The sequence below is a fragment of the Pyrus communis genome, chromosome 10 (assembly GCF_041283825.1).
Source record: "Pyrus communis isolate YQ-2024b chromosome 10, ASM4128382v1, whole genome shotgun sequence".
Classification (NCBI taxonomy): domain Eukaryota; kingdom Viridiplantae; phylum Streptophyta; class Magnoliopsida; order Rosales; family Rosaceae; genus Pyrus; species Pyrus communis.
Genome location: NC_142574.1, coordinates 9,264,005 through 9,336,093, shown reverse-complemented (window position 1 = coordinate 9,336,093; position 72,089 = coordinate 9,264,005). Strand labels below are relative to the sequence as shown.

The window sequence follows — 72,089 nt, the reverse complement described above, 5'->3', positions numbered from 1 at the left end:
TTGTTTACTCTTGTGTGTAGGTACTAGTTTATGACCCGTAGCTCACAACCTGTTCGTGAGCATATCTCCGACTTTGACGGTGATTTCGAGAGGACTTTGAGAAGGAACAAGAAATTGCAAGAGTCTAATCCTCCTAGTCCCGAACCTGAAGTAGAAGAGGAAGCCACGGATTGGGTTAAAGAGGAAGTACCAACCATGGTAGTGGACAATCGGACCATCAAGGAGCTTTCTGCCTCGGGTTTGGCCAATGCAGCCCCTCTTTGCATCCAATACCCCAATGCAGCCCCTGAGAAGACCGATGAGTTTGAACTTAAGTCTAGTTTATTACATCCTATTCCTAAATTCCATGGGTTGTCCATGGAAGATCCTAATAAACATCTTAAGGAATTTGAAGTAGTTTGCTCAAGTATGACACCCATCAACGTTGATGGGAGTATTTTGAAGATGAAGGCCTTTCCATTCTCACTTATGGATAAGGCCAAAGATTGGTTGTTTGAATTGTCCCCTGGAACTGTAAATTCTTGGGAAAGTATGAAACGTGCATTCTTAGAGAAATTCTTTCCCACTGCAAAGATCATTCTCTTGAGGAAATGAATTAGTGGCATCCAACAAAATCAAGGTGAGTCGTTTCCATCTTATTATGAACGTTTTAAATCACTTGTTGCTTCATGTCCACAACACCAAATGAAGGAGGAGCTGCTCATTCAATATTTCTACGAGGGACTCCTTCCCATGGAACGTCAAATGCTAGATGCTTCGGCGGGTGGTGCATTAGTGGACAAGACTCTAGTGGATGCCAAAGCTCTAATTGCCAACCGAGCACACAACGCTCAACAATATGAAGGTGTTGGACAAAGAGAGGGGCCACGACAACAAAGTGTGAATGAGGTAAGTGCAATTTCTGATATTCAATCACAATTGGCTAATCTTACTTCTCTCGTGTCTCAGGTTGTCAAGGGGTCAAAACCATAAGAAAACCAAGTGTGTGGCGTGTGTTCAATGCAAGGGCATCCATCCGAGACATGCCTTCAGTTGATGGAGAACGGAGGGTGGGAATCTGCCAATGCCATGGGCTATGGGAATCAAAACCAACCGAGGAACGATCCATATTCTAACACATATAATCCAGGTTGGAGAGACCACCCAAATTTCAGATGGAGAGATGCACAACAACCTGCCCAACAAAGTGGATTCCGACAACCTCCGGGTTTCTTTCCAAGGCCAATGGCACCACAACCACCTCCTCAAGCACAATCATCCCAAACCAACTCAGGTACGTCTATGAATGATGATAAAACATATCAATTATTAACCACAATGGCGCAGGGAATGCAGAACCAAGCAAAGGAGGTTAATGAGCTAAAGAAACAAATGGGACAAATGGCCGAATTTTTGGGACAATTTCGTGAAAATGGTAAGTTACCAAACACTACGGTGGTCAATCCAAATGGTGGTTTCGAATCTGCAAAAGCTGTCACCCTAAGAAGTGGAAAAGAAGTGGGAAGCAAAGCACATGAATCTGCCCAAAACAAGGAAGATGAGCAATCCTACCCCACGGCAAGTGTAGCACCACCCAAGCTGCAACCATCTAAGCCTTCCCATCCATCCATCTCAGGTAATGTTGTCCCAAATGTTGTGATTTCGAACACTAATCTGCCCAATGTTCCTTTCCCTCGCAGATTTGCACAATCGAAGAAGGAAGAAAGCGAAAAGGACATTTTGGATACCTTTCGAAAAGTCCAAGTAAACATTCCTTTACTTGATGCTATTAAGCAAGTGCCCAGGTATGCAAAGTTTTTAAAAAAGTTATGCACAACTAGGAAAAGAATTTCAAACAAAGAAGTTGTGAAAGTAAGTGAGAATGTATCCGCGGTTTTACAACGAAAGTTACCTCCAAAGTGTAAGGACCCAGGGAGCTTTACTATCCCATGCACAATTGGAAACACTAGATTTGAGCAATGCATGTTAGATTTAGGTGCTTCTATTAATGTTATGCCATATTCCATTTATGCATCTATGAACCTGGGTGAGTTAAAACAAGATGGCGTTATAATTCAATTGGCTGATCGTTCTAACGCTTATCCCAAGGGAGTCCTTGAGGATGTTTTAGTGCAGGTCAATCATCTTATCTTTCCTGCAGATTTTTATGTCTTAGAAATGGAGGATTCGAGCCATGCTCCATCATTGCCAATCTTGCTAGGCCGTCCATTCATGAAAACAGCGAGAACAAAGATAGATGTGTATACGGGAACATTAACCATGGAATTTGATGGGGACATTATTCGTTTTAATCTTTCTGAAACCATTAAATATCCAATTGATGACCATTCTTGTTTTACTATTGACATTGTAGATTCTTTGGTACAGGTGCATTTGGATCGAATGAACGAAGATGCACTTGAAATGGCCTTAGTGCACGGCATAGGAGCAAGAATTGAGGGAGGGGGAATCCTTGCAAGCTACGGCATGGAAGCTGACCATATTGCCGTGCCCCTTTGTAGTGAAGTGCTTGAAATGGTTGCTACCCTCGAATCATTGCCCTCACACTCTGGTAAGTCTTCTCTCTCAATTTTAGATTCGGTTTTGACTAACAAGTTACTTCCATCAATTGTGCAGCCACCTGCACTTGAGTTAAAGCCATTACCTAGTCACTTGAAGTATGTTTTCTTGGGAGAAGATCAGACACTAGCTGTCATCATTACTAGCTCACTCACGGCCCAAGAAGAAGACAAGTTGATAAGGGTGTTAAAGGAGCACAAATCTGCCATTGGATGGACTGATGCGAGATTTATACGCACACAAATTAAACCCTCTTTTTGACAATTGTAGTAATGATGTAAGTAGGGATCATTCTGGACCGGGGATTAGGAGGGATTGTTAATCACTTGGATTTGACTCAAAAACGTAAAAACACACTATAAAACACTATACTAGACTCAAAGAATGCAAAACTAAACAACGTCAAATAAAGTTTAAAACATTAAACTAAACTCAAAGAATTCAAAAATACTTTAAAACATAAACTAAACAGATTCTAAGCATTAAAGAATAAGAAAGTAAAGGGGGGTTTGAGTTTGATTTGACGAAAATTGAAATAACAAAACAAGTTAATAAACTAAGCAAATTGTAAAACGAATAAACGTAAATATGAATGTGATGAAAATATGGATGATGGAATAGCCAAGGGGTTCTTCTCCACACATGTTACACTTGCATACAAGATTGATTCTCAGTTGGTCTTTCGATAAATTATGAAACTCAACACTCCGGGTTAATTAGGTCCGCTTAAATTAACCGTCAAGTTTTCCTTAAGTTAATGAATTGGATGGGTTTCCGCAACGCAATTCACAACATTCTCCAAAAGTCCTTTACGTGAACAGCACAATAAAGATACAATCAAAGATCATTAAGCATTATGAAAACTATAAGTGTTGACGAGGAATTCGTTACTATGATGAGCATGAAACTCGTGCCAAGAATTCATTTAACGCGATTGTTTATAAGCAACCTCCACTACTTGTGAATATAAGTTCATAACGATTAGGTGAAACTCACTTATATTCTAGCTTCATATTCATGCATGAAAATTAAGCGCGCATTCTTAATAAACGTACATAAATAAGTTATCAATCAAACGGTTAAACAAATTGAATCCACAACTTATGAAATTCCAACGAAAGTTAATCAATTCATATTGCAAATATAAACATAGTTTCGAATCACCCCCTAGCTAAAGGGGGTTTAGTTCGTCATAACTTTGAAATCAAAGAAACACCTAAACATTCCAACAACTCAAACTTGAATTGTATGAACGTTTAGGCACTCTTCTCTTCCATTCCTCATACGTACAAAACAAAGAGAATTGAATTTAAACATTGAAATCAAAGAAACACCTAAACATTCCAACAACTTAAACTTGAATTGTATGAACGTTTAGGCACTCTTTTCTTCCTCCTTGTTGTAGCACAAGGTCTAAGGTGAGCTTTGGGGATTATGTGAAGTGTTTTGGAGGGATGGGAAGTGGTTGGATAGTGGCTGCAATGGAGGAGAAAAACTGCACAGAAATGGAAGGATATGCACGGCTATGGATGTGTTTGTGTTGTGAATTGTGTTGTGAATGGAATGAATGAATTGTGGCTGCAATGTATGCTTATTTATAGGTAAATAAGAGGGAACATGACAGCTAGGAGTAGGTGGAAATGTGGCTGCAAGTTTGGTGAATGATTATGAGTGAATGCATGTGAATGTGAATGTGAGGTTGGAAAAGCATGTGGATTAGGTGGAAAGAGGTGGGTGTGCATGTGAGTTGAAATGCATGTGTTTAAATGGTTGAAATGTGTAGATGATTATGATTATGATAAGTGATAAATGAATGATTATGATAAGTGATAAGTGAATGATATGTGGTGATGATAAGTGAATGATATGTTAAGTGATAAGTGAATGATATGTGGTGATGATAAGTGTATGATATGTTGTTATGATAAGTGTATTCTTCAATTTCGTCCATTCCTTTTGCTCCAAACATAAGCTATCCAATCCAAGTCCGATTTTGCTCCAAAATGCTACAAAATGCATCTTTTTGCTTCTTTAGCCATATGAACCTAAAAACACACGAAAGAAGCATAAAGGACTAAAATAACTAAAGAAACATAATGTAAATGTACGGATGCGGGAATTATACGCACACAAATTATACCATCTTTTCGTCAAATTGTAGTATATGTATAAGTAGGGATCGTTCTGGACCGGGGATTAGGAGGGATTGTTAACCACTTGGATTTGACTCAAAAACGTAAAATAACAATATGAAACACTATACTAGACTCAAAGAATGCAAAACTAAACTTGAAAACACTAAGACAAACCAAAAGACTCAAAACAACACAAACACACTCAAATCTGCCTAAAAACCACTTTCTGGGCAGATTTGAGCACAAACACAAATTTGGACGAAATTAAGTAATAACTTGACTCAAGAACGTAAAAACACAATATAAAACACTAAACTAACTCAAAGAATGTAAAACTAAACACTTAAAACATTAAAACAAACCAAAAGACTCAAACATCACCCAAAACACTCAAAACTGCCTTAAAATCACTTTCTGGGCAGTTTTGAGCACTTTGGTGAATCTGGACGAAATTGGGAAATAAAATTAATCAAAACACTTAAAAGCACAAACTAAATTGATTTCTAACTAAATTGGACATTAAAGTAAAGGGGGATTTAGATTTATACGAAAATTGAAATAACAAAACAAGTTAATAAACTAAACAGATTGTAAAACGAATTTGATGGAATGGAATGAATGGATGATAGAATGGCTAAGGGGTTCATCTCCATACATGATATACTTGCATAATAAAATGATTTCCAATTGCATTTCAATAAACTATGATACTCAACACCCCAAGTTAACCGTGATGCACTAATTAACCTTCAAATCTTCCTAACGTTATTGAATTGGATGATGCATGCGACAATTCAAAACATTCCCCACAAGTCCTCAACATGAATGCATAGAAGAGGTACAAGCAAGAATCATTACGCTCTATGAAAATTATAAGTGTTGACGAGGCATTCGTTACTATGAATGCATGAAACTCTTGCCAAGAATTCGTTTAACGCGATTGTTTATAAGCAACCTCCACTACTTATGAATATAAGTTCGTAACTATTAGGTGAAACTCACTTATATTCTAGCGTCATATTCATGCATGAAAATTAAGCGTGCACTCTCAATAAACATACATAAATAAGTTATCAATAAAACGGTTAAACAAATTGAATCACAACTTATGAAACGCAATTAGAAGTAATCAAATCAAAATGCAAGCATAAACATATATTCGAATCACCCCCTAACCAAGGGGGAGTTTAGTTCCTCATGGTACAAAACAAAGAGAATCAAAGAAACACCTAAACATTCCAACAACTCAAACTTGAATTGTATGAACGTTTAGGCACTCTTCTCTTCCATGCCTGATTCGTACAAAACAAAGAGTATTGAAATTAAACATAGAAATCAAAGAAACACCTAAACATTCCAACAACTCAAACTTGAATTGTATGAACGTTTAGGCACTCTTATCTTCCTCTTCGTTGTAGCACAAGGTCTAAGGATAGTTGGATGGTGTGAATGGTTTGGGTAGTGGTGGAGGAATGGAAGGATGGTGTTTGGATTTGTAGGGAAGACTCACGGCACAAAGGGGGTGGTTTGATGGTCTACATTTCTGCAATGGATGAATTTATGGAAGAGTGTTTGGAATGGGTGAATTTCTGGCACAAAGGCCTTATTTCTGTGGTGAATGGATGTTTCTGAAATGGAAGTGTGTATGAGAATGAAATGTGTATGAATGAGTGTGAATGCAATGGATGCTTATTTATAGGTGAAATGGGGGGAACATGACAGCTAGGTTATGATGATGAATGCATGTGCAAAGTTGGTTGAATGATTATGAGTGCATGTGGCTGAAATAGCATGTGGAATGGCTGGAAATGCAAGGAGAATGCATGTGCACGGTTTTGGGAGAGAATGGGAGTGCAAGTGGCTGAAATGTTAGAGGAACAAGTGCATGTGGCTGCATTGTGGTGCAATGATGGAGGAACAATCTGAAAATGCAAGGTATGGCTGGAATGATTGTGTTTGTTTGAATGTGCATGTGATTAAATTAAAGGATGCAAAGTAAATAAATAATGAATGCATGTGTTGAATTATGAAGATGCATGTGCAATGAAGTGGAATGACAATCTGAAATGGGATAGGTACCCACGGCAATGATGATTTCTGGTGGTGTTTGGGTGTATGTTTGAATGGTGCATGTGGGTGAAGGTGTGGCTGCATGTTTGAATGATTAAAGGGACATGTGGGGGTGGAAATGATGAATGAAATGCATGTGAATGACAGCTAGATATGTTGATGAATGCATGTGACTTGTTTGTGGTGAGTGAAAATGCAATCTGAAATGGGAGAGCATGTGGATTAAAGGGGGAATGGTGGCTGCAAAGTGAATGAATAATGAAATGGGAAAGCATGTGCAAGGTTTTGGTGTGAATGATTGAATGTGCATGTGGCTGCAATGGATTAGGAATCCTTCAATTTCGTCCATCCTCTTGGCTCCAAGCATATGATATCCATTCCAATCTCTAATTTGCTCCAAAAGGCTCCAAAAGGCATCCTTTTGCATACTTTGCCCTTAGAACCTACAAACACACGAAAATAGCTTAAAGTACTAAAATAACTAAAGAAACATAACGTAAATGCACGAGAACAAGCCATTTAAGTCGCATGAATATGCTCCTATCAAGAACAAGCCATTTAAGTCGCATGAATATGCTCCTATCATGGACCTTGGCGGATATCAAAGGCATTAGTCCCACCACATGCATGCATCGCATCCTTTTGGAGGAGGGAGCCAAGTCATCTCGTGAAGCTCAACGTCGCCTTAATCCACCCATGTTGGAAGTAGTAAAAAAGGAAATTATAAAATTGCTTGATTGTGGTGTTATATATCCTATTTCTGATAGTCGTTGGGTGTCACCCGTGCAGGTTGTTCCAAAGAAGTCCGGAGTCACGGTGGTGAAGAATGAAGAACAAGAGCTTGTACCCACTCGTGTTGTGACAGGTTGGCGTGTTTGTATTGATTACAGGAAGTTAAATGCCATGACAAGGAAGGATCACTTTCCATTGCCATTCCTGGACCAAATGCTAGAAAGGTTAGCCGGTTATAAATTTTATTGCTTTCTTGATGGATATTCCGGATATAACCAAATTGGGATAGCTCCAGAGGACCAGGAAAAGACAACTTTCACGTGCCCCTTTGGCACCTTTGCATACAGGCGTATGCCATTTGGATTGTGCAATGCCCCTGCGACATTTCAACGATGCATGGTGAGTATATTTTCTGATTATGTGGAAAAGATTATTGAGATATTCATGGATGATTTTAGCGTGTTTGGTAATTCATTCGATCATTGCTTGAATAATCTGACCTTAATTTTGAAACGTTGTGTTGAAACGAATCTTGTGCTTAATTGGGAAAAATGTCACTTCATGGTTAAGAAAGGTATTGTTCTAGGACATATTATTTCTGAAAAAGGCATTGAAGTGGATAAATCTAAGGTGGACCTTGTTCGTCACTTACCCTCTCCAACTTCGGTTAGAGAGGTTCATTTGTTTCTTGGTCACGCAGGTTTTTATAGGCGTTTCATAAAGGATTTCTCCAAGATTGCGCAACCACTATGCCGATTGCTTCAGAAAGAGGTGGTTTTCGAGTTTGATGATGCATGCTCCACGACATTCAAGCACTTAAAAGAGGCTCTCACTTCGGCTCCCATTATCACACCTCCAGATTGGAGCCTTCCATTCGAGCTAATGTGCGATGCTTCGGACTATGCGATTGGTGCTATTTTGGGGCAGCGGAAGAACAAACAACCTCATGTTATTTATTATGCATCTAGGACACTAAATGATGCTCAATTGAATTACTCAACCACTGAAAAAGAATTACTTGCTGTGGTATTTGCATTAGATAAGTTCCGATCCTACTTACTTGGTACTAAAGTTATTATTTTTACGGATCATGCAGCTCTCAAGTATTTGCTCACGAAAAAGGAGGCCAAGCCTAGACTAATTCGTTGGATATTGCTTTTACAAGAGTTTGACATTGAGATTCGGGATAAGAAGGGCGTGGAGAACGTGGTGGCTGACCACCTAAGTCGAATGGTGCATGAGGAAGCATTGCCAATTTCTGAAACCTTCCCCGATGAGCAATTAATGTCTATCCAGGTAAGTAAGCCTTGGTATGCAGATTTGGTGAACTTTTTGGTGTCTAAAGATATCCCTAGCACACTTAATAGGAATCAACGTGATAAGCTTAAAAAGGATGCTAGGTTTTATGTTTGGGATGACCCATACCTCTGGAAATTTTGTCCCGATCAGATTGTACGACGTTGTGTGAATGAATCTGAGTTTCAATCTATTTTAACATTCTGTCATTCATATGCATGTGGGGGACATTTTGGCACCCAACGTACTGCCCTTAAAGTCTTAGAATGTGGGTTTTATTGGCCAACCATTTTTAGGGATGCTAGGACATTTTGCCTTACATGTGATCGTTGTCAACGAATGGGTAATATAAGTGTTAAGGATCAAATGCCACAAAACCCTATACTTTCTGTTGAAATATTTGATGTGTGGGGCATTGATTTTATGGGTCCTTTTCCTTCCTCACATGGTTTTCTCTATATCTTGTTGGCGGTGGATTATGTTTCCAAATGGGTGGAAGCAAAAGCCACCTGTACTAACGATTCCAAAGTGGTTGCAGATTTTGTGAAGTCTAACATTTTTGCTAGGTTTGGAATGCCTCGAGTCCTTATAAGTGATGGAGGTTCACATTTTTGTAATCGCACGATCGAGGCACTGCTCAAGAAGTACAACGTTACACATAGGGTTTCGACACCCTATCATCCTCAAACAAGCGGGCAAGCCGAGGTGTCGAATCGGGAGATAAAACAGATTCTTGAGAAGACAGTTGGGCCAACAAGAAAAGATTGGAGCTTGAGGTTAGATGATGCATTGTGGGCGTATAGGACCGCCTACAAAACACCCATAGGAATGTCCCCCTTTCGGCTTGTTTATGGCAAACCATGTCACTTACCTGTGGAGTTGGAGCACAAGGCTCATTGGGCCGTGAGGAAGTTCAACATGGGTGTAGATGAGGCGGGAATTCATCGTAAGCTTCAATTGAATGAACTTGAGGAAATACGGAATGAAGCTTACGAGAATGCCCGCATTTACAAGGAAAAGACAAAGGCCTTTCATGATAAGATGATTCGCACCAAGTCATTCTCTGTTGGACAGAAAGTGTTGTTGTTTAATTCTCGTCTTCGTCTATTTCCAAGTAAGTTACATTCACGTTGGATTGGACCCTTTGTTATTACTAATGTTTTTCCTCATGGTGCAGTCCAAGTTCGTAGTTTCAAAACAGGTCAAGAGTTCAAGGTGAATGGGCATCGATTGAAGCCGTACTACGAGAGCTTTGTAGAACATGATGTGGAGGAAACTACCCACTATGCAGTGGGTTCCCATGAAGGTTGATCAATGTGGCATCGTCCGGCTGCAAGACGTAAAAGAAAGCGCTACTTGGGAGGCAACCCATGCAATCAACAAAGGAAGAACTTGGGAATCGCTCCACACTCAGATTTGCGTCCCTAAACCCTTTTCTTTGTTGCTTACTTTATGATATGTGTAATGTGTTTAATTGTGTCTAAAACATTGAGGACAATGTTTAGTTTAAGTGTGGGGGGGGTAACTAATGTTGTTGATACAAATTCGTGAGATTTTATCACCCATAACTTCCAATGTTGTTCCTTGCTGTTTTTAAGTGTTTTTAAGCCATTTCAGAATGTTTGAGAGTGTGTTGATTTATAAACTCCGAAAATCACATAAAAATTTGAAAAACATGTTTTGAAAAGCCTAAAAAGAGTGTTTTGAGTCGTTTTTGTGTGTTTGTGTCTTAGGATACCTTCCAACACAATGATAAGGATTTGGTTTGTAATTGCATGACTGTTAAAAAGAGTTATAAACATGGAGAAAAGTTTGATTTCCTCTTGGTATATGCTTGGTTATGGTTATAATGTATGACTTCACATGCAATCATAAAAGAAAAATACGTTTCTGTAACATGCTTGAAGGAAGAAACTCATAATAACGCTACATCCCCATGAGACTCGAGCCATTACTTTCTTTGGAGAGTTATAATCTGTGATTCTTTGTTTTCTAAAGTTGTTGCATGATCTCATTATTCCTTGCTTGATTGCTACTTAGAATGCAATTGTATCATGATAAAACTAAATGCTAGAACTTATATCCGTTTCATTCAAAGCATGACATTGAATTGCATAACATATATCAAGATGAAGTTGTGTAGTTGCCACCATAGCCAAATAGCCTTACTTCCCATATTTTGTATATGTTGTAAGTTTTAACCCCGTTGAGCTAGTTTAGCCTTTATTCTTTGTTAACCCACATTATCCTCACCTAGCCTAGATTAGGACCATCCGTACCCTTGTTCTTAAAAGATAGTGAGCATGACATAAATGAATTCCTTTTGAGTTACATTATGCAAGCAAATGAGTGTGGGGGAGTAAAAGTTTGTTCTTAAGTTTATATGTATGTTTTGAGATTCAAAAGAAAAAGAAGAAGAAAAGAAAGAAAAGGAGTGAAAATAAGAGAGAATGAACTCACAAGCGTTGATGGTTGAAGAAAGGGTCCAAAAAAGTTGAATATGGCCCTAAGTTTTGTGTGATTCCCCCTTGGGTGATCAAAGTTGACTTCTGCATTCTAAAAAGAATTCTAAGTGCCTAAATTCAAATACTTTGCTCACTATTGCTTTAAGAACCTTTGTTTTCCATATCCCTTCTTTGTTAGCCAATACCCCAAGCCTCTTTACAACCCTTGACTTCTATCTTGAGTGTTATGTATTTCAATTGTGGAGTTTGAACTTGGTATGAGCATATGGTGTCACTGGTTCTCGCATCTAAGTAGTAGCATTCCATTCAGGAGATCATACCTAAACATGCTTATTAACTCCAGAAATTGCTTTCTTTATGATACATATATGTGAGTGTTCGTTTTCATGTTTACATCAATCTTCTCACATGTAACTAGTTTAGGGTGTGTAGTCAGAAAATCTGAATGAAAATTGAGTGCATATCTTGTAAGGAATTGAGCAAATTCTCTAAGGCATGTTACTACATTCAAAACATGGTTTTAAATGCTTAATTGTGAACTAGTATGTGGTGACTATGATTAAGTATGTACTTAAGTATAAGGATGACTAAAATCTATATGAGTAATGTTCTTTTAACATGTCATGTGCATTAAGAATCCCTGAGACCATTGTTGGAAGGTTTAAGATTGTCTTTGGTTTGTTTTGTTTCGTTTCGTTTTGTTTTGTTTTTCTGTTTTGCTCGAGGACTAGCAAAAGCTAAGTGTGGGGGAATTTGATAGGAGCATATTCATGTGACTTAAATGGCTTGTTCTCGTACATTTACGTTATGTTTCTTTAGTTATTTTAGTCCTTTATGCTTCTTTTGTGTGTTTTCAGGTTCTAAAGGGCTTAAGGAGCAAAGAAGTGCATTTAGGGGCCTTTTGGAGCACTATTGGGCTAAGGATGGATAGCTTATACTTGGAGCCAAAGTGTTGGATGAAATTGAAGGCCTTGTATGCACTTGAGGACACAAAACAATGGCCCTAACCCAATTACACAACCTTGCCATGGGCTTAATGAAGGATTATTTTGGAAGATGACATGTTCATTTAAGCAACATCATTAGCATGCAATTAACAAATTAAAGGCGGAATCATGCTAGCATGCACTTAAAAACAAAACATTACCCATGAATGTTCAAAGCCTAGTAAAATGGTGAACCAATAATCAACTCAAAACAAAGTGAGTTGAAATGTATACCTTTGTAGATTCCTCTTTGTATTTAAACAAAGGCTAATCACCCAAAGAGAGGGCCTTCATTCCTTGCATCTTAGATCTATGGATTTGGATGGATGAAAAAAGTTTCTCCAAAGTTCCCAAAATTGAGAACCTCTAATGATTCATCACCAAGGCATAATGAAGAAGAAAATGAGTGACCTTGGAGGAGTTTGATTGCTAGATGATCCCTCCAAGGTGGCCGAAATTTTAGAGAGAAAGGAGAGCTTGTGTTCTCATCCTTTCCCCCAAAAATAACCCTTAATGAATTTTAGGCTATAAAGTCCTTTATATAGTCCCTTCAAATAAGTGACCTAATGGACCAAAAGCCCTATTCTTCTAACATGGCCGGCCTATAGGGTTTATTGGGCTTTCAAGCCCTTTGTTTATTCAAGTTGTCATACAACTTGAGTTAATGGGCTTGACATTCAAATCCCATTGGGCCTTGCGGCCCAAAACTAACCCGAGGTCTTTAACGAACTTATTCGTTTAATTAATTAACATATTAATTAATCCTAGCCTTAGATAAATAATTAAACCATTTAATTATTCTTACTCATCTCCGTTGTTTCTTCAAACTCTACCTTACTCGGTGAACGATCCATTAGGTTTCTTTTAGCGAGGCAGTGGGCGATTAAAACTCTTTCTAATCGATTGTGAATTGAAACTTACTTTCAATTCTCCCGTTAGTGATAATACACTTTTAGGGCTTCCACAAACCATGGTTGATGCCTAGCAGCATGTCATGGTTACCTAAGCTAATCAGAAGAGGTTGAGAACCTATTCAGTTTTAGGATTACCAATGCAATACGGTCTTTCTCTAATACAATACTCTTGACCACATTGTTTGGTTTGATAGTTTATTCATGTCTACTATCCAATGTGAGTCTTGTGCTTATATGATTACCTTGAATGTGATTTGGAACACATTCCTAAATCTCATTCATACTTTGGCCAAAGATTATTAATCATATCATAGAGTATTCTCCCTCAAACAGTTTAAAGGTTAGAGATCCCTTGTTGCGCATTCACTTGCCTCCATGGCTAAGTGGCTTAACCCCAACGATGCTGTGGACACCCTCCTGATGGAGTGACTTTGACATAATCAAAGATTAAGGACCTAACCACAAGACAACTGTGATGCCTCAGGTCAAAAGACTAATTTGCATTATCCCAACCATGAGTTCTCATGTGACATGAATATGAGAACTCTTCGTTGATCGTGTTCAGTGAACTCATTCTCTATTGAGCACCTACGTACTTGTCTTGATGTCACACACACCAATGACTCGAGACTAGTCACTCTCCCTGAAAGAAGACATAGCACGTACTGATCTTAACGGACTGTCAATGCCCAATTGACAATCCTATGATCAGGAACGTTTAGGATGTGTCAACGAAAGAATGGTCTCATGAATCTAACTTCTTTAGATCGCATTCTTCCAATCACATATTCCTTGGACTTATCGTTTAAGCATATAACATTTATATTAGACGGCTTAAACAATAATGTTTGCCCTTAATATTAAACTAGATTAGTTTAACATGTGAAATGTCCATAAAGTATCATCATATGATTGGTTTTAGGGCACATTTCCAACAATCTCCCACTTGCACTAGAGCCAATCAGCTTAGTCATCAGTGATGATACCTCTTCTGTAGTCATTTCATAAATGGCTGAGTAGTAGGCCTAGACAATGGATATCTATATGTTATCCATAGAAGCAACCTTGAGAATAACGACGTCACCATTATACATGATTCTCAATCATGTGGTTCAGTCTCTCATTTGAGTTCGGACCTTGATGAGACCCTGATTCCTTGGCTTGAGCTATCGCCCCATTAGTGTCATACACTTTCTGGTTGGAACCGAATGGAGAGTTCATAAATGAACTTTCCCATCCAAACAACAATGTTGTAAGCTTCTATATGGCAATATATTTTGCATACATGATGGAACACATTAAAGTCATTACTTTTAACGTTTCCACCCAAATATCTCTTTAGTCATAATAAAGAGATATCTCATTATCACTTCATTCATAATGAAGAGATATTCTATGATGGATTAGATTCATAATCTAATACATTTACGCTTCCATTACGTTACTCTAATTTCTTCCTCATTCTTGAGGAATCCATCCTTAGTATTTCTTAAATACCTAAGGATTCACTTGACAGTTGCCATGGTTCTGATCCTGGGCTTGCACTGATATCATCTTGTACCGTTCTAGGTACAACTTATATCAATGTTTTCATACAATATGAAATACATAAATCACCTTTCTGCGTATGCATAAAGGATTCTATTTACGCATTATTTCTTTGGGAGTCAAAGGGTACATTCCCTTTGAGAAGAACAACTTCCTAGTCTCACTAGAATTGTCATTCTAATTGAAGTTTATCATCATATGAGAAACTTCCTAGCATCTCTTGCCTATTTTAGGGATTGATATAATCCAATTATATCTTGAAATCTATCATTATAGATTTCCATCCCATGTATATAGACTATGTCTCCCATATACATTCTATCATTATAGAATGTTTAAAGTCATAACTTTAACGATGAAGAATTCCTTTCATTTTCAAAATTAATATATATCATGTATATATATTCAAATTTAGGAATATGATTAACTCCCACTAATCTTTTGTAAACCTAGTAAACAAAAGATTCATTTACATCTTTATGAGAAATCAAACGATTTGATCCTTTTTCTCATAAGATGCTTATAGCTCCCACTAACTTGCTGAGATTCATGATGGATGGATCTCTACAACTTATATGTTTTGTGATTCTTAGTTTTAGACATATATTATCAAGACTATCTTGATAATGGTTTCGGAAACCCATATTATGTGCAAACATTGAATCACCATTTAGTTGTTTCTAGCAATCTTCGAATTAATTGAAACTAAGACTATGTCAAAGACGGTTTCTTCAAAGTCAACCATTTTCTTTGAGTGTAGTCACCTTAAGCTACCAATTAGCTATGAAGGTTTCATTATTTCGGGTCAAATGGTACTTTACCATTTCCTTGAGTATATATCGTATATACACTCAATGTAGTCATAAGGATTTTCATTCTTATTTCTTTCGAATTAAGAGGTGCAACTCTATGACATAGTCATAAAGTTCAAACCATTCAACTGAGACGGTTTATAAATCCTTCTAGACTACCTTGGAGCTTGTGGTATAGGAACTAGGTTGTTTTAGAAGTATATATCATATATATATGGGTAATTGATAATGTCCAACGAACTAAATCTTATTCATGTTCGTTCTTCTCCTAATGGAGAAATTCATTATCTTACGATGCTACCTTCCTTGATATCTTTCAAGGAAATTAATCTAATGTGTTACTTTTTCCTTGGATCAAATCTAAGGAGGTAAATACTTTAGACGTCTTACTCATCTACTTACATTTCTTGAATTCTTTGAAACCTTTTGCAAAGTATTCGGACTTGTGTTTATTCAAAATAAACTATAGTTCAACCGAGAGTGATCTTCGGTGAATGTCATACAACATGAGTAGTATTATGTTGTGGACAAGTGCCACTAACATCTAAGTGAACTAACCTCAACAACTTTGTGATTCTTTCTTCTTTCCAAAAGAATAAAGATTTGAACATTTCGCCTCTATACAATTTTAACAAGAAGGTATTGGATCCGGATCTAACGATCCAAAGCATCCATCTATGACCAACTCGTAACTTATGTTTTAGAGGTATCACAACTCAGTTGGGATTAGTCACTACCTTGCAACCTTTTGGGTTTTAAGCATCATCGTATTCTAAACAGTTAAACTACCATATCATCTCTACTATAGAGACAAACAATTAAATTACAATAATCTAATTATTGATTAATAAAGAACAATGTTTTGTCAATCAAAACATTTATCCATCTCTACTATAGTGACGGATTTAAGTTCCTTAAAATTGGAATGTAAAGACAATCTTTAGTATTTTCCAATTTCTTTGGTAGTTTATATGAGAAAGTAAGTACAATCCGCTTTCGCAGAGATCTATATTTCACTTTCCGAATGTGAAGTACTTTCTCTTCTCTCATTAATCTTCTACTTTTTATTAGCACACTTTTACAACAATTGTAAAACATAGTTATTAATACGGAATCAAGCATTCAAGTAGAAGAACCAACTGTTTTGAACTATTTCAAGAACATATTACAACACCTTCGAAAGGTGTGTTCTTGACACTTGCAAGACATTTCTTGCAAATACCCCTTCCAATGTCCATCCTTTCATAAAGAAAGTTTGTTCCCTTGGAGTTATTTTGCCTTCTTCATTTGACTTCTCCTTTGACTACAATAGTCATGGTCCCTAAACTCCCACTATCTCTCTTGAAACTTATTTCAATTGTGTTATACACATCAAACGATTTGGAGAGCGTGCGGTTATTGTTCACTATATAGTTTACAATAAACTTAGTGAACCATTAGGATAGGGACACAAAGGTGAAGTCCTTGCCTAGTTTCCGTCTCGTTAAGTGGTTTAACACTTCAACACTCAATGATTCAAAATCATCATAAGTCCATGTTGATGGACTATGTTTGTCAACCAACCATTATGTTCTAAACATAATTACAAACTTTCAAGAGTTGTTCAAGGCAACTCTCATTTCTTCATACAACAATTTGTATTTGAAGAATTATGACATTAAAAGTGTTGTCCTTCTCATGTTAGACTTATCTAACATACTCTTCCAATTATACATTATCAATAGGAAGATTGTGAGGATGAGACTACTTAGTTACATCTACAAGCCATTAAAGACAATCTATGGGATTGTAGAACTAAGTCCGGAAATTAAAGCATTCGGCTTTTCTTTGTCAAGTTTTGGATAGCGTTTGCAAATATATTGGTAAACAAATACATAACGAATATAAATTGATTGATTTTAAGCCATTTGATTCGGGTCTTTAAATCAAATAGCACCACCCACTATTTTTGGCAAATTCCATATCCCTCATCGGAATTCGAGAGTTTTGGAGGAAACTCTTAGTAGGGTATGAGAGGCTCACTATTACCAAGCCCACCTCACGATGATACGATATTGGCTAGCATTAATAATAATGAGAGAGTACGCTTACTCATTTGCATCTCTTGCAAGTACCCATCTTATTTGGCCTCTAGAGAATGTTGCCTCACAATGATATGATATCGGCGCCATTGCACTTAGTTAAGTTATTCCCACCATGCTTAGTTCATGAAGGGGTTCAAGAATAGCCTCACAATGATATGATATTGGCCATCCTCGTTGCCTACACTCACCTCATCATATGCGTATAGACTCCTCCTGAGTGTAAGCATGCACTTTGTACTCCCCCATGATAGGGTGAAGTCGGTGTACAAGTCACAAACGATTGGAGCCTACCACGGTGGAAGGCCACGAAGAGATATTCAAAGCATCTCTCGCTTATCAACTTAATAATGGTTTGGTTGAGGGTTTTAGGTCTCATCACATATAAACATACATTTTAATCCAATTAAAACATTTTGGTCCTATTACAACTATTGGTCCATATGATTGATTTAGTAGTATATAATACTCCCACTATGCTTTTAAAACGGTTTTTAAAGCAAGACTATATGGTACTACTAACATAAGATTTGCATTCATTGATGAACTATATAGTTGCCTTAGGGCCTTAGGATGACTATGAACCTTTGATTCGATTCAACACGAGCCTAGTGTTGAATCTCGGTCTAGGGATGGTGATTGATTTTAGTTACGCGTTTAATCACATTAAGGCGTGTTGTCTTATTGGGCGTTGGACCCAACTACTCCAATTTCATGCATATCGAATAAAACAAGAAATGAGTACTTCAAAGTAAATAAGAGCTTATGCTCTTTTACAACAATTGATCATATCAAATTACAACCAAAATTTAATCTACACATTCCCATGGTTCAAACAAATTTGAAACGGCCATTCACATAGCTCAATTATCGTAGGCTAAGGTTCATAATCACCCTTTAATTAATTAACACTTTAACTAATTAAATTGAATGCAACAATTATCATTTGGTTTTTGGATCCATAGAATTGATTTAAATGGAACTAAATATAATGAAAATCAAATTCTCATTAAAGAGACAAAACAATTTTTGTTCTCATTTTGTTTTGGGCCAAAAACAATGACCACAACAATTTGGGTCACTATGTTAAAACAAAAAATTTTTGGGGTCAAAATGCAAATACATAAAAGTATCAAAACTTTATATAATTGCACAAAAGTCCCTCCAACACCTTTCCAAAAGTGGCCGGCCATATTGTTGAAAATTTGAAAAAAAAAAACTAAAGTCTTCTAACATGGCCGGCCTATAGGGTTTATTGGGCTTTCAAGCCCTTTGTTTATTCAAGTTGTCATACAACTTGAGTTAATGGGCTTGACATTCAAATCCCATTGCGCCTTGCGGCCCAAAACTAACCCGAGGTCTTTAACGAACTTATTCGTTTAATTAATTAACATATTAATTAATCCTAGCCTTAGATAAATAATTAAACCATTTAATTATTCTTACTCATCTCCGTTGTTTCTTCAAACTCTACCTTACTCGGTGAACGATCCATTAGGTTTCTTTTAGCGAGGCAGTGGGCGATTAAAACTCTTTCTAATCGATTGTGAATTGAAACTTACTTTCAATTCTCCCGTTAGTGATAATACACTTTTAGGGCTTCCACAAACCATGGTTGACGCCTAGCAGCATGTCATGGTTACCTAAGCTAATCAGAAGAGGTTGAGAACCTATTCAGTTTTAGGATTACCAATGCAATACGGTCTTTCTCTAATACAATACTCTTGACCACATTGTTTGGTTTGATAGTTTATTCATGTCTACTATCCAATGTGAGTCTTGTGCTTATATGATTACCTTGAATGTGATTTGGAACACATTCCTAAATCTCATTCATACTTTGGCCAAAGATTCTTAATCATATCATAGAGTATTCTCCCTCAAACAGTTTGAAGGTTAGAGATCCCTTGTTGCGCATTCACTTGCCTCCATGGCTAAGTGGCTTAACCCCAACGATGCCGTGGACACCCTCCTGATGGAGTGACTTTGACATAATCAAAGATTAAGGACCTAACCACAAGACAACTGTGATGCCTCAGGTCAAAAGACTAATTTGCATTATCCCAACCATGAGTTCTCATGTGACATGAATATGAGACCTCTTCGTTGATCGTGTTCAGTGAACTCATTCTCTATTGAGCACCTACGTACTTGTCTTGATGTCACACACACCAATGACTCGAGACTAGTCACTCTCCCTGAGAGAAGACATAGCACGTACTGATTTTAACGGACTGTCAATGCCCAATTGACAATCCTATGATCAGGAACGTTTAGGATGTGTCAACGAAAGAATGGTCTCATGAATCTAACTTCTTTAGATCGCATTCTTCCAATCACATATTCCTTGGACCTATCGTTTAAGCATATAACATTTATATGAGACGGCTTAAACAATAATGTTTGCCCTTAATATTAAACTAGATTAGTTTAACATGTGAAATGTCCATAAAGTATCATCATATGATTGGTTTTAGGGCACATTTCCAACACTTAACCATATAACACCATTCCCTTGCCATGCAAACCACCCTATTTTAGGCCCATTTTATGTACTTAAACCCTAGCCCTTTAAACTTGCAGCCCTATTATGATTTATTCACTTCCATATTCTTCTTTAATCCACATGCATTCATCATAATTCCATTCACCACAAAACAATCACACAACACACCAACACAAAATCCCCCATTCTTGCTGTGCATATCCCTTCCATTTTCTGCATATTTTCTCTTCATTGCAGCCACTCCAACCACTCCTGATCCCCCCAAAACCTATCCTTAGACCTTGTGCCGCAACGAAGAGGAAGAGAATAGGCCTAAACGTTCATACAATTCAAGTTTGAGTTGTTGGAATGTTTAGGTGTTTCTTTGATTTCAATGTTTAATTTCAATTCTCTTTATCTTGTACGTATGAGGAACTAAACCCCCTTTAGCTAGGGGGTGATTCGAAATACATGTTTATGCTTGCAATATGAATTGATTACCTTTGGTTGGAATTTCATAAGTTGTGGATTCAATTTGTTTAACCATTTGATTGATAACTTATTTATGTATGTTTATTGAGAGTGCACGCTTAATTTTCATGCATGAATATGACGCTATATATAAGTGAGTTTCACCTAATCGTTATGAACTTATATTCACAAGTAGTCGAGGTTGCTTATAAACATTCGCATTAAATGAATTCTTGGCACTAGTTTCATGCTTTTCATAGTAACGAAGGCCTCGTCAACACTTATAGTTTTCATGATGCTTAATGGTCTTTGATTGTATCTTTATTGTGCTGTTCACATAAAGGACTTTTGGAGAATGTTGTGAATTGCGTTGCGCAAACCCATCCTATTCATTAACTTAAGGAGAACTTGACGGTTAATTTAAGCGGACCTAATTAACCCGGAGTGTTGAGTTTCATAATTTATCGAAAGACCAACTGAAAATCAATCTTGTATGCAAGTGTAACATGTGTGGAGAAGAACCTTCTAGCTAGCATTCCATCCATATTTTCATCACATTCATATTTACATTCTGCTGTTAATTACAATTTATGCATTTTAGTTAATTTCGTCAAAAAACTCAATCCTCCCCCCATATTCTGTTGAGTCGTAATCATTCGTATTTGTTTTATTTTTGTGTCTTTAAGCATTTGGAGTCATAAACACTTTTAAATTCGTCCAAATCAAGTTCTAGTTTCTCTTTGAGTCAATTTGATTGTTTTAGGCAGTTTGAGTGTTTCAAAGCTGTTCTGAGTCATAGTAGTCTTGTTAAGAGTCTTTACGTTTAGTTTTTATGTTTTTGAGTCAATTCAAAGTAGATTAGCACCCCTAGTTAATCCCCGGTTAGAACGATCCCTACTTACATCATTACTACAATTGTCACAAATAGGGTTTAATTTGTGTGTCGTATAAATCTCGCATCAAAAGTCTACTACATTAGGGTAACGGAAAATACTAGGGCACCAAAGGGGGGCAAAGATGAAGACGAAAGTTTGACATTTGACGTGACAAAGTGCAAAAAACTCCAAGATGGTGAGCCGACGGAGCATGTTCTACAAAGGGGAGCTGCATTTAAAGTAGTCGACTTAGGCTGTGCAGTTGAGGCGCTTGAGTATTTCTATCAATTTCATTGTTTGAAGAATGCCGGGAGTAAGTAAGTGATCATTGTGTTTTTCTTTTAGTGCTTTGGAATTTAGATTCAGTATACAACTAGAATGATGAAGGTCAATGTTTTTGTGCTACATTATTTAGTTTGGTTGTCTAGTTGGAGAATATGATGGTTAGAGACACAAACTTTTGGAAATGACTCATTGACAAGGAAGGTTAGCTGTCAACCGATGTAAGTTCGTAAAACATATTCTTGATAGAGTGTTTCTACATTGTTGGGATTGCGTTGGTGTGAAATTTTAAATAAAAATTATGTATTACAACATATTTGGAGCCTGGAGGCATGGCAAAGAGGCTCGGAGGGTAAGGATTGTGTTGCGCAGAAACACTAACGATTGGTTTCTAGTGAAGTATCCAAGATAATATGTGCTGGTTATGTAAATTTGTGCAATTCTAATTTTGAGTGTCATTTTGGGAAGTAGAAGTGTTGTACATATCTTTTACTTTATACTTTGATTGTTTGCAGACGTACTGTCAATGCGACCACGTTGTGAGGATACCTCAAAGAGCAACCAAAGGCAAGAAACCCTAATCGTCCACTCCATTCTCACCTGTCTTTTTGAAATCAATGAAGGGGGGAGGGGGAGCCATTTTCTACATCATGGTTGGTCGATGATAAAAAGCTTCGAAAATTACTGTGTAAGACGCCTTGAGATCAACAATGCATTCCCAAAAAGCGATAATGAAATTGGCTTCAATCTTATATGTTTAGCCCGATGTCCTCCGAAGCATGTCAAAGGAGGTGAAGGAGGGACCTTGGCCCATCGTTGTAAGTCAAACAGCTCCACAGCAAAACAACGAGTCCGTTAAAAATTTATTGAATTGTTAGTTTAATTAAATGATTGAATTGTGTATGAATTATTTCCGAAACTTGCTAGTGGCACAGGGGGGACTACGGGATTTTCACTTTAAAAGTGATAAAGTTCTTGTCTGCAAGCCTTCATCTTTATCTTATTAAGTCGCAAAACGTCTCTACATTCTGATTGAGGATGGCAGTCGACATGTTGCATGAGGTGCACGATGTCTAGGGGGCGCTGGATGATTCAATGGTTGTCGATGTAATCTTGTAGTTTATAAAACAAGTATTATATTGTGAATATGTGGTGGTATATATATTTTTATTATGTTAAGGCAAGTTCCATTACTTGGGATGAATATAATTTGGTGTCCAAGTGTTTCATTGTGGATGATGTTACATTATTTTTCCATTTATTTACTCGTTTTGGATGAATTTAATCGGTTTGGGGATGCTTTGATTATCTCATTCTAGAATTATTTGTTATTATGAATCAATTAAGTGGAATGAATTTGAATGACAATTTTTCAGACCATCCATTATGTGTTGTGAAAGTGTGTGGCAGTTTATCAAACCTTTATTATGCGATATGAATATTTGTGAGCCATAATGTGTACCTATATCAAGTTCGAGTATTATGAAAGGGTTTTCCACAAATAAGTTAGACCGTGAAACAGAATCAGATGAAGTAAATTGGAAAGCAAACTTAAATTATTTGTCCAACATTTTCTTGGTCTGGATGAATGTAATGGATTTGGGGATGCTTTCATTATCTCCATCCAGATGATTTGTTGTTATGGATGAGTCAAGTTGAAATAACTTCAAAGACAATGTTTCAAACCACTGTTTATGTGTTACAAAAATATGTGCTAGTCTATGAAGTTATCCTTATATGTTATGAATATTTTTGAAGAAGTAGTAGGAAAGGGTCATGCACAAATAATATGAGACAGTGAAATTGAAACTGAAAAAATAAATTGTAAAGTACACAACGATGGAAACATCCCACGTAACACACTAAAACAAAACTGCTTAAACATAAATATTACAAACTTAAAATCAACCTGCTTAAACATAAACATAATCAAATCATGTTAAAATTAAATATAATCGTCCTGCTATACATAGTAACACGTCCAACATAACAAATTAAAGCTAAAACATTAATTAAAACATGGTAAAATTAAATCTAAATTTCTTAAATTAACGGACTTGAGCACTTGATCACTTCACACACCTAAGCCATCACCACCACCTACACCTAGACCTGTACCCTCACCTTCACCCTCATTTTCATCTTCACTGTCACCATCATTCTCTCTTCTTCTTTTTCTCGAAACCCAACTGACAGTGTTCTCCGAATCCTCCTAACCCACCTTGAAGTGTGCACCATCTGTGACAACCCTTGGTGGTTGAGGGAAGCAAATGATGAGATCATTATCAAGGTCGACTAAAGTCAGGTTCGGATCGTTGAAACCCTCTAACAGCATGTTTGGCTTATTGGCGAACACCTTGTAGACCATAAACCAACTGGCATTTAATGCATTGACATCATAACCCTATTTGAGTGTCATAGTAGGAGCAAACCTCAAACAAACCCTCATAACTGAGGAAGGTTGGCAAGTCTTTGTCCTTGTTCACCACCAGGACCTGCTTAAAGGGGAAATGAACATCCACTTCCACTAACACCCTTTATGGCCATTCCATTTAGGGAATCAGTACAAGGGTTATCAATTCTAACAAGATCGCTAATGGGTTTAGTAATAGTCTTCAAGATGTTTAACTCCTTATATTACATTGGCATTCCAGGGATTTTAACCCATTTTAACCTATAATCTCAAGTAAGATATAGGGTCTGATTCCTTAAAGTATTCCATCCACCTTTGTAAGTGGAAAATTTAGCCCTTCACAAACCAGGGACATCCTTTCACCATGTTTTCCACTTCATCCTCATGGTGAACTCCAACGCAAACCAACTCCAGCCGAAATGGTCGATAAAGAAGGTGCTTTTAACACATTCACCAAATGACATAATTAGCTCGCTGTGTAGGACCTCGATGCTCTCAGGTTTCCCAAACACCCCCCATCAAAACTTGCTACTGCATATGCTCGACGTTCAAGGTGTAGACGATGTTGGTGTTAACTATTGTGACACCCCTTTCAACTATGAACATGCAGTTGTCATTATGGACGACAACTGGGGCTTCCCCTGAGTTAGGAAGTGGGAATGGGTTTGCCCATGAAGGAAGTTGGGGCATCAAGATTGATCTTCGTGGATGAGAAGAAGCTACAACAAGGGCCAAGTTTTGAGCCATTGATGAAGCCAAACAATAACATGCAATTTCCAAGTTGGGTTTTCAGTAATGTTATAGCAGTATTTGAGTTATGTGAAGATAGACAAATGTAACAACCAATAAATATAAGGTTAAAGTGACCTCCAGAAGAACGTGAAAGGTCTACATGCCAATGGGTGTCAATTATGGCAGTTATTCCTAAGACGCGTCTTCCTAACGGGTGTATTTTTTATGACGGTAGTGAAACGTTATGATTGAAAAACCCTAAACTGTTGTGTGTCTACCTATCATTGTGTCTGTTAAGAAGCCCAATGGTCTAGGAAAAGGAACCCCTTTTCGTAAACGATAATCAGATGGTTACAATTGGTCCCAACTGATTCTACATTATCGGTACGTGGGTTGGACTTCTGTCCTTGACAGAAGTTGTATCCCTTGTCCATACAAGCGTTGTTATTATTTTTCACATTTTTCCCATTTATGGAAAAATTACTTCATTTTTTTTTCCAAATTTATGGCCAATCTATTGAAAACACTATTCACCTCCATTTCAATCGTTATGAAATTCCACACTACCATATAACCTTGTCCATCATGCAGAGGATATGAATTCGAGCGTCTACATAATTTTTGGGGATTTTTAACATTTTTTATATTACTTTTTTATCAATTTTATTCATAAAAATTCAATATTCCTAGCACTTTCCACGCAGCATTATCTAAGCACACCACGTGGATATTTAAGGCGCCACCTACATGCGAGAATTGAAAATTTTAAGGATCATTTTCCCTCCAAATCCTTCGGTCTTTGCAGTAGGTAGAAAAAAAGGGATTTTAATTCCACGATTTCACCTAAAGCAGCCCCTAATTGCTCTCAATACAGTTCATTAACTCGCATCTCTATCTAATGCCCATCTTTCATTCCATCTTTAATTCCCAACTCTCCTTACTTGTATGATAAATCAATAACTCCCCTTAACCATCCCAACACCACCCAAGTCACCTCCTCCAACCCTATTCAATACACCAACACCCAAAATTCTTTGCGAATTCCTCTCCAATACACTAACAACCATAACTCCTCCTCCGATCACCGTTAATACCCCACCTCCGAAGACCGTGGAGTCCTATTTCATACTCCCACTCCCCCATGAGTGCGTAAAAGTGGCACACAAGCCATGCAATGATCCTTAGGGTCAAATATCCCTTCTTACGTACATTTTGCACACTTTTTGAAGTATATCATAATGTCACGCTTCAGTAATTGAGGCAAGTGTTATTGGCATAATTGTTCATCATGTGTCACAGCTTTTGTTGGGGACTGCACCCCTACAAAATCAAATGGTATAAGATGACTGCACCCCTTTATGTAAGGGACAAAAACACCCCCAGTGAAGGTAAAAAAATTAAAGTTACATCTCAAACTATACCCCTCTCTCAAGCGGACAAAAACACCCCCAGTGAAGGGGAAAAAAGAACAATATCTCAAACCGTCCGTTATGTTTTATTATTGTCTTACAAGAGGTGAAACCAACCTTATAAATAATTAAGGTTTGTGATAGCATATGAAACCTTCACATATTTTTCAAGAATGCTTGTGAACGTTTATGAATTAAAAATGTATTGCTTATGAAGCAGTGACAGTTCTAGTAACACCATTATGTGTTATGAAAACTTCTGAATGTCTACGAAGTAATTATTTATGTATTATGAATATCTACTCTTATGTTTTTTAACGTATTACATTTCCAATTATCATGCAGAAATAATAATACGAGCATACATTCAGCGATCACAAAAGAAAATATATTAAGGAGTGGAAGTTTGACTACTAAGTAGTACATTCCCAACAAAAAAAATGACTTTTGACAAAAAGACACTACGACGCTCTGAACAATGTAAACCTTAAAATGTAAACCATCATAAACGTCAAACTTAACAACCTAAAACATTACTTAAAACATGAAAACATAAACCTTAAATCTAACCATTATAAACTTTCATATGATACTAAAATGTTCCCATTCATCACTAGTTTTCACCAATGGCATGACTACAACCTACACCTTCACCTAACGAATCTCTTTTTTTTTTTTTTTTCCTAGGCGGAGCTTCAACCACATGAGTGACTGTCTTGTCGTGGTCCTCTGGGCCCACCCTTGACTCATCCCCTAGACCATCTTCCTTGATAATTCCTGGTTGAGGGAAGCAAAAGATTAGAACATCCTTCGTGTATGGCAATGCAAGCCCTAAACCCTTAACACCCTTCTTCGGCAACACGTTCAGATCATCCCCAAACATCTTATTCACCATGAACCAACTGACATCCTTATCTTCCTAATCACATCCACAATTCTCTACTGTACATCTCCCACAGTAGAAACAAACGTCAAACATAACTGATGAAAGTTGGCAGCTTTTCATCCTCGTTGACACTTAAACCTGCTTGAGTGGCAAACGAACATCATCATCTATCAACACCCTAATGGCCATTGCATTCAAGGAATTAATAGACGCATCATCAAGCCTTAGAAGCCGGTCGTTAGGTTGAGTGGTGTTCCTTATGATTTCCACCTCCCTAAAATGTATCAATATCCGTGTATTTGAACCCACACCCTCAAGAAAGTTATAGGGTTCAATTCCCTGAAGTCTTTAATCCACATTTCCAAGTGGAGAATCTGGCCCCTCACATACCAAAGACGTCCCTGGAACACATACTTTATTTCATCTTCGTCGGTGAACTCCAACACAAACCAATTGATGCTGAAATGGTCCACAAAGAAGGTGTTTTTAACACCTTCCATCCAAGATAGAGCGAGTTCCTTATAGATGACATCAGCTTTCTTAGGTTTGCAAAAAAACACTTTCCCCTTCAACACCCTTGTCTTTGCATGCTCCACGTAAATGGTGGACACCATGTTGGTGTTAACCCTTGGGACACCCCTTTCGATTGTGATCTTACAATTTTCACTTTTGACAACAACAGGAGGTTCCCCTCGGTTCGGAAGTGGGAATGGGTTTGCCTATTTAGGAAGCTTGGGCATGCCGATTCATCTTTTAGGACGGGAGAAAGTTGCACCAAGTTGGAAGTTGTGAGCCATTGCTATCATGAAACAGTAACTTCCAATTTGTAGTTAAAGGTTTGAATGAAGATGACCAATAAATACAGGTATATGGTAACGTGCACAAGCACATGAACAAGCAATAATTATTGCAAATGCCGCATTATGTGTGCAAATAATGTAGTTATGCATGCATGTATTGTAGGTGGTATTTATTCCCACCATTGGGTTTCCTAACGTGGATGTTTATGATGAAGCCATCGGTTTAGTACTCTTTGAATGATGGGTTGTGAAACGTTATGACACTAAAGCTTAGTTTTGGAATCCGGAAAAGAAAACCAAACTTGTCGATGTGAGAGCCTATAATTGGGTCCCCATTGAGAAAATGAAACCTTGAAGTCAAAGTCCCCCACCCCCTCTTTCTAACCACCTAATTGAACACGTGGGAGGCTATGATATTCCTTGCTCTTCATCAAGGACAGTATTGCATATCCCTCCACCACATTGCCACCTAAAATTATGGACGTGATTGCGTCACTAAGATAACCACTTTTTTCGAAAAAACACAAAATATATTTGAAAGGGGAAAATTGTGCAAAAATGTTGGAAACGCTCATATTAGCAAGGGCCAATCATTGTGTATAAAGGATTGAACTCAAAAACCTTAACCATCTTGCAAAAATTAAAGTCACGAAAACTAACTGTCAGATTTAAGTTTAGGTTGACGCCGTTATGGTCATTGTCGTTAAGGTTTATGGGCTTTATTTTTGTCAAATTTTCATATTTTGGTGGATTGCGAGAGATGAATGGTTTGGATGGTTCACATAACGTTCAAAACCGTTCATATTGTTATTGCACATGCAACACAGCATCCCCATAAGGCCGCCTCCTACATCATTTAAGGTATAAACTCCTGGTGGCAAATCAAAACTGAGATGGACCCTTTTCCCTCCTAATCCCTTGATCTTTGTACACTTTTAAAAAATGGGATTTTAATCATATCTTAAACCAAACTCCCCCTCTAATTGCATTCCACTTATTTCAACCAACCCCAAGCCTCTCTCTTAAGTCCTCACAACTCTGCAGTTTCGTTAATTGCACTACATCATGGCAACACCACCCAATTCGCCTTCATTCCAAATCAATACACCAACAGCACCCAAATCTCCATCCTAAATCCTCTTAATACATCAACATCCATAACTCCTCCTCCAATTAATACCCCACCTCTCAACATCGTTTATTTTGTTTTGGAAGAGTATACCCCTTGAGTTGGAAACGGAAATTAAGTGTATTTGTGGGGGGTTGAGTACTGTTCAAAAGTGGAACCGAGATTTAAAGGTGGAGGCAACGAGGTTGCTATCCAGTATCCACCACATGAAACACTTGAATGAAAATTATCCAGTAGATGATTCGAATGGGTGCACCTACATTAGAGAGGAAGTTGAAATGAGGAAGAAACATGTTGCACACAAAGAAGTTAATTCTATGAAGTTTTATGCCTAACTTGTGTTGCCTAATGATCAAGAAATTCTTCAAGCAACCGTACTAGGATGAGTACATGTTTTTTGGTACAGAAATGTTTCACTTATTTAAGTTCCTGGGACTAGGATGAGTACATGTTTTTTGGTACAGAAATGTTTGTACAATGTCTTCATAATTGGACATGGGAGTGGGATGAGCACATGTTTTTTAGAACACAAATGTTCGCAAAATGTCTTCAAAATTGGATGTGGGAGTGGGATGACTACATGTTGTTTGGAACACAAATTTTTGTACACTTTCTTCAACATAGGATGTGGCAATGGTCACATGTTTATGTGTAGTACTAACTTTTTGCTTGAAATTTTATTTTTTGCTACTTGAAGGACCAAAGTGACAAGACCGCCTAAATGCATATAGTGGTCTTCATAAATGCTCATAAACACACACATATACAAAAGCTTCAATTTTTTTTCTCTATTAAATGTGACAGTATACAAACTCAACATTTTGTTGCCACCACAACACATTCTTAATGTCGTTACAGTAAAAGGTTTAGGATTTGGAAGGATTTTTTAAGAACAAGAAGTTGTAAACTCAGTTCCTGATAGCATGAACACCATTGTTCACAAGCCATCATATATACCTACAATAAGCAGTCATAAATCAGTTAATTCCATCCAATTTTTGTTGGTCTCACATTTAATGACATCTAAATTGATCATCAACAAATGGGAACCAAGGACAAGTCATTGGACAACACTTGGTTTATCCACAATACATTCTTAATGTAGTTACACAAAAATAAAATAAAAACGTAAGCAATTGGAAGAGTATTGCTGACAAACTAGTTGTAAATAGACAATCTGTTTCCATCAATTTATGGCTTATTGTTCCATTTAATGACATCTAAAATGATCATCTATAAAATGCATGGAAGAACACTTTAGCAACCATTATTTAGGCACACATGTCATGGCTCTCTTGGGGAATAATGGTGATTCCGATGATCCAACCAATCAAATTGCAAAATCAAAGGCCAAATTCTCTGCCAACTCACACTCTATCAATGAGTGTGACATCAAAAGTGCCTTGAAAATGAGTCCACATTGGGTTAATTACAATAACAACTGAACGAGATGTTGTGCAAATTAGCAAAGTACAAATGCCTAATACATAGCCGAAAGCGTAAGTATGAAAAACTAGTTGAAAAAAAGAAGGAAGATGCATGTTGTAGGTCAATCTATTCATGGAAGATGAAACAACTCCAAGAAGAGTGTGACTCTGTTTTCTATGATGGGTATGAGAAATTTTGTTGCTATCTCCATCGGGTTTGGTCTGGATATGATTGGGATTGCATTATGCCTTATAAGTGGAAGACATTGTCAAAGATAGTGGTGAGTATACCGAACACAAGTACGTGAGGCGGCTCACAACACACCCACGGATGCTTACCCTTATATTTCCCTTCATCTGCATTTGCTTCCATCCTAATTATGTACATTTTCTAGGGACTTTTGTAACTATATTGTAATTTCAATCTTAAGTAAGTATTGCAAGTATAAGTTTCATAGATGTTCCTACATATTCACAAATATTCATACGATCTCATAACATGACACCCGCAGTGGATCACACATTCCATCACTACTGTGACCTACACAAACTTTGAAAAACCAATTGTGGCCATAGGTAAATAATAGTTCATCCCGCTTCAAATTTAACACATCTTGCATACAAAATGAATAGCCACAATTTAATTTTCACACACTCTTTAATGATCATTCATTATGTATTTGTAAAAAATAACTAGCACTCTGAATTACTAACTGTAAGTTTATTGTTTCTGCTTTGGGTTAGCATTTAATTAGGCTCAGGATAAGCAGCTTCATGTCGCCTAGCAACATCGCTAGCAGTGGGGTTTGATGTCATTTGTGTGAGTTCCTTGGGCTCACTCTAGCAGGAAATGCACAATTACAAATCAATCCAAAGTTCTTTCAAATATTACAACCACAAATATATTGTCAACCAAACCGTAAGTGATATTTCATTCATTACGTTGCGTACCTTGTGACTGCCGTTTCTGATTTTGACTTCGCTTCTCTTTTGTACTTGTTTTCAATTCCCATTTTCTTTTAAATTGGACGGGATCTTTAAGCACCTCAGTTTAGGAACTCCTACCCCCTATCAATCGTTTTTTTTTTTTTTTCCGACCATGGTTACCACCACCCAAACAGTTCAACTTCGTATGTTACGGTTTCAAAGTTTGGGACAGAAATGCAATACCTTCCTCCGACATCATCACCTTGTCAATCAAGTCTGAAGCTTCTTTTTTAAAACTGATCTATTTTGGACACGGTAGAATTATCGGCGTGTTTACCCACTTGTTTCTCTTCCGTATCCAAAACAATGCAACTTAGCGGTTTGAAGCCACATTTTTCAGTATGTAATGTTCTGGTAGTAACTCTATTTATTCTCAAATACGCCAATATGTGTCGATAAGGAAGTCCCCAAAATTTCATCTTCTTGCAGTTGTACTTAGTGTAACCCAGATCATATCAACCATAAAATTTTTCATCATTGTCACCCCCAAAGCCATCCCAAGTATTTCGTATGCTGCCTCATTGCCATCCCCGTACTACTGCGTTAACAAACAAGCTAAACTCTTCAATTCCTCCCCTTGAAACTTTTTGAACATAAACTGTGTGTACAATATAGCCATTGGATCTTTCATTAGCATGCGAAGCTGCAATGTAGGGGCAAAGTTTTCATCATTATGGTTACCAACTACCTCTTCCTGACATTGCCGTCCAAGGGCTTAATTGAACCGATTGATGAATTCAATTAAAGAGTGCTTCTTGTGCACATATTGCTTGAAAAATGAATGACAACCAACTCACATAGCCTGTTGCAAGTCATTATGGCACACTGACTGCTAGATATTTCAGCAGAAAAAACGTGCTTACAAAATATCAAAACCCATTGTGCACGCAAGTCATAAATGTTCTGAAGCCACATTTTATCAACCAACTCATATTCTTGTACCAACACCTTCCACCTTGCCTTAAATTCTTCTTTGCTTTCGATGTCCCAAATGCAATCATTCAAATCCTTGAAAGTGCCCTTAACCCAACCCTTGTCATTGAACTTGTTACTAATATGCCATATGCAGTATTAATGAAAAGTGGTTGGTAGTTTACTGCTAATAGCTTTTTCTGTGGCTCCATCTTGAACCGTAATTATGACTTTTGGCAGCTCACCCAGCATAACCTTAAGAATTTCTTCAAGTAACCACTCAAAGCTCTCAATTTTTTCATTTTCAAGAATACCCAATTGAATATTGTGGTTTGGCTGTGGTTATTAACTCCTAACAAAGGAGCAAACATCATCCCATAAACATTAGTGTTGAAAGTGGTGTTAAAAACAATCACATCACCAAAAAGGCCATAACCATGTTGTGACTTAGCATCTGCCCAAAAGAAATTCCCAATTGTTCCACCTTTGTCAATCTCCATCTTGAAATAAAATAAATCTCATCCTCAAAATGCTCTTTCAACATTTCAGCATCATGCCCAATTAGATGAGCTCACAACTGTTGTTCCACGTTGTAAATATCCTTGGGGATGCAACCAATATTTCCAATTCCTCCACTTTGCACCTCCAACAAAGCCACTTGTTTACTTATGGAAATATTGGCCTTTGCACATTGTTCAATCATCGCCTTCTTTGCCTTCGAAACTCGACGATGTGATCTAAATAAGTCTGACACACTTGACATAGGGTGGTTGTGCCTTTCATTGAAAACTGTTGCAACAAACTTCTTCCCTTATTCAGCACAAGTTTCACCTTCACTGAGTTCTAGCATCTCCTCTTTTTCCTTTCTTATTAGGTTTGGGATTACCTTCGTCCCTCTTCTTCCCTTGTTTGCAACAAACAAATTCTTTCCTTAACCAATATTCACCATCAATGGACTTTCTACTACTATGCTCCTGACTCCCAAACCTCGTTGCAAGTGCATAATTGTTGTCAAACCTATACCTTTCATCTAACGAATCAAACTCCATTCTTAATTTGGGTTTCAACTTTTCATCTCCTCTTGGACAACAAATTCATCCCTCCCTACACCTAATTCATCTCCTACATCTACATCTTCTCTTTCAACAACAATTTCTTCTACTTCCACCTCACCCCTCATCGAATTATACTTCAATGTCTACTTGCAACAAAGTTACACAAGTACAACACAACTTATCACAAGCCAGCACAACTTTTTCACCTATATATCTAAAATCCACTTTCATGATTTCAACCAAATCCACTGATAACCACCCACCATTATGGTTTCAAGTCCCAAATTAAAAAAAATAAAAATGCCACACTGGAATGGAAATGCTTTATAACATAAGTCCTGCAATTATTCAAACATTCACCTTCACAATCTGGGTTTCTGTTGAGGTTGTGGATGAATGAACTGTGTCAACTACAATCCAAGCACAACTTCAATCGGCTATAAATCGAGCACAGCACTCACCCTTCAACACTTCTCTCTCTGCCCTTCTTTCCCGAAGGAGACAACCCTAATCTACCTCTCCCTTTCCCAAAAAAGCACACCCACCGAAAAAAAAAAAAAAAAAAAAATTAAAGTAGGGAATTATTGGGTCGCAGCTACAACCCAGCTTCAATCCTCCTCAAATCTGTTCCAAACTCCCACTCCCTCTCTCTGCCTCTCTTTCCCTCTTCAGTGTGCGGAAAGGCCAACCCATCTTTCCCGCTTGCTCCTTGGTTCCCTTCCTTAGACAAAACATGCTAACTGAATAAAAAAAAATTAAAATTTTCTAAATGCACCAGGCCATAGCGACTTGATTCTACTGGTGAGCTCATCCATTTTAGTCGTTAGATCCTTGTCTGTATGGATGGTTCGCATGCTTCGTCCACACATCTTAGAAACGCCTAACCGTTAAATGTTTCCTTGGTCTTGTGGGCCTAAAACAAACAGCCACAAATTTTTTTTTTTTTTTTTTTGTATGTTTGCCCTTTTTCGAGGGTCCTCAATCAATGTGCAGATTCGAATAAACAAATGCAATATGATCTGGAGGAGTTGAAGTTCTTTGTGGATGCACTTCCAGATGGGTGTGGGTTCACATCGAGGTGGTGGCACGGTTAGAGGGTATGATGTAGGTTGCAGAAATCTGGGGAAAACCTCAGATGGCAAAGTGGTGCAGGCAATGAGGTGGTGGCAAGTCAGAAGGATGGTTGTTGCGGCAACGTGCATATCCGTGGGTTGTGGGTCAAGCTATTTTCAATCTGGGGCATTCGAATCTGGGCTCGTGATGCAGCAGCGGGTTGTGGTGGGTGAATGCAGGATCAACACGGTGGACTCGGGTCAGCAACGACAACATTGCTCGCTGGTCATATGGCACTACACAACTGGATGCGCATCTTTTTTTTTTCTTTTCTAACCTAGGATATGGTGCCGAGAAGAGAATGCTTTTTTGGAATAATTAGTGTGTCTATTCAAATCTCAATGAGGATTTTATAAGTTGTTACAATCCTATCAATAAGGAAAGAAATAATTTATCAAATCATACTAAACTAAGAATCCTAAGATTATATGAATATACACAAAAGTCAACAAGTTCAAGTTGCATGGTTTTGCATATTAATTAAAACTACCATCAATTTTCAGGCATTTACATATCATGATTGATGAAGGAAGAAATTTTCTTAAGCAAAGCCACGGCCTTGTTAGAACCTGGTTTATTAAAATGGAACCCATCATGGTCCTTCTACTTAGTCTCCACAATCTCCACACTCTTGCCACACTCACTCTTCTTCAACAACTCACTATAATACCAGCCTCACTACCTCAACAAATCCAATTCAGCAACACAAAACCATCACTCTTATTCCTAATTTCCCAAGCTTCGAGTCTTTTCCCGAGTTTATAAGCGAGTCATTAGACCATCTTCCCGAGTTTATGAACGAGTCATTAGACCGTCTCCAACAATGAGCTAAAACCTAAAATTTCCCTTCCCCCCGCGCCACCCCCCCAAAAAAAATCCATTCCAACCCATGACCCAAAATTAACCTAAAACCTAAAACTCATATAAGGGTCAAATACCGGCCCAATTTTAGGCCATAAAGCAAAATAGGCCCCACCAACTGAGATTGAAACTGGGTCTGTGAAGCCCACTGCCCATCCTCTACTTGCCTACGTGCTACACGTGCTGGGCCTTTTCAGAAATCCAACAAACCCACATGGGGTTGTTCCCCCGAGTGTCAGATAGATCATCAACTAGCCCAACGACTACTTTTCTTTAGCCAACGGCTCGGTTTAAATGGGCCGTTGGTTAATCCAATGGTCCAGGTTCAATTTTTTTTTTTTTTTTTTTTTAGTTTTATATTTATATATTTGTAGACACCGAAATTTCAGTGAAATAAATGTTAACCAATGTATTAAAATTACAAACTCCATTCATTTCACTTACATCACACATTCATTTCACCTACAAACTCCATTCATTTCACCTACATTACACATTTACTTCACCTACCAACTCCACTCACTTCACCAAAAAATGGATGGTGGTGATTCACTCTCTTGGCCTATAAATAGCATTCTCCATCAAGAGGAAAGAAAAGGAATTTACATCACACCAAAACCTTGAAGCTTTGAAACTCTAAAGGCTCTCAAGCAAATCCCGAAGGATCAGTAAAACCCTCTTTGTTCTTCGTCAAATCCCTCTTCAAGATCAAGCCCCAACGGCCCTTGAAGAAACTTCCTTCAACCTTCGAGATCAAGCCCTGACGGCCCTTGAAGAAAGTGTTCATCGTATATCGTCTGTTCATCCTAAGATCAAGCCCCAACGACCCTTTGAATTAACAAAAATTAACAAACCCATACACCCATTCTTCAAGATCAAGCCCAACGCCCCTTGAAGACCCATTCAACAACTGTTCAGCCTTAGATCAAGCCCCGACGACCCTTTGGATCAACAGCTCATCCACAAACATACACCCTACGAAGATAGAATCAGAGGATCAAATTACAAAGAGATTGTAACCCCAAAATTAATTAATACAAAATATATTTTGTACACGTATTCTTGTTTATTGTTTTCAGGAATTTTTCATGTTTACAATATTTATTGAATCTATCGGCTTAGATCGAATATAATTGAATATAATCAAATCTAACGGTCCAAATTTAAATCCAACGGCTAAAATAATTCAAAATAATTATTTAACTTAAAATTGAACCAAAAACTCTATAAATACCTATGTATTTGTTCAAACATCCACACAAAACTCACTTTTCTCCTACAATTCTTCCAATTTTTCTTTCTAACATTTCCTCGCATTTCCAAATTTTTCAAGATGGCAAAAAAGCATGTTAGAGGTCGTAATTGGACCTTACACGAAGATATTGCTTTATGTTTGGCATGAATTTCTGTTAGCGAAGATGGTGTCGTCGGCACGAATCAAAATAGAAAGGTTTTGTGGGTAAAATCATTGATAAGTTCCATGAAAACTCCAACGCCGGTCGAAGGGAAGTTGGTGGTGTTTATGATCGATGGAAGATTATCAACAAAGTGTGCACTCTGTGGAAGGGAAGCTTGGAGAGAGCCATGTTTGACATGCCTAGTGGAAGGAGCACCTCAGAAATTGTGAGTTTCTTTGTTGATATTTTAGTTGTCATGTACATAATAGTATTTTGCAACTAATTGTTTTTATGTATTTGTTGCATAGGGTGACAAAGCAATGGCAATTTACAAGACAAGAACTACACCAAAAAATCAAGCTTTTAAGTTGCATCATGCTTGGAACATCCTTAAGGATTGTCCTAGGTGGGGAACCGATGAAAACCAACAATGTGGAAGATTATTTCATAGTGAAGCCCCACCCCCAAATGATGTCAATGAAGGTGTGAATTTTTTCGACAATGAAGGTGTCGAACAAATGACCCCAACTTCTTCTGCAGGGCCTTTGGGTGGAGATAAGGAAAAGGAAGCAAAGAGAAAGAGAAAAGGGAAGTCCCAGGATCCGATATGTGCACAATTTGCTAGCGAAATGGCAAGAATGAACGAAAACCAGTGTCCTCGGCAAGAAGAATCGGCCCAAATGCATTTGGCCATGAAGGAAGAAGGGGATAGGGAGCAAGAAAGGTTCAAAATTAATTTGATGATGGAGGACCTCGACAAATACACTCCAAAGAGGAAAAAAATACTTACGTGGTAAGAAAAATGACATTTTACGAAGGAATGCCACAAGGAGTATATTTCAAGACGATGATTCATCTCTAGACTACCACCCAAGTCCATCACCAAGTCAAGATGGTGGAATATTAATTGCGAGCTCATCTAATCTGGCATGATGCCAAAATGTTGAAAGAGCATTTTGAGGATGAGAAAGAAAAAAAATGATTCATTCTATTTCAAGATGGAGATTGAACACTTGGGAATTTCTTTAGGGATGTGATTATGTTTGACACCACTTTCAACACCAATGTTTACGTGATGATGTTTGCTCCTTTATTAGGAGTTAACAGCCACAGTCAAACCACGGTATTCGGTTGAGCATACTTGACAAATGAAAAAAACCAAGAGCTTTGAGTGGTTTGAAGAAATGCTTAAGGCTATGTCGGGTAAGCCAGCAAAAGTTATAATTACAATCTAGGTGGAGCCATAGCAAAGGCTATTGGCAACAAACTACCAACCACATTTTATCGGTACTACATAGGGCATATTACTAACAAGTTCATTGACAAAGGTTAGGTTAGGGGTGCTTTCAAGGATTTGCATGATTACATATGTAATATCAAAAGCAAAAAAGAATTTGAGGCAAGGTGGAAGGTGTTGGTAGAAGAACGTGAGTTGGTCGATAAAACATGGCTTCAGGACATTTATGACTTGTGTGCACAATAGGTTTCGACATTTTGTAAGCACGTTTTTTTCGTCGAGATGTGGAGCAGTTGACTTGCCTACAGTTGTCATTTCATTTTCAAGCAATATGTGCACATGAAGCATTCTTTGATTGAATTCATCATTCATTCAATTGAGCCCTTGGACGGCAACATTAGAAAGAGGTGGTTGGTTATCATACTGATGAAAATCATGCCCCTCCATTGCAGCTTCGTATGATAATGGAAGAGCAAATGGCCAAATTGTACACACTGCTTATGTTTGAAAAGTTTCAAGTGGATGAATTGAAGAGTTTGACTTGTTTCTAGAGGGAGTAGTCCGACCACAAGAATGAGGCAGCATACGAAGTACTTGAGAGGGCTACGAGGGTGACAAAGATGAAAAGGTTGGTGGTTGATACAACCTCGAGTTAGGCTAAATGCAGTTACAAAGAGATGGAGTTTGGGGAACTTCCTTGTCGATACATATTAGCGTATTTGAGAATGGCGTATTTGAGAATGAAACAAATAAAGTTTCTGCCAGAGTGTTAAATGCTGAAAATGTGGCTTTAAGCTGCCAAATGCAACATTGTTTTGGACACGGAAGAGAAAGAAGTGGGCAAACACGCTGACAATGACAAGGTGATAATATCGAAGGAATGTACTGTATTTCTATCTCTGACTTTAAAATGTTGGATACGAAGCTGAACTGTTTGGGTGGTGGTAACCATGGTTAGAAAAGAAATAAACTGCACAGGGGGTAGGAGTTCCCAAACTGAGGTGCTTAAAGTTCCCTTTCAAGTTAAAAGAAAAAGGGCTTCGAAGACAAGTAAAATGAGAAGTGAAGTCAAAGTCAGAGACGCAAGGGTGGGAAGAAGAATTGTGCATGACCAAACACAAGGTATGCAATGCAATGAAATGAAATATCACTTATGGTTTGGTTGACAATTTATTTGTGGTTGTAAAATTTGAAAAACTTTGGATTGATTTGTAATTATCCAACTCTTACAAGAGCAAGCCCAAAGAACGCACACATGCGACATCGAGCACCCACTCCTGGTGATGTTACCGGGCGAAATGAAACTGCTGACCCTGAGCCTAATTCAATTCCAACCCAAAGCAGTAACACGGAACGTATGGGTGGTAATTCAGGGGTACTAGATGATTTTTACGAATATATAATGACTAACCATTAAAGCGGTGTGAATAATTAGATTGTGGCTATTCATTTTATATGCAACATGTGTTAATTTTGTAGGGGGATGAACTATTATATACATGTGACCACAGTTGGTTTTTCAAAGTTTGTGTGGACCACAGCAGTGATGGAATGTATGATCAACTACGGGTGACATGTTATGAGATCGTATGAATATTTGTGAATACATAGGAACACCTATGAAACTTGTACTTGCAATACTTACTTAAGCTTGAAATTACGATATAGTTACAAAAGTTCCTAGAAAATGTACATAATTAGTATTGGAGCAAATATATAGGAAGGGAGACATGAGGCTAAGCATCCTTGTGTGTGTTGTGAACCATCTTCACGTACTTATGTTCAGTGTACGCACCACCATCTCTGATGATGTCTTCCATTTGCGAGGCCATAATGCAGTCCCAATCATATCCAGATTGAACCCGAGAAAGATAAGAACAAAATTTCTCAAACCCATCACAGAAAGCGGAGTCACACTCTTCTTGGAGATGTTTCATTTGCCATGAGTAGATTGACATATGACATAAATATTCCTTTTTTTTTTCAACTAGTGTTTCATACTTACGCTTTCGCCTATGTATTAGGCGTTTATACTTTGCTGATTTGCACAACGCCTTGTTCAGCTATTGCTGTAATACAACCAATGTGGACTCATTTTCGAGGCCCTTTTAATGCCATTCATCGATAGAGCGTGAGTTGGCAGAAAATTTGGCCTTTGATTTTATAATTTGATAGGTCAGATCATCAAAATCATCATCACTACCTGAGAAAGCCATGACATGTGTGCCTAAACCATGGCTACGAAATTGTTCTTGCCTGCATTTTATAGATGATCAATTTAGATGTCATTAAATGACACAACAAGCCATAAATGGATGGAAACAGATTTCCAACTAGTTTGTCAACAATACTCCTTCCAATTGCTTACCTTTTTTTTGTGCAACTATATAAGGAATGTATCATGGACAAAGCAAGTGTTGTCCAATGACTTGTCCTTGCTTTCCATTCGTAAATGATCAATTTAGATGTCATTAAATGTGCACCCCCTTTGAATTGTCTATTAGATAATTTTCATTCAAGTGTTTCATGCGGTGGATACTAGATAGCAACCTAGTTGCCTCCATCGTTAAGTCTCAGTTGTGTGTTTCAATAGTACTCAACTCCCCACGAATATGCTCGATTTCCTCTTCCAACTCAAGGTGTACACTCTTCCAAAACAAAATACATTGTGTTCAGATATGTCTACCTGAAAACACACGCTTGTAAAGACGCATAGCAGAACCTGGCTTCGAATGAGGCAGTTTCTTGCCACAGTTTGATTCCTTGGCAGTAGGTGTATTCACGGTGATTGGATGCTAAGATTTAGAGTTTGGTGTAAGCCAAACACAATTGCCATTAGATGTATTAAAGATGATGGGATTTGTTTTAGGAGATGGGGTATTAATTGGAGGAAGAGTTATGGATATTGGTGTATTTAAGAGGATTTGGGATGGAGTTTTGGGTGCTGCTGGTGTATTGATTTAGAATGGAGTCAAATTGGGTGGTGTTGCCATGATTTAGTGCAGTTAATGGAACTGCAGAGCTGAAAGGGTTGGGATCGGTTGAAATAAGTGGAATACAATTAGGTAAGGGATGGTTTAAGAGATAAGATAGAATTAAAATTCCCTTTTGCGAGAATGTTCGAAAATCGAGGGATTAGGAAGGAAAGGGTTGTTGAAAATGTTCCCTAAAGACAATCATATGATGATACTTTACGGACATTGCACATGTTAAACTAATCTAGTTTAATATAAAGGGCAAAAATTATTGTTTAAAGCCATATCATATAAATGTTATATGCTTAAACGATAAGTCCAAGGAATATGTAATTGGGAGAATGTGATCTAAAATAGTTAGATTCATGAGACCATTCTCTTTTGTATACAAATCCTAAACGTTCTTGAACATAGGATTGCCAATTGGGCATTGACAGTCTGTTAAGATCAGTATGTGCTATGTCTTCTCTTAAAGAGAATAACTAGTCTCAAGTCATTGGTGTGACCAATACCAAGACAAGCATGTAGGTGCTCAACAGAGAATGAGTCCACTGAACACAATGAATGAGGAGTTCTCATACTCATGTCACATAAGAACTCATGGTTGGGATAATGCAAAGTACTCCTTTGACCTGAGGCATCATAGTTGTCTTATGGTTAGGTCCTTGATCTTTGACTATGTCAAAGTCACTTCGTTAGAGGGTGTCCACGACATAGTTGGGGTTAAGCCACTTAGCCACAGAGGCAAATGAATGTGCAACAAGGGATCTTTAACCTTCAAACCGTTTGAGGGAGAATACTCTATATTATGATTAAGAATCTCTGGCCATAGTATGAATGAGATTAAGGAATTCATTCCAAATCACATTCAAGGTAATTATATAAGTAAGAGAATTGCATTGGATAGTTGACATGAATAAACTATCAAACCAAACAATGTGGTCAAGAGTATTGTATTAAAGAAAAACTATATTGCATTATAATCCTAAACTGAATAGGTTCTCCACCTCTTATGATTAGCTTGGGGAGCCAAGATATACTGATAGGTGTCGCTCATGGTTTGTCGTTGCCCTAAAGATGTATAATCGCTAAAGGGAGAATTGAAAGTATGTTTCAATTCACAATTGATTTAAAGAGTTCTAATCACCCACTGCCTAGCTAAAAGAAACCTAATGGATCGTACATCGAGTAAGGTAGAGATTGAAGAAACAACGGAGATGAGTGAGGATAATTAAATGGTTTAATTATTTATGGCTAAGATTAATTAATATGTTAATTAATCAAACGAATAAGTTTGTTCTAAACCTCGGGTTAGTTTTAGGCCGCAAGGCCCAATGGGATTTGAATGTCAAACCCATTAACTCAAGTTCTTTGACAACTTGAACACACAAAGGGCCTCAAAGCCCAATAAACCCATCAAGGATAGCCATAGGGTGAAGGGTAGGCAAACTTGTGTTAATTGAAAGTTTGCCACTCCATTGTGAGGTGGTATAAAGGCAACTTTTTAGCCATTTCATCCTTAGGGTTTTCTAAGGGAAGAGAAGAAAACATAATGCTCTCTCTTCTCTAATAAAGGTCGGCCACCCTAGAGGAATATAGCTAGCAATCTTCCTTCCTCTAGGTCACTCATCTCTTCATCAATGTCCTCCTTGGTGTGGAGACTTAGAGGTTCCCTGTTTTGGGAACTTGGAGAATCCATTCCTTCATCCATCTAAGAAGTCATGGAGCCAAGAACCGAAGTTCCTCCATCCACATCCATGGAGTCAAGAAGCAATGAGACTAAGGAAAGAAGGCCCTCACATAAGTGAATATCATTTGCTAAGTAAAGAGGTGCTTCAAAGCTATAAAGGTTTCAACTCTTTTCTTTAAGATTTGAGTTGAGTCTTGGTTCACCATAATTACTAGGCCTTGATTTTGATGGGTAAAGTTTTGTTTTTGAGTGCATACAAGCATGATTCCACCTTTTAATTGTTAATTGCATACAGAAATGTTGCTCAAATGAACTAGTTTTCACAAATACTTCCTTCAAGGGTCCCCTTTAATTTTGATTTGCCGCCTAGAATTGCTGCCTAAAATGATGCAGGTGGCGGCCTTAAGAGGATGCCACGTGAAATTGCATGTGCAATACCAACATTTTTGTAAATGAAAAAATAAAAAAAAATAAAAAAAAAAAGGTAAAATATGATCGGTTTCGAATGTTATGTAAACAATCCAAGCCGTTCATCTCTCGCAATCCACCAAAATAAGAAAATTTGACAAAAATAAGGGTACATAAACCCTAACAACGATTACCATGACAGCATCAACCTAAAACTTAAATCTGATGGTTAGTTTTTGTGACTGATTTTTGCACGATGGGTTAAAGTTTTTGAGTTCAATCCTTTGTACACAGGGATTGGCCTTTGTCAATATGAGTGTTTCCACCATTTTTGCACAGTTTTCCCTTTTCAAATTCATTTTGTATTTTTTTTCAAAAATAGTGTCCTATCTTAGTTGAATTACTATTCATGACTGTTTCGATTGGTTCACACCCCAATATTGGCGTATGAACCCAATCATATCATACTAGATGTCATCCCTACCATCTTCATATTTTATCATCCTTTTTAATAATTACACTTCATTTTTTTCAAAATTTTGTTATTACACATGAAATGCCATGTGGCACTCCCATGACGCAACCACATCCATAATTTTAGGTGGCAATGTGGTGGAAGGATATGCAATATCGTCCTTGATGAAGAACATGGAAATCATAGCCTCTCACATGTTGAATCAGGTGGTTAGGAAGATGAGGGTGGGGAACTTTGACTTCAACGTTTGGTTTTCCCAATTGGGACCCAATCATAGGCTCCCACCTCGACAAGTTAAGGTTTTCTTTTCTGAGTTTCAAAGGCAGACTTTATTGTCATAACCTTTCATAACCCATCATTCGAAGAGTACTAAACTGATGGCTTCATCATAAACACCCAAGTTGGGAAACCCAGTGCTAGGAATAAATACCACTTATTGTACATGCACACATAACTGTCATATATGCACATATAATGTGGCATTTGCAATCATTATTACTTGTTCGTGTGATTGTGCACGTTACCATATACTTGTATTTATTGGTCCTCTTATTTGTGCATCACATCACCACACTTACTATCTCTTCATTCAAACCCCTAACTGCAAATTGGAAGTTACTGTTTTACAATAGCAATGGCTCATAACTTCCAACTTGTTGTAACGTCCTCCTATCTTAGAAGATCAATCTCTATGCCCAGGTTTCCTAACTGGCAATCCCACCACTTCCTAACTGAGGGGAAGCTCATTTTGTTGTCAAAAGTGACAATGGAAGTTCATAATCGAAAGAGGTGTCGCAAGGGTTGACATCAACATCATGTCCACCATTAGTCGAGCATGCAAAGACAATGGTGTTGATGGGGAAAGTGTGTGGCAAACCCGAGAAAGCTGATGTCATCCACATGGAACTCACTCTATCTTAGATTGAAGGTGTTAAAAATACCATCTTTGTGGACCATTTCGACCGTAATTGGTTTGCGTTGTGAAGGAAATATTTGTGAAAACAAGCTCATTTGAGCAACATCCATGCGTGCAACTAACAATTAAAGGTTGGAATCATGCTTGTATGCACTCAAAAACAAAACTTCACCCATGACATTCAAGGCCTAGTAGTTATGGTGAACCAAGACTCAACTCAAAAGCAGAGTGAGTTGAGAAATCTTATATCTTTGTTGATTCCTCTTTGCATAAGCAAAGGCTAATCACCCAAGAGAAAGGGTTTTCATTCCTTACTTCTTGTTCCATAGATTTCTTGGAGGAGGATGGTTGAATGGATTAGATTTCTTAGAGGAGGATGGTTGAATGGATTCTCCAAGTTCCCAAAATAGAGAACCTCTAAGTCTCCACACCAAGGAGAGCATTGATGAAGAGATAAGTGACCTAGGAAGAGATAGATGCTAGTAATCTCTTCCAAGGTGGCCGACCTCATAGAGAGTCAAGAGAGCTTTGTGTTCTCATCTTTTCTCCAAAGAAAACCCTTATGATGAAATGGCTATAAATATGCATTTATACCTCCTCACATTTGAGTGGCAAACTTGCAATTAAATTAAGTTCATTACCCTTCACTCTTATGGCCGGCCATATTGGGTTCTTTGGGCTTTAAGGCCCTTTTTTTTTCAAGTTGTCATATAACTTGAGTTATTAGATTGACATTCAAATCACATTGGGCCTTGCGGCCCAAAACTAACTTGAGGTCTCAAACGAACTTATTCGTTTGATTAATTAACATATTAATTAATCCTAGCCATAAATAATTAAACCATTTAATTATCCTTACTCATCTCCATTGTTTCTTCATTCTCTACCTTACTCGGTGTATGATCCATTAGGTTCCTTTTAGCAAGGCAGTGGGCGATTAGAATTTTTCAAATCGAGTGTGAATTGAAACTTATTTTCAATTCTCCCTTTAGTGATTACTCACCTTTAGGGCTTCCATAAACCATGAGTGACACCTAGCAGTATGTCATAGCTACCCAAGCTAATTAGAAGAGGTGGAGAACCTATTCAGTTTAGGATTACAATGCAATACGGTCTTTCTCTAATACATAATTTGGAACGACCTCTTAAATCTCATTCATACTCTGGCCAGAGATTCTTAATCATATCATAGAGTATTCTCCCTCAAAGGATTTGAAGGTTAGAGATCCCTTGTTGTGCATTCACTTACCTCCATGGCTAAGTGACTTAACCGCAACTATGTTGTGGACACCCTTTGACAGAGTGACTTTGATATAGTCAATGATCAAGGACCTAACCATAAGACAACTATGATGCCTCAAGTCAAAAGACGACCTTAAATTATCCCAACCATGAGTTCTCATGTGACATAAGTATAAAAACTCCTTGTTGATCATGTTCAGTGGACTCATTCTCTATTGAGCACCTACATGCTTGTCTTGGTGTCAGTCACACCAATGACTCGAGACCAGTCACTCTCTTTCAGAGAAGACATAGCACATACTGATCTTAACGGACTGTGAATGCCCAATTGGCAATCTTATAATCAGGAACATTTCGGATATGTATACGAAAGAGAATGGTCTCATGAATCTAACTTCTTTAGATCACATTCTCCTAATTACATATTCCTTGGACTTATTGTTTAAGCATATAACATTTATATGAGACGGCTTTAAACAATAATCTTTGCCATTTATATTAAACTAGATTAGTTTAACATGTGAAATGTTTGTAAAGTATTATCATATGATTGGCTTTAGGGCACATTTCCAACACGTTGGAGTTCACTAACGAAGATGAAGTGGGGTATTTATTTGAAAGGCATCATTCATATATGAGAGGCCAGATTTTCCACTTGGAAAGGTGGATGGAAAACTTCAAGGAATCAAACCCTATAGCTTACTTGAAGGTGTGGGAACAAATCCCTCGAATACCAATGCAGTTTAGGGAGATGGAAATCATGAAGAACATCACTCAATCCATCGGCTGGCTTATAAGGCTTGATGCCGCATTTATTAATTCCCTGAATCCAATGGCCATTAGGGTGGTTATAGATGTGGATATTCATTTGCCACTCAAGCAAGTTCTAGTGGTCAACGGGGATAAAGAGCTACGAATTTTCATCAATTACGAAAATCTTTTCGAGGTTTGCTCATACTGTGAGACACATCAATAGAGAATTATGGATATGATAAGGAAGATAAGGATTAGTTGGTTCATGAATAAGATGTTCGGAGATGATCTGAACGTGCTGCCAGATGAGGGTGTTAAGTGTTTAGGGCTTGCATTGCCAAACACAGATGATGATCTAATCTCTTGTTCCCTTCAATCAGGAATTATCAAGGAAGATGGTCCAAGGGACGAGTCAATGGTGGGTTCAAAGAACCACAACAGGATAGTCACTCATGTGATTGAGGGTCCGCTAGAAAGAAAAAAAAAAGCCAAGACTCGTTAGGTAAAGGTGTAGGTTGTAGTCATGCCGTGGCTGAAAACTAGTGATGAATAGGAACATTTGGTATCATATGAAGGTTTATAATGGTTAGATTTAAGGTTTATGTTTTCATGTTTTTAGTAATGTTTTAGATTGTTAAGTTTGACGTTTATGATGGTTTACGTTTTAAGGTTTACATTGTTCGGAGCGACATAATGTTTTTTGTCAAATTTCCTTTTGTTGTTGGGAATGTACCACTTAGTAGTCGAATTTGGAATCCTTATTATATTTTTTTTTGTGATCGCTAAATATTTGCTCATATTATTATTTCTGAATGTTAACCGAAAATGCAATACGTTAAAAAACATAAGAGCAAATGTCATAGACGCTTACAAGTTTTCATATCACGACCGTTCGCTTCTAAAACTGTCATTACTTCATACGCCAAAAGTTTTTAATTCATAAACGTTCAAAAGAATTCATAAAAAGTATGTCAAGGTTTCATATGCTGTCACATACCTTAGTTATTTATAAGGTTGGTTTTCGCACTTCTCATACCACAATAAAACATAAGGGTCAGTTTGAGATACTAGACCTTTAATAGGGGTTGAGTTTGAGATATTATACCCTTAATAAGGGTTGAGTTTGAGATATTATACCTTTAATTTTATTTTATTTTCCTTCACCGAGGTTGTTTTTGTCTGCTACAGATCGGGGTACGGTCATCTTAAACCATGGTTGTTTTCTAAACTCAGTGTAGCACCAGTGTTCGAAATTGGCCTATAGAAGTTGTGACACATTATAAATGTTTATGAATATTTATGACAGCTTATGAACATTGATTCCAATAACACTTAAGTGGTGTTGGGATGATTGAGTTGAGTTACTGATTTAGCACACATGTAAGGAGAGTTGGGAATTAAAGATGCAAGGAGAGGTGGGCATTAGATAAAGATGCAAGATGGGAGTTAATGAACTATGTTGAGAGCAATTAAGGGCCCATTTTGGTGAAAATGTGAGATTAAAATCCTTTTTTTTTTTTTTTTTTGCCTGCTGCAAGGACCAAAGGATTTGGAGGGAAAAGGATCCCCAAATTTTTCAATTCCTGCCCGCATGTGACACCTGAAGTATCCATGTGGTGTGCTCAAATAATGCAGCATGGAAAATGCTAGGAATATGGAATTTTTAGTGAATAAAAATTCAAACAAAAATAATATGGAAATGTTAAAAATCCCCAAAAATTATGGAAACGCTCGAGATGACATCCTCTACGTGATAGACACAGTCATATGGCGCTTTGAAATCTTGGAATGATCGAAACGCTAGTGAATAGCGGTTTCACTAGATTGGCCATAAATTTGTAATTCATAAATGGAAAGAAAAAAAATATGAAAAAAAATAGCAATGCTCGTATGGACAAGGGATACAACTTTCATGAAGGACGGAAGTCCAACCCGCATATCAATAATGCAGAATCTGTTGTGGGCAATGGTAACTGTCGAATTATCGTTTACGTTTACGCCTTTGTTGGTCATCGCCTTTGGGGTTTCTCAGGCAATTTGGTTTTCTAAGTATCATCTTTTAGAAGGCTACAAAAGAGAATCATTCACATCGCATTCGAAATTTTGTAGTTTGTTGAAATATTGCTTGGTGTTTACTAAGCTTCTAAAACATAGAAAACATGAGCAATATTTGAGCAAACCAAAAATGTCTAAATGTTATGTGGACGATTCGAACCGTTCATCTTTTACAACCCACTAAAAGATGATACTTTGAAAAAAGAAGTACCGAAAACACCTTACGACGATCCCCTATCAAAGCGCAAACGAAAACAACAAACCGAAGGTTATTATTGGCCATTACCCACTCTGCATTATAGGTGCAGGTTTTCAAATACCATCCTTCACGAAAGTTATAGCACTCGTCAAGACAACTATTTATAATAATTTTCGCAAATTTTCATGGCCATAAATTAGTTAATAATTGATTTTCAATGTTATTCCCCTTCTCAATGAAATCACTATTCACGATTGTTTCAATCCTTTAATGAAGCCATTTTGCCGTATCACCGACCTCATATCGTACACGATGTCATCCCAAGCGTCTCCATAGTGTGTTTTTCCATTTAAGATTGGTGTATGTTTAATTTCCTTTTTCCACAAAATCACATTAGCATGTCACCTAAAGATTGGTAGTTGTTCATCCTTAGTAGAAGCAAACCTTGTTGTGGTAATTATAGGATTGGAAATTTTTCCCAAAAATCCTAAACCAAACCAAAAAAATTCAATCCCATATCGAAAAATTCTCAAACCGATAATACTGAAATTTTTGGGATCCATACCGAACCAATCATGAACCTTTCGGTACGAAAATCGAGATTACATATTCAATGGTTCAGGAATCCCGAACCGAACCGGAAAAAAAAAAATATATATATATATATATATATATATATATATATATTATGGTTGCATGCATGCTGAATGTTGAATTTAAGTAATTTGATAATAGACTATATTAGAAATATAAGTATGAAATGAAGTACTTTGTAACTTTGGAACGTCATTTTGACTTGGTAAGAATGAATTGGTATTTCAATTTGTATGAAATTTCAAATTGGTAATAGGTAAAAAGCCTAAATTTCAATTGCTATGAAATTGGACAATAAAATTTCAAGTAAAAAGCCCAAATTTCAGCCCACAACCCAAAAATCTCAAATTTCTGCCCAAAAGTCAAAATCCAATCCCAATCTATCCTGAAATACCAAAAATTGGAAATACCAAGATTTTGGTTCGCGATTGGTCTTCAAATTCTTGTCCCAAAAAATTTTGGATTGAAATTCAAAATCCCATTTTCAATATGAGATTTCATACCAAACCACCTCTAGATAATTCCTCCATTTTGTGAGACAGATGGGGACTAAAATCGGCCCTATTTTTCCTTCTCAAGTTCTAATAATTTTTTATTATTTGCAAATATGGAAAACTTCTATAGTGGAACTATGGATGCGTAACGTTAAATGACAAATCTACTAAACTACCTTTTTCTTTGTATCTTTTTTTCTCTTTTATTTTGAAAATCATACAAAATTATTTGATGATTGAAACTGTTTATTTTTTAAACCATTCTATAAAGATGAACTCTGCACAAAATTAACTGAATCACAAAACTTTTACCTGTTCGATTAAGCATTCGTCTATTATTAGGTAACAGTTCAATGACTAATTGGTAATAGACAGTTTGGATCATCAAGCAATATATTTAGTTTTAAAAACAAAGGAGAAGGTAAAAAGGGCATGTACATAGCTAGACCTGGCAATTTCTTACACAATTCGTTAACACAACACGTAAACGATACAAAAATAACGGGTTTTGGGTCAACACAATAACTAACCAGGTCGTTATCGGGTCACACGATAAGAACCTATTAATAACAAGTCTTTAATAGGTTTACATGAGGATGACATGCAGGTGACCCGTTTCGACATGTTTAGAAAAATGTTGTTTTGATGATTTTAATTTTTTAAACCACTAAAAAAACTTATACTATGAAATACAATAGTCATAATGTATGTGTATATATTGTATATTAAATATATATGTGTACATATTGTATATTAAATATGCACTATTGTATTATTATTTTATATAATTTATTTATTTTTACAGTATACTATAGGCAAGAGTGAGATTAAAAAAATCATAAAGCACATTAAAAATAAAAATATCAAGTAATTTAAAAATACCAAACACATTAATAAATTATAATAATTAATTAACAAGTGCGAAAAATGTGAAAAATAGACAAACGCTCATGATCACATCCTCTACACTTTGAGGATGGGTACATCATCGTTTGAATTTTTAGAACCATACAAACCTCATGAATAGTATTTTTAAGGGAGTTCAAAATAAATAAAATTTATAATCATCATGTACAAGTCTGAAAAAATGTCAAAGCATATATCAACACACGTGATTGCATCATCAACCTTGAAATGCAACTCTCTTCATTTTGCATATCCTTGAACATGTATTTGCAATAATGTACTAATGTAATACATTAGGCTCTTACTTTGGGGTGTGTAATACTTGAAAGGCAAATGTTTTTTTTGTTTTGAAGTAAATGTGACAACGCAGTATGCATATACTAATTAAGGATTAGGTTTTCCATTTTTTTTTTTTGTCAAATTATGTTTTTCATTTTCATTATTTATTGATTAAAATATTTTTTTCTTTAATGGGTAATGGGTGGGGTCATATTACCTGATAATATTAACGGTCGATTTTGGGTCGGGTCACATTACCCCGTTTACTTTAACGAGTATTACTCGATACAATCCGTTAAGATATCTGCTATGTCACAAAAATGACATGAACACAGAAAACACAACATGAATGCTAAGTCTAACTTTAGCTAGCATTCCTATGTCAAAGAATATATGTATGGTAAATGGCCATTGCTTAATCAAACTTACCATATGTTTGACAGTATTAATAAATGCGTACATGCTTTATCATCCAAGATGCAAGTGAAACGTAAGTCTGATATAAGTACATGATTTCTTGTTGACAAATTAGTTAAGTTTTCATTGTTTATTGTAATACTATGGTGTTATTGCGTCCACTAGTAGGAAAAACTATTTGCACGACAGATGTTTGGACAACAAAGAAAAAATCATCGCGCAAGTTCGTTTTGTGCAACAAAACAACATCTTCATCAAGCAAGAATGGTGATACTTTGTGTGATAAACAACTTTGTCGCACAACACAGTTTGCACGATGAAAAAAATATACTCTTCACACAGAGTTAGTAAGAAAAACCGCGGGTAAATTTTTTTGGCACGAAAAACATGGACGACAAAGTTTTTCCCTCGGAAACCTTGGGCGACAAAGGCTTCGTCGCGCAAAGTTCGTTCAATTTTTTGGTCAGAGCATTCAGCCCATGCGAATCAGCGAAACACTTGCACGACAAAGACTTCATCACACAAAGTACAGTTAGTTTTGGGTCAAAGCATTCAGTGCATGTGAATCAGAGGAATCAATACTGTACTTAGTGCAGATGTTTGCTACACCAACATGCGCTTCTGCTCTCCTTATTCTTCACAATTATATTTGTGCTCGAATGGAGGATAAAAACCAAGAGCAAAGCATGCCCTCTGAGCCCTATGATATGAGGCAATATGTGGAGTTTGCGCATGCAATTGGTGTAGCAATGTGGAATAATTGTTGACACACCCCGACCCAGAAAGTCCACTTGGACCCTGAATCGAGCTGTGCTGGCCGACACCTGGAAGGTGACGAAGCCATAATATGTGATAGTGTATAAAAAGTGGATAAATTTGAATCTAAAATTGTCTAAGTACCAGAGTGCGCTACGAGTGGGAGCGAACCCATTTCACACGCGATGTCAGAGCATAAGTAAGGTACAGTAGTGTGGGTAAGAATCATACCCTTAAAAGTAGCCACCAAAACTAAGATTAGCTATAGATTCTTGTCGATACAGACTCAGCAGTTAAAACCTGAAGGGCACCAAACAGAAGGTGTGAGTAAGCAATAAAACCAAGCTATCCAAAGTTATTACCTTTCTAAAAGTAATGCCCCTAAATGTAAAACCCGTATCGTTTTCCATAAGACAATACGACATATATACATATATCCAAACCATACTCAGAAATGACCAAAACCACGGTTTGCCATTAACTCCACCATACATTAATAAGTAGGCCAAATGAACTAAATCAATACAAAGTGATATATCAGTCAGAGTCATCTAAAATGACATGTACAACTTATCCGTATCTCATCAATCATGGCTAGCATATAAGTCGGAGTCACCTCTAGTGACCTGTACGACTTATCCATATCTTATCAATCCTGGCTAGCATATAAGTCGGAGTCACCTATAATGACCTGTACGACTTATCCATATCTCATCATGGCTAGCATATAAGTCGGAGTCACCTATAGTGACCTGTACGACTTATCCATATCTCATCAATCCTGGCTAGCATATAAGTCGGAGTCACCTATAGTGACCTGTACGACTTATCCATATCTCATCAATCCTGGCTAGCCAATAACTCAATAAGTATACCTGCACACGAGTCGGAACCACCTAAAGTGGTCTGTACGACAGGGCTGGGTGTAAATAAGTGCTACGATCACGTGAAGACTGGGCGAATAATCGCGGGTCACCTACGAGTCGGAACCACCTAAAGTGGTCTGTACGACAGGACTGTGCACCTACCTTGAATCCAAGGTGAGCATAAGGTGCGGGAGGTGAACATCACGTGAAGGACTGTGCCCTGGCCACGGGCGGGAGCACTAACACCGGGGTGCAGGTTTATGAGCTCTCAATGCATCTCAATATAACATATGCAACTCATGGCAACTAGTACGACAGTATCGAAGTTGCCTAACACATAACTGTAGTTATGCTATAACGCAATCGATTCAACTAGTACCATAAACTCACCTGAACTTACCTGGGCGTCCTGAGTTCACCTTTGCACTTGAAAGCATTCCCAATAATTATATGCAAGTAATATACATATTGCTATACCATGATGCAATCTAATACTCAACCATGTCGTAGCATGTTCAATTATAAACAATACAGTGAGAAGTGTACAATCAATAACGCCTTACTCCCAAACTACTTATTTTCAGGGATAATTATCCATGACGACCCAATTAACACTAATTTAGCTAACTAATTCATAAAACTAAAACTTGCCTTTACCAATTTCCTTCGCCTTACTCAATTTCCCAAGCAAGGCTTTTGTCTCAAATATTTTATGGCTGCATCTAACGTCTCGTTAGACTGCCTACGTACCCTAGACAGGGATCAAGCCATTCGTAGTTCATATAGTACTTCAAGCATTCACAATAATTATTTATGAAAGTAATATGCCTAATCAAATTAAAAGTGTCGATAGAACTCTCAACAATATGTAAGATAAAAAGGAAAAGATCCACTCACCTGGAGCCCACGCTATGATTCTCTAGCGCACGCATCGAGGCGTCCTGAATGATTGGTCCCTGTGACCAATTATCAAATCACATCTCAGAACTCTTATCCGTAGAATATGTAATTCACATAAAACACAACCTCAACGACATTCTAAAATAGTTTGATACCCATTGACCACAAGTCAACCGTCGATCAAAGATCGACGGTAGGGTTTACAACCCTGTATAACTTGACCCGGAAGATCCGCATATCAGATTTCCAATCCGCAACTCCCAACGATCCACAATATGTTTCTAGAATAACATACTAAAATTTCATTACGATCCAACGGTCAGATCTCCGCCACTTGCCTAAAACAAGTGGTCGTGAACATTTATTTTACTAACTTACAAATCCAATTCAGGAAGATCCGTAAGTCGGATTCCCGATCCGTAAATTCCTGTAATCTTTAAATATTATGTATTATAATATATCCAATTTTGGTGACGATCCAACGGTCGGATCATCGATTCACATTTTATCAAGTAACGTATCGTAACGAATTTAGGTTCCAACTATCAACCTACGTCATTCAAATGACAAAAATGAATTCAAAACATTCGACATAGCCTAAAAATAGCATTGGCGGCTCACTGACCACGCGCCGCCGCACGCGCCGCCGCGGGTGGCGGTCGGCCGCCCCGACTCGCCGGAAAATTCAACTATTTCCAAAAATTCTCAAACTTCACAGAAATGAAGATCTCAGTGAGTGGAGAAACTTTCATACCTGGCACGAAGTCCAAAAGTGGACGGAAGATGGTCAATTTTGCCCACAAAGCCGGCGGGTGCCTAAAACTTCCCGACGTCGATTCGTCGTCTACGGTGGTCCAACGGGGTCAAGCTTGGTTGGGTTTTGCTCCTGGGATGATGGGCTACAAAGCCCAAGTGGTGGAATCGGCCATTGCTTTGCCGATTTGACGGAAAATCGAAAAGGGTGGCCGGAGCACCATTGATTTTCATCAACTTTCGTGGCCTAAAACCGCCTCATGCCATGGTTAATCAAGGTGGTTCTTGGGTGCGTTTTGTAGAGGGGAATGAGAGCTTCAAGATGGTGGTGGTGGCATCGAAAAACTCCACCGGAGTTGGCCGGAATCGGCCTTGGAAGATGGGTGGTCGCGGGTTAGAAAAACCCACGGGAAAGCTTGTTTTTTTTTTTTTTTTTTTTTTTTTTTTTTTTTTTTTTTTTCTTCTTCTTCTTTCTCTTTCCCCATTTCTGATTGGGCTTCACCTTAAATAACCAATTTCTGATTGGGGATTTAATTTAATTAACACTAAACCTTGAATAACCAATTTCGAACGTCCGTAACTGTATCGTTATAATCCGGACTCGCAAACGGCTTTCGCCTATGCGTTCACATCCACAAGTATTACGAGAATATGTTAAAAGAATAAATCATACGTCTCTCTAGACGATGGTCAACGGAAGTCAAAATCCTTGCCTCTAGGTCAATTTCGTAAATTCACGCTTTTAAAATAAAATAAAAACGTAAAATTTGGAACGGGTTGTCACAATTGTCCTACTGTTGAGTGGTGTTCTTGGAAATATGTGCTCAAGAATGTGAAGAAGGCGGTGATGGATTAATTATTAGTAAGTGTGACAAATGTTGAAAATAATTAATTTTGTGAATTTTTTTGTAATATGTTGGAATTAATTATTTGCATATATGTGTAATAGTGTAACTATACTCTTGATGATACAAACGAGGAGTTGATGAAGTTAATGGAGGCGGCGTTGAATGGAGGTTACAAGCAGTGGTGTTATGATGTGGAGTGGAAGATGCACATGATTGATAAGTTAGTTGTATGTGTTAAGTTATTAGTTAAATAATAATTATGTTGGTTAAATATAATATAATAATGAGATTTTAATTTATTAATTTTCGCAAAACAACCTAATTAGGACATTGACAAAAGTAAGCCAAAGCTGATGAAAGCTATCAACATGTTCAAGTCTCATTTTCGGGAGTGGAAATTTGATAATCAATGTGCGGCAGAACTACATTAAGAACCAAAACTACCAGCGGAGGAGTAGAATAGTGTTTTTTATTTTAATTTTATTTAAGAATTAGATCTTAATTAGAAGTTTTTTATTATGAACAGTTTAATTAAATATGTAGTTAATGTTCATTTTGAATAAAATTAATGCATCTTAATAAACATTTATATTAATTAAATATCCACAAATGATTTAATGAAATTATTTCTTGAGTTATTAAGTATTTATGTGGTTTGAAAAAAAATTGAAGATTGAATGAAAAAAATCAATTTTTTTTTTTCAAAAAACGATATTAAAAACAAAAACAAAAACAAAAAAAGTAATGCACAACAAATTATGGTTTGTCACGCAATGTGTTATAAAAATGTGGCAAAGCGTAGGTGGATGGTGCAAAAATGTGGAAGCACAATGTTTTACGTGACGGTACTTTCGTTGCACAAAGTCTTTCACTTTACTGAATTTAACCAGAATGCAGGAAGGCAGAAGTTGCAAAACAATTGCAGCAACTGCCTTTCTACTAGAAATTCCAGCTGTCTGTGTTGCCATTAGTCTCGGAGGTATATTTTTTCTTAACTAACTTATTTAATTTCCATTTATTTAAATTGTTTTGTATGTAGTTTATAATTGTTGTGAGTTTATGTATTTGTATGCAAACCTTTTTGTATGAATGTACAAAAAATGGTTTGCAATGTTCACATAAGCTTAGTTTCTCGTTTGAGAATTAGTTGGATTTCACGAATGGATGCGAAAGCATGACTGCGGTCCAATTAATTCTTGAATTGTCCCAAAATTTTGGACAGTTCAAGAATGCACAGTTACATGTTGTATTTTGCAGTTGACACATTAGAGTTTGAATGTGGGAAATTTGGTAGCATCTCATTGCGTTCATAGGGTGCATAGTAGTTTTTTGTATCTATGTCGTGCACTTGAAGAACTACAAGGAGATGCTGCCGAATTTTTCCCAGGATCGAACTCTAATGTGTTAAAACTGTAAATTACAGCGCGTAACTGTGGATTCTCGAATGAAATAGGACCCATACCGGAGGCATAAGGTGGCATGTCATAATTGAAGTTGTTATAACCCTTGTAGATTTTTTATGTTTGCAAGTGAAATGGATAAACAGTGGATACATAATCCTAACATATGTGATGATGATTATTTGGATGGAATAAATCAGTTCATTGGTTTTGCAATTGCAAACAACCGGGGTTCAACTCAAATTTGGTGTCCTTGTAGAAAGTGTAACAACTTAATGATTGAATATTTTGAAATTGTTTGACACCATTTAGTCAGAAATGAGATGATGGAGACCTATTCTACATGGAATCATCATGGAGAACAAATACAATATGCTTCATCCTCACACATCCCCAAGTAGTGGAGACAATTGAATCTGTTGTGGACTAAAATGAACAAATTATGGATATTATCAATGATGCTTTTCCAAACGCTAGTTGGAATATGAATGAGGAAGTAGAAGATGGTGTCCCTCCCACCATGGACAGTGAAGCATTTGAAAAATATGAAAAACTATTGAAAAGTGCCAAGCAAGAATTATAGCCCGATTGCAAAGGATTTTCGGTGCTCATGGCCATTGTTGAGTTGATGCATGGCAAACTAAAGTTTCGTATGTCGAACCATTGTTTTGATTATTTTTTGGGGGGGTTTCAAGACGATCCTTCCAAAGGACAATTGCCTGCCTAAAGATCATAAATGTGCAAACAAGGTAATGAGTGGTCTTGGATTGGGATATGAAAAAATTCACAGGTGTAAAAATAATTGCATTTTTTCTACAAAGAGAATAAAGTGTTGGACAAATACCCTGTATGTAATAAGTCGCGGTTTAAATTAACTTCTTGAAATAGAACAACGAAGATTCCACAAAAAGTTATGCGTTATCTCCCATTAAAGCCCAAGTTGCAGAGATTGAATATGTCAACGCACACTGCAAGCGACATAAGGTGGCATAAGGACAAACAAGTGGATGATGAAGTTATGAGACATCCTGCAGATGGAGAGGCCTGGAAAGAGTTTAATCGGCTGTACCCCGATTTTGCTCGTGAGCCCTGGAACGTTAGATTGGGACTTGCGACAGACAGGTTTAATCCATTTGGGGTTCTAAACCAAAACCACAGCACTAGGTCAATCTTCGCAATTCTGTATAATTTGCTACCTTGGAAGTGCAAGAAAAAAGAATATATAATGATGACATCATTAATAACAGAATATTCGGGCACGTCTATTGATGTTTATTTACAACAGTTGGCTGATGAACTAAAAGAATTATGGGAAAATGGTGTTCCCACATACAATAAATCTACCGGGAAGATGTTCACTTTGAAAGCAGCAGTGATGTGGACTATAAACAATTTTCCTGCGTACGCTATAATGTCTGGGTAGAGCACTAAGGGTTATTACGGATGCCCAGTTTGCAAAGATAACACAACATCTGGTTGGCACACAGGAAAAGTTTGTTACCTATGGCATCGTAAATGGTTGTTGTGGGGCCACGAGTGGCGTCAGAACGAGACAGTCTTCTTCAATGCCACAGAGATTCGGCTAAGACCCAGAAAATGGTCTAGAGATGAAATTTTGGCTCAGGTGAATCGTTTGGATTTTGCTTTGTTGGGCAAATCCATAAATAGGACAAGACCAGACACACATCTAAACTAGACACACAAGACCAGGTTGTTCGAGCTCCCATACTGGTCCAAATTAAAATTAAGACATAAAATCGATGTAAAGCATGTTAAGAAAAATGTGTTTGATACACTGGTCGGAACTATACTAAACATCAAAGGAAAAACAAAGGACACAATAAAAGCTCGAATCGATCTGGAAATATGGGCATTAGGCCAAGTTTATGGATGACGAGGGATGGAGACATAGCCAAAAAGAAGCTTGCATCATTTTCGATGAAACCAGATAAAAGGAAAGAGTTTTTACAGTTTCTATCTTCTGCACAGTTTTCAGATGAGTATGCTTCAAACATCGCTCTTTGCGCAAACATGGATGGAGGTAAATTTTTAGGCCTCAACAGTCATGATTGTCATATGATACTTCAACGCCTTCTCATAGTGAGAATTCAACACCTCTTGCCCGAAGATGTGGTGAAGCCAATTATGTTGTTTGTGAGATGTTTTTCTCAATTAACTGCAAGATCTTTGTACAAGTCTGATGTTAAACAGTTGCGCAACGATATTATTGAAGTGATATGCAAGTTTGAACAAATATTTCCTCCAGCTTTCTTCACAAGCATGATCCACGTTATGATTCACTTGCTAGAGAAGGCACTTCTAGCCGGACCCATCAACTATCAATGAATATATTCGATAGAAAGGCATTTAATTGTCATAAATACTTTAGTTCGTGATGTATGTACAATTTGACTAATTTTACATGTTATTTTGTTTATTGATGCAGACTACTAGGTGAATTAAAAAAGAGTGTACGGAACAGGGCAAAGCCTGAATGATCAATCGTGGAGGCATGGGTCGCATTTGAGTCGCTCACATTTTGTGCAATGTATCTACAAGACGTTGAGACTACGTCCAATCAACATCAACGCAATAATGACAGTGGTGTGAGAGTTGAAAAGCTTTCTATTTTTGCCCAAATCGCACAATCCTTTGGCCAACCAATCAGAGCGAAGTCGTTTAACAAAATGGACATGGAGTTAGCACATTGGTTGTACTTAACAATTGTGATGAGACAATTACCTACCTAGATGAGCATGAAGAGTTGGTGAAGTGGGAACATCTTTCACATTTATATGCCAAGAAGCATCGTGAATTGTTTCCTTGTTGGTTTCGTGAAAATGTAAGTTGTTCATGTTTTGGGTTATTTGCATAATTGTAATTGGTAAACTAACACGTCAACTTTTTATCATTAATTTACGTGAAGAAATTGTAGGACATGAATTTGCCCGCTTTCACAGAAGAGTTGTACAACTTGGCTATTAGGCCCCTAAGCGCAGAATTGTACTCTGGTTGTCATGTAAATGGTATCAAGTTTTTGGCAGCTGATCACAATGACAAGTTGTGTATGCAAAATAGTGGGGTACATGTTCCAAGTGCGGGCGACATTTTAGACATTGATTTCTATAGATAACTGACAAGTGTTGTGCAATTGCTTTGCAAGGACTGTTGCCACGTTATCCTGTTTAAGTGTCACTGGTTTGATACAAACCCTCATAGGGTTGGAGGTGTTAAGCGAGACGATGGTTTGATATTGGTCAACACTAATAGATGTTGGTATAACGACAACCCCTACATTTTGGCAACGAGGACCAAACAAATTTTCTATATAGATGGCCCTAAGGACGGGAAGGGATGGAAAGTAGTTCAAAAGAATTAGCACAGAGGGATGTATGATATTTCAGACCAAGATTTTGCTGACGATGACGATTGTGGTGACATTGCTAACCCATAACTGGAGACTTCAACGAAACTTGGTGCAGATACATTGCAGGATATGACTATTGTACAAGAACCGTATCAGGTAGCCGGAGGTCCTGAAATCGAAATACCGATCGACTCTATTATGATTGACCTCAGGGATCTACCGCGATACAGTGCACCCGAGCGCACGAACGAGAATGTTGACGTGCCTACAAGCGAGGAGGAATAGGAGTCTGAATCTAACAATAGTGATGATATTTATTCTAGTTCAGACGAGGATTAATGAAAACTTGTGATGTAATGTAATGTGCCACGAAAATTAGATAACCGAAATTAGGCTCATTAAGTCTCAATTTTTTGTGCTCGCAAGTATACGAATCAAATAACAGTATAAAATATAAGCACGAATATCGTGCCACAAAGATCGAATTGATTCTAAATATCTTACTGACTAAATTGAAACAAATTGTAATTGAGAAGCTTTAATGGAAAAGAGAGAAAATTTGAATTAAACTGAAAATGAAATATGACTTGAAAATAAAATGCATTAAATAATAAAATTAAAAACATAAGAAAATAAAACCTAGGGCATCCGAATTCACCGTAACCAATTCTACTCAACTCCTTTAATATGTTATGCTCAAGTAGTTCCCCAATGTTGACGATCGATTTTCCCTAAATTATTCAACGGCCATGGCATCTGGTTACATCAAAAGTATCTTTACTTGTTAACCCTCTATAGCATCTAGATGAATTTAAACAAGTAAGAACTCATTAAACTCTTTGGAAATCATTGGAAAATCACACAAACCCTAATTGTATGGCATCTACAAATAGGTGTTTATGGTATTAGTTGCATGAAGCTAAAACCAAGTTAAGTATGGCATCTACTCTAATTTGCATCAAATCAACCTAATTTAACCCTAGATGGTGATCAAGCATCTAAATAAAAATCAAGCGCATTACGAATAGCAAAAGATACTCAATAAAATGAAAAACTTGATAATAACAATGCCACAAGACAATTAAGTATTCATGATTAGGCTACATCGTAGCCCTAGCAAAGAAGAACTTCAAAGTAGCTCTCCTCTTTGCCGCAACCTTGCCGCAGCCCCACTTTGTGAAATGTGATTTTGTTTGGTGGATTCGTGGCTTTCTCCTTACTTCACAATGGAGAATCAATCTCCACATATAAAACCTACGGCAAAGGTTACTAAAGGCGAATTAAAATGACCATTAATCCTAGCTTAATGGACTTTCAAGTCCTTATTAAAGAAAAGAAAAATAAACGGAAATAATAAAACTAATAATTAAGTTCTCTCCTAAAGTCCATTGAATAGCATTTCCATGTCCATTTGATCTTTAAAATCGTTGCAGTTTTATGCATTTGTCATGGTGCAGTTAATTAGCCTCTTACTCCATTGAAATTACTCTAGACATCCAAAAAACTTGTTTTCCACTCATTTTTTGCATAACTCCGGTATTGAATGCCTATAAATTAAAACAATATAATTAGTGCATTTAACCCATTCATATAGACAAAATCCAAAGGAAATCTATGATAATAATATTTGAAAGCATGCACCCATCATAATGATATTTATTGAATGGCATTTATTTTGTATACAAACAAAAGTTTCCTTTAACAATATTTATTTATTTAAACAAAAAAATAAATTAAATTTACAAATATGCACGACGACGTTTAGGAAATGTTTGTTATGCAAATATTTAAAAATTCATTTTTTTATTTAAAAACTAGTCGCGTGACGAAAATTAGAACACCCTCGTCTCGCAAACATGTAAAAATTTGATTTTTTTGCCAAAATTGGGCACATTTTTATTTTGGCACCTTTAATTCACTCTTCTCTCTATCTCTCTCTCATTCTCTACATGCGAAGCTCACTCTCCTCTCTCTCTCTCGATTATGTCCAAACTCACTCTACTCTCTCTATTCTCTCCAGCTCTCACTCTTCTCCTCTCTATCTCAATTCTCTCCGGTTTTCTCTCTCGAGTCTTTCCCTATCTCCCTCTCTCGCTCTCTCTATGTTTCTCTATCTCTCTGTCACTCTCCCTCTCTCATCCGCTGCACACCGCCGCTGCAACAATACTAGGTAGGCACCCAGTATCCCTTAATTCAATTATTTAGTAGTGGAATTTTTCATTTTTTCTGTTGAATTGTTTTAATTAGAACATTTAGGGATTTAGGGTTCGAAGTGGGAATCATGGGTTAAGGATTTAGGGTTCAAATTGGAAATCTTGGGTTAGGATTTGAATTGAGAATATTGGGTTATGGTTTTCGAATTGAGAATATTGGGTGATGGTGTTCAAATTGGGCAAAATGCAGCGTAAATCTGTTTCAAATACCAAAGTTATTTTTCTTAGAAGCTTTAAAAATTGTAATTTGTGGCATCTATTTCAAACACCTATTGATAATATCTGAATGTAATGTGTGTTGTTTTATGAATGTAATGATACCACTATATGTTGAATTGTTCTCATGATAATTAAGTGATTTTACCAAGCTAATAGTTTAGTATGTTAACCTAGGATTCATCTAAAGTTTTTAATTATTTGATTTTTTGGGTAGGTTCATAAAAATTCAATAGTTACAAAATATTGTGAAGGAGGATACCGAAATTCGTGGTGGATGACAAAAAAATATCCCCAATCTTCTTTAGAAAAATTTGGTTGATAAATTCTTTGGTTACACTGTTAAAAAGTTATCTTTCTTATTCTTTGATTTTCTCATTAGTGAAAATCTTTAGTATATTTTTCAAGTTATGATATGGTGTGTTAAAATTTCAAAGACACGAGACTACTCACATTGATATTGTTCTCAACTTACTTAATTACATGTGCAATCCAATATGTGTGTAGTTTCTTCACAGATTCATGGCCAGTGATGCAATTAGAAGTGAAAACACTTAATACGAGTTGTAAATTTTGTATTAAAGTCCCCAGTTGGTATAAATTGTTTGAATTGTTGGGTGGATGTGTTGTTTTTGTTGTTATATTGTCTGCAAGTTTTAGGAAATGTTATAGTTTTAGGGGAAGTTCTACCGAATTTTCTATAGAAAATAGAATTCGTCTAATGTTTACTTTGTTTATTTGGTAGTTCTAAAAAAACCAGGGCCCCATGCAGACTTCTAAAGACATCATAGACTACTCGCACCACAACCGAGAAGACCACCATTGCATGGGATCCTCGACATCGTGCGGCTGCAACAAAGGAGCAACACAGTGCGTTGGGCAGCGACATTGGCTTGATTATCAAGAATCATTGCCCCTCTTGTGGGAGTCAAGGAAAGATGTCCCACCTAAAGTCAAGGAAGTCGTTCTTCATGAATTATAGGTAAGTATTTTCAACCTCAAATATAAATTTTTATTAAAGTATACAAATATTATAAATTTTAACTACTATTTTTTGTTGAGTTTTGCAGCATCACTATGAGCTCATGAACCTCGAAGCCAATCAAAACCAGTACGTCAACGACCTTTGTGCCGGTAGGCTCACTTAATGGAAGAGCAACCTCCATAAGCATTATGAGAAATATGACAATATGGAGGTCCCTCTAGCAGTTGGGTGCCCTATGGAGTTGGTGGATCGCCGGGATGAATGGGAGTGGCTCTGCGGCCATTTTCAAGACGAGAAACACCTCGTAAGTATAATATATATATATATATATATATATATATATATATATATATTTCAATAATATATTAATCAAAATAAATTTATTTTTAAATAAAATTTTCATTTTTTCATTAATTTGTTATAAATATCTAAACTAATACGTTTTTTAATTCAATAGAAAAAAGTGAAGGCAAACTCGATCAATCGGTCGAAGAAGAAACTTCTTCACCGCTCCGGCTCACGACACTTCTCTTATAGGTTGGAGGAGCGACGTAAGGTAACCGTATATTTATTTTAACTTTTCATTCTTTTTACTCTCTATTACACAATTGGTAATCTATGTTAACATTTTTTTTCATGGGGGTTCAAAGTTTCCTGAGTTTGACATGTTCAAGGAGGTGTACGTAAAGCCCGGGGATGAGCTGACGGAGCCGTTTCATGTAAGTTAGTTCAATTTTTTAATATTCAATTAGTATTAATATTAATTACATGTATATTAAAATTAATTTGTTTATTTCATTTTTCTAGTCCACCATGGTGGAGAATGGTCAAACCGTTCTAGAGAAAGTGACTTCCCAACTTCCCCCAAAGACCCCGATCGATGAGGTGTTTCCCCCTAAGGATACCGATTTTCAGATCATGACAAATACATTCGATCAGACCCTCGGTCGTAGGCATGGGAATGTTCACCGGGGGCTTGGGAAAGCCAACCTTGGGGACCCATCTACCTCATCCTCCAAGCAGAGAATAAAAAAGGTCGAATCGCTGACATCTGAAGTGGCAGACCTAAAGGAGCATATTGGCACCCAGCAGTCTCAACTTACAGCCTAAAGCAGTTTGATGAACCAAATTTGTCTCGCCCTTCAAATCTCTAGCATTCGATTCCCCAACGTTGAACTACCTCTAACAACGACCTCCCAGTGCCCCCATGTTGCAGCATCTACGACCTCCTAGCCCCCTGCCCCAGCAGCTACGACCTCCCAGCCCCCTAACGCATCAGCAGCACCACCACCAGGCAATTGTGACATGGACAACCACCTATTTTGGTTTTGTTTTCAAATTTAAAAAAGAAAAAATTTCCTTTGTATGTACATTTTCAATAATTTTTTTAATTCAATATTCTTCTTTACATTTTATGTTTTCAATTTCATTAAATTAATTTATACATAAAACAATATTATCAACATTTAAAAGGAAAAAATAATAAATAAATAAAAATTATTTTAAAATTTAATTTTAAAATCTTACTGATACGGTCTCTATGTCCGTCGAGCAAGGGTTTGGGGGTCGAACCCCAATTTCTTCGCTCGGAGTATCACATGCAACGAACACTCATTCATCGCTCTTCATTTCGCGCAACGATCACCAATTCTGTCACGCAACATTCGTAAAATGAAGCACTTTCCTCTGTTGCATCACGAGCTTTGCACGACGTTCTATTCGTCGTCCAATGTTTTCGACGACGTATTTGCCTCTGCGTGACGGATTTCCCTTCGTCACCTAAGCAATTATGCTTAGTTGTGATCCCTTCCTAATTTTCCAGTTCTTAACAAATTGTTGTGTCAAAGTGTCTTCAACTGAATATATCTTCTTTAGAATCTTAGTTCCATAATGTTATTGCTTTTAAAAAGATTCATGGCTACAATTTGATTATTTTGCTATTACTTAAGGTTTTTTCTTTTTTTGGTTTTGTCGTCACACATGTTACCATTTATATTATTTTTGCAGATATTATTGTGGTACTACTGTTAACCAAAACTGAGGAAATAGCGTAGGATATAATTATTGTATAATAAGCAAGATTCTAAAAAATGTTAGGCACTAGTCGGGCGGTGGACTAGCGCCTAGCGCCTAGGAGGCCTAGGCGGATTTACATAAATTTACACTATATGTTATAAAATAAGAGTATATGTGTATAATTTTAGGACTTTTTTTTCTAATTTTATACAAAGAATAGTGGGCTTAGTTTGTTTTTTCTTTGAACAAAACAGTGGGCCACAAAATGGATCGAACTTGAAAGAAAAGCCATTTTTTTCAATTAAACCGACAGCTTTTCTACAACCTTTCTCGATTTCTCCAATGCTGGTCCCAATCAACCATCACTTGTTTAGTGGCTCTAGGCTAGCATTTATTATCAACAGATCTCCTTCTCTTATTTCTCTATCTACAAAGAGATCCCCTTCTCTCTTCAGTTATGCCTTTCTTTTCCTCCCTTTTTCAGTTTTTCTTTCGACTCTTTCTCTCTCTTCTTCAACAGAACGGACATATCTCTTCAACAGATCCCCTTTTCCCTCTGCAATAAAACCCAACGGATGGATTATGTGTATTGTTCATCCATGTATATTCTCAATCTACTTGGATTCATCAATTAATGTTGGGTGCAAGAGCGCAGGTTTGAAGATTTAGGTTATGGGTGGTGGATCGTGTGAATGCGAGGGGAGATTTGCAAAGAGAATCAGTTGCATCGACCGCTTCCTAGCACCGCCTTGAGCACATAGAGACGCCTAGGCGGCCGCCTAACCTGAATGATTTAGCCCAAATCGGATCGGGACTCCACCGCCGAGCGTCGATTTTTAGAACACTGATAATAAGTACTTCTCTATAACCACTACACATATACATATAGCATTATTTAAAAACTAAATCATTGCGTTTTCAAGCTTTTATTTTTTTGATAAATTAAAATGCTCTCCCGACAAAGCTAATTTTATCGGTAGAGAAAAATTGTGCAAACAAACTGTGTGTCAACAAAGGATAAGGATCCCATCTAGATTCAAATGATGGGAATCCTATGGATCTTTACATCATAGCCATTCATTGTATATTGTGCAATCAGAAATCATTTGAATTTTATTATTTAAAATTAAACACAAATAATACCTGACAAAAACTGACCGCACGATATACAATAAATAGCTAGGATGTGAGGATCCCTAAGATCCCCACCATTTGGATCCAAATGGGATCCTCACCCATCGACAAACACATCTTGTTGGCTATAAGGTACATTTCGAAGGCTTCTAAATCATTTTTTCACGAATTGTCAGGGATTAAGAATGGGGACAAAATATGTATTGTCAGGAAAGAACCACTCAATACAGAAATGGCCAACAAATTTTTTCGTCCGGAAAGACTCTTAAGTTTAGACTAGAGAAGTTATATAAGTTATATAAGTTCTTGGTTGATGAGTCGATATCATTAACTAGAGAAGTTATATAAGTTCTTGGTTGATGAGGTCATGAATAGAAGTGGGAGGGTGCTCAAACCAAACTAAATTCAAAGGTAAAAATCATTTTTTGACGAATTGTCAAGGATTTGTCGGGAAAGAACCACTCGATACAGAAATGGTCAACAAATTTTTTCGTCCGAAAAGACTCTAAGTTTAGACTTTTATCGACAAACTAATTTTGTCGTTGAAGTTAAAAAAAAAAAAAAAAAATCTTTTAAATGAGTCGATATCATTAACTAGATAAGTTATATATATGTTCTTGGTTGATGAGGTCCTGAATAACAGTGGAAGGGTGCTCAAACCAAACTAAATTCGAAGCAACAGACAAAGCTAACCTTGCCAAATGATGGGCAATTCCATTATTTTTTACGCGAAACAAAAACAAACTTACTAGCAGTAAACGAAGCTGCACTATAAAGGACATCCCCGGCAAGCAAATCCATTGCGTACCCACTATCCACACAAGTAGTGATGATGGATATAGCTTGGGAAGAGTCATTCTCCAAACGAACTCGATTATAACCCAACTGTGAGGCCAATCTCACCGCATGGAGCACCGCTTGCATCTCGACATGGAGCGCGGATGAGAGTGCTGGGATCTTCCATGCTCCTGCCCCCACGAAACCCCCTCGAGCATCTCTCAACACTACTCTTGCCCCACCAACCTTCTCTGGCAAATTTGTCGCACTGAACCCAACCATCCTCCATTATTTCTATTAGTAGATTAAATTATATAACGACAACATAACATGATATAATCAACACTGCGACAAAATGTCAAAATAAGTTTATTACAGGTGTCAAGGCACAGGGCAGCAAGGTAAGGTAACTACTTTTGGTTGATGAAGGATCCAAATCTTTTCACCAAGTCCGCAGCATTCTCACAGTCCGAATTGAACAAGTGAAACACATGTCCTTCACCATGCTCCACCACGTCGACACTCCCTCCCCACTCACTCTTTTTCAGGTCCTCATAGTACAGCTGGCCCGCCCCTCTCAGATGGTCTCCCGCCGCGAAAAATATCAACATCTTCCCGCACGCTAGCCTTTTGAAATCCTCTGGGGGCGGCCTCAGCCTACGATCCTCCAACCCACCGTTCTCCGGACATATGTACAGAAACATTTGGTCGTCCTCCTCCAAGCCCCCAAAGAACGGATGCACCAGCACAACTCCACCAATCTTCAAATCCGGTTGCCCGATGGACCCGACCCGGACAGCCAAATAGTGCGAAAAATTTGCTCCACAGCTGTCCCCGCCTATAAGCAACCGGTCAAAATCAGCGTACTTGTTTAACCACGACTCGGTTCCATACCCACTACCGTGGGACGCGAGCCATTTGAGCGCCGCCCATGAGTCTTCATAGCAAGCGGGTAGGGGGCGATCCGGGAACAACCCGTATTCGACGGACACTACGATTGCGTGGGCTTCAGCTGCCAATCGGCCGACGAAGTTGTGATAAATAGGAGAGAAGGCAGACTCGAACATAAACCCACCGCCGTGGAGGTAGAGGAGAACGGGGAGCTTTTGGGCCGGGTCGTGGATCTTGGGAAGGAAGATACGGGCAGAAACGGCGGGTTCGGGTTGAATTGTGACGTCCTTGGATTGGACACCAGTGACTGCGTCAGTCGAGGGGGGGACCTTTTGTGTCTTGTAGAATATTTCTATGCGACCGTCTTTGTACACCCGGAAGAAGCGAAATTCGCGAGCAATCCCGTCGTTGATTGGCTCCATCTTGGATAAGAGGAGGTTACAGAGGCTAAAAGTTTTAGGTTTTAACCTAAGGTTGATGATTTGAGAGAGTGATGGGATAATGGGAGGGAGAGACTAAGACAAAATTGTGGGGTTTAAAAAGGAAATGGAGCAACTTGCACATAAAGTGGTAGTCCTTGTTCAAAAAATAGTGGTTAGATCGTCCAAAGTTTGGGTTGTTGGGAATCTTTTGTGTTTGTCATTGTGTTTAACAAACGATATTATCTACAAGAATTGTGGGGTTTAAAAAGGAAATGGAGCAACTTGCACATAAAGTGGTAGTCCTTGTTCAAAAAATAGTGCTTAGATCGTCCAAAGTTTGGGTTGTTGGGAATCTTTTGTGTTTGTCATTGTGTTTAACAAACGATATTATCTACATTAAGAAAGAATTGTGATATTAATCTCACAATAAACTAGTAATAATGTAATTTAAATTCGTCTTTTTAGCGACAATCGAACTTAAGATTTCTCACTTGCAAATGAAAAGATGAATGCCGGCAATCTTGTCATTTTACCTTATCTATATGTATCTTATGAAGTTGCAAAAGCATTCAAATAGTCTATTTTTCAAGCCACCCTTTAAAGATAAGTTATGCCAAAAAAGTAATGAAATTTGAAATTGTTTAGTTAGTCAATGATTAGACAATAAATAGACGAACGATGTTGTTCAGTTAAACATTGAAAGTTTGACAATGTTAATCAAGTACATAAACGATTTTCTAATTCGGTTGGTTTTTAGCAGAGTTGATTTTTTTTAAATGACGTAGAAAATAAACAATTTCGATTATGTACAACATTACAAGATGAGAAGAAAAACCATAAATGTAGAATAGAAGGTCCGACTAAGAAGGTTTAGCATCTAGTCTTGTAATTGGCAATAGTGTTCATAATTCGATATAAACTACGCATTTGTATTAGTTAATTATATATGTTCTATCCTGGCCAAAAGAAGAAACAACAACCAAAAAAAGTGAAGATAATACTGAAATTAATGGTGTCTATCAGTTCAAGTTGGCGAGTTAACAAAGTGGAGGGGAAATTCGATTAAGCTACACAATAGACAGCCTAATTTAGTATCAAATTCGTCATCTACGAGATTCAAACCTAAGACCTCTCTCACTTCTAAGCAAAGAGGAATACCACCAGACCGTAGTACTGAGTGACTATTAATTTTTGTCATTTGATTTTTTTCAATTTATTCGATCCGACAGCTGAAAATTAAGAGGATGTGTGAAAAATAAAAAATGATATGTTGATAGCACACCCCTAAAGAAAGAGTGAGTCCTACAACACGTGTTTGCCGAAGCCAACATAGTACTATGAGTAAATGAGTCTGTTGATATGAGAAATCACTTTCATTATCTTTGTTTTAGTTCTGTACTAAACCACCAAGATAGGCAATTGCTGCTTTTGATTATTTAAGAGAGATTTTGGATACGATCTTTAGTTATCAATATTTTTTTTACTGAAGCCTTATTGGTTTTCAATTTTTTATTTTAGTTCCTAAAATTAATGTGATAATTTACTTCTATGTATGTTACTATATTTTTTAAATAAAAAATTAAAATTTATAGTTGTTTACAATAATGAGATTTTAAATAAAAACTCATAATTTGTGGGATTAAAAATCTTAAAATATAAATTATACTATTGTGTGTATGTGTATACATAAACATGGGTACATTCATCAAAATTAACAAAAAAATTATTGTACCAAAACATGGGTACATTCTTCAAAACCACACAAAAAAAAGAAATAGATATTAAGCTTAATAACATTAGTAAATTTCTTCGATTAAACTTTACATGGATACATTCTCAAATCAAAAGAAAAGAATGTACCAATATAAATTACAAAATGGATAAGAGAAAAATTGAATAGATTTTATATAAAAAAAAAAAAAGATACATTTTACATATAACAAATTGTTATATTTAAGAATGGGTACATTTTAATATTAAAAAATTGAAATAAAATTACATGAATGGGTGCATATAGGATTAAAAAATTGAAAACATTTTATAAAAAGCTAATGGGTACAAACTTATTCTAATTTTTTATTTATTTTGGAAATGTTTTAAATTGAAAATTAATTAGTGAGGAGTTTAATACGAGTGTGAGTATTAAAATCCTAAATCAATTATTATTTTTTATATTAAAAAATTATGTAACTGACGTGTAAATACATAATTACATTAATACTAGGAACTTGGATCAAAATCTGAAACTAATAAGGTTTTAGTCAATTAACATTAGTAACTAGAGACCGGATACTAATTTTTTCATTATTTAATTACTAGGAAAATAAAACATTGAAAAATTAAAAATTAATAAGATACCATGTCAACAAGATGACGTGTTGACGTTGATTTAAACTTGTCACTTATGGCGTTATTGGTCTTTTTTTGAGAAATTCTAAAGTACGAGACCTAATTTATCCGGCTCATTTCATCCTAGCCTTTCTACATGCACTCATGTGCATGCGAAAAATCTTTTTTATATTACGGCGCACTAAACGTAGCATGTAGAATTATTTTTTCTTTTTGCATTTGTTCACGCATAAAGACTTCTTATAGTTACAATATGTCAAACGCGTCGTACAATGTTTAATTTTAATATTTGTACTTGTCAAAAGACATAATTTCATTTTAATTTTTTAGCTAAACATTTGTATGAATTTTTGCACCGCTAGATTTAAATTAAGATACTACAAGTCTCACAACTTGAAAAGAGAAAAGCACATAAACAAAATGAAGGTAAACATAATATTCCTGATCAATCTCCCATATCACAAATGCCACAAAATTGAAACTTTATGTCCAAATAGCAAAAAAAAATCACATATGCATACACCATTTAATTAGGATCATTTTGGTTCTCTAATTGTTAGAATGAGACCTTCTTTGTTTAAATAGTTTGATTGAGGTCCCTAGCGTCATTTGAGAGATTTAACTCGTACATTTATGCATTCAATACCCCCACAAATTATGAAATTTAAACAAATACAAATAACATTTTTACAATATAATAATTACTTTAAAATCAATAATAAAG

At 37.0% G+C, this 72,089-nt stretch overlaps 2 protein-coding genes and 1 pseudogene across 3 annotated transcripts; all 3 read right to left on the bottom strand.

Annotated features, from left to right (window-relative positions):
• Positions 1-31,642: 31,642 nt before the first annotated feature.
• Positions 31,643-32,113, bottom strand: LOC148693484 (uncharacterized). The gene is made up of 2 exons (XM_088678027.1): positions 32,047-32,113; positions 31,643-31,716 (listed from the first exon to the last, which is right to left on the bottom strand). Exons 1-2 carry the CDS (start codon positions 32,111-32,113, stop codon positions 31,643-31,645), a joined length of 141 nt encoding a protein of 46 aa, XP_088534153.1.
• Positions 32,114-32,977: 864 nt separating this feature from the next.
• Positions 32,978-33,455, bottom strand: LOC148693483 (uncharacterized). Its single transcript, XM_088678026.1, has 2 exons — positions 33,293-33,455; positions 32,978-33,195 (listed from the first exon to the last, which is right to left on the bottom strand). Exons 1-2 carry the CDS (start codon positions 33,453-33,455, stop codon positions 32,978-32,980), a joined length of 381 nt encoding a protein of 126 aa, XP_088534152.1.
• A 34,156-nt stretch (positions 33,456-67,611) lies between these two features.
• LOC148693482 (2-hydroxyisoflavanone dehydratase pseudogene) lies at positions 67,612-69,125 on the bottom strand (annotated as a pseudogene). The gene has a single exon (XR_015951863.1). The product of XR_015951863.1 is annotated as a 2-hydroxyisoflavanone dehydratase pseudogene (transcript).
• Between the last annotated feature and the right edge of the window lie 2,964 nt (positions 69,126-72,089).

Coding starts and splice junctions, on each gene's coding strand:
- LOC148693484 (XM_088678027.1), bottom strand. CDS start 32,113: ATGGCTATATTGTACACACAGTTTATGTTCAAAAAGTTTCAAGGGGAG. Junction 31,717..32,046: donor GGAATTGAAGAGTTTAGCTT/GTTTGTTAACGC, acceptor TTAAAAAAGAAG/CTTCAGACTTGATTGACAAG.
- LOC148693483 (XM_088678026.1), bottom strand. CDS start 33,455: ATGGAGTTTGATTCGTTAGATGAAAGGTATAGGTTTGACAACAATTAT. Junction 33,196..33,292: donor AGGGAAGAAGAGGGACGAAG/GTAATCCCAAAC, acceptor TTGTTGCAACAG/TTTTCAATGAAAGGCACAAC.